Source organism: Aedes aegypti, chromosome 3 (genome assembly GCF_002204515.2).
Source record: "Aedes aegypti strain LVP_AGWG chromosome 3, AaegL5.0 Primary Assembly, whole genome shotgun sequence".
NCBI lineage: Eukaryota > Metazoa > Arthropoda > Insecta > Diptera > Culicidae > Aedes > Aedes aegypti.
This window is the reverse complement of record NC_035109.1, coordinates 369,452,997-369,513,944: the sequence shown is the minus strand read 5'-3', so window position 1 is coordinate 369,513,944 and position 60,948 is coordinate 369,452,997. Positions and strand designations below refer to the sequence as shown.

The 60,948-nt window shown below is 39.2% G+C and overlaps 1 protein-coding gene across 10 annotated transcripts; it reads right to left on the bottom strand.

Annotated features, from left to right (window-relative positions):
- Positions 1-238: 238 nt before the first annotated feature.
- On the bottom strand, positions 239-42,324 carry LOC5568444 (muscle LIM protein 1). 10 transcript variants are annotated; one of them, XM_021850569.1, is made up of 9 exons: positions 42,177-42,324; positions 28,971-29,168; positions 14,493-14,655; positions 10,966-11,080; positions 2,847-2,943; positions 2,684-2,771; positions 2,053-2,349; positions 1,673-1,993; positions 239-1,609 (listed from the first exon to the last, which is right to left on the bottom strand). In XM_021850569.1, the coding sequence occupies exons 2-9, from the start codon at positions 29,083-29,085 to the stop codon at positions 1,333-1,335; spliced, it is 1,473 nt and encodes a 490-aa protein (XP_021706261.1). In that variant the 5' UTR covers positions 29,086-29,168; positions 42,177-42,324; the 3' UTR covers positions 239-1,332. The 10 variants fall into 10 exon arrangements, 9 of the variants coding, with proteins under 9 accessions (XP_021706261.1, XP_021706258.1, XP_021706260.1 ...); XM_021850566.1 differs by having other exon boundaries at positions 42,096-42,267; XM_021850568.1 differs by having other exon boundaries at positions 42,106-42,267.
- Between the last annotated feature and the right edge of the window lie 18,624 nt (positions 42,325-60,948).

The following is a 60,948-nucleotide window of genomic DNA, read 5'->3' as shown; positions in this document are numbered from 1 at the left end:
TTCCTTAAAATTATTTGTTCTAATTTCTGTTCTGTTTCTGTATTAATTTTATGATTCTGTATAATTTATTTCAGAATGGTTTTGTCCGAGTCATTGCCTACTCCCCTTCAGATGTATTCATCAAAGACATGGATGATACCGTACTACAAGATTTCAATATTCGACCTTGCAACATGACCAGGCGGAAGCGATCTATACATCGCTAGGGATGTCAGGAATAAAAGTAAGTACCATTTTGTTTTTAGCAGTTTCTCTTTATTGAATAAATAGTTTTTTTTTGTGTGTGTGATTGCATGCTTGTGTTTCCATTCTCCACAAGAATCATCGTTACGTAAGTAATACCTAACCTAGCGCGTTGTATATGGGTTTTTATTATTAATTAGCAAATAGTTAAATAAAAAACCGACAGACTATTACAGTAATGATGATAATCAAAAATGTGATATAAAAAGATCTTTGTTTTCACTTGTTTTTTCTTTGCAATCGGCGGAAGAAAATGGAAAAGGGACGCATACTACTTTACGGACGATATCCGCCTAGGGTAGGAAGGGGATAAGCACTTTCTTCCATCTTTGGCTTAGGGGGGTGTCTTACACTAACAATATATTCGATCGTTATTCTTTCATTTCAATTCATTCAACCTATCTAGCTACGGTTTGAAGTTTAATGTGTTTGTGTGGTTATTTTGTTCAAAGTTTGATTAGAAAAATTCACCGAAAGCGCGGGGCGGGTTGCTTCTTTCCATTCATCTCTCACAAAGCGCACTTGTTATACTGTTACTCGCCTAAAGTGTAGGGTTTTAAGTCGGGATTTTGGACAAGGGGTAAAGTGAATTCTACATCAGCGCAAATGGTTAAATATTGTGTGTCGAGTTTGTATGAAAATTGATGGATTTTTACAGGAAAGGGGGAAGGAGGATGGGAGGAGGATGGTATTCGTTTGATAGTTTGAATTGCTTTTTTCACGGTGATCGCAGGTTCGTGTCCTGGTCGTTCGCAATTGTAATCGCTAAGTCTGGACGCTTTGAACTGCTCATTTTTTGTTTGTTTTTGTGTTGTAAAAGGTGGCTTGTGGATCGAAGGGAGGTTAGTTTCATAAAGGCTTATGTTTTTGGGCGAGCAGCAAAGTTGTTTCCTAAATCTTACGCATTGGTTGGTTTGTCAGAGCTCTCTATACACTTCAAAAAAGGGAGTTTAAAGGGAATATCAGCGATCAAGTCTGGAAGCTTCCAAAATGGAGAAGCTCGAGAATACACATTTAGTTTCATAAATAAAAATAGTAATAATATAAAAAAGAAAATCAACGAATCTATCTCTGATGGGGACGAAGGATTTAGACCATCGTTAGCGCGCCGGCGCCGATGCCATATCCGACGCCGCGTGGACCAAAGTTTCGACCGTAGCAGCCTTTGCAGTAGATCTCTCCGTTGGGTCCGTCGTTGAGGTTGGTCGAGTCCAGCGATTTGTGGCAGTCGAAACAGCTGAAACACCGCTTGTGCCATACCAGGTTCTTGCTGAGCATTTTCTCGGCTTCGTACACGGTGCATCCGCAACGGCGACATCCCTTGCCGTCCTTGGCCTTTGGTCCATTCATCGGGTTGAACTCGGTACTGTAGCAAAAGAAGAACGATGTTAGTAACGGTCTAGACACGTAATGACTACCGAAGACTTACTGGAACGGAGTGCCTTGCACTTCGGTGGACACCAGAGTGGGAGTGTGTCCAAATCCGAATCCCTTAGGTCCGAAGAGCTTTCCGTAGCATGCTCGGCAGTGGATTTCCTTGTCTGGTCCATCACAGGCCAGCATCGAATCCAGTGGTCGGTGGCACTCGTTACAGTTGAAGCACTTCTTGTGCCACATGGTACCCTTGGCAAGCTGTTGTTCAGCCGCGAACACCATTCCTCCGCAACGCGGGCAACCTTGACCGGCCGGAGCCTTGATGCTCGTCGTATCGATGGGAACCGATGGCTTCTGAGAGGCCATTTGCTCCTCTCTGTAACGAAAACTCACTGTAAGTCAATTCCGCATTCTTAAAAACGCCGGTTGACTTACGTCATGCAATCGGTCTGTAAGAATCCGGATCCGCAGGCGAATCCGTAGCCATGTGGTCCCCATTTCTTGCCGTAGCAGGTCTTGCAGTACACATCATGATCCGGGCCGTCACAGGCGATGATCGAGTCCAGTGTCTTGGTACAGTCACGGCACTTGTAACACTTGCGATGCCATTCGCGTCCCTTGGACAGCACCATTTCGGCAGCGAAGACTACACCGCCGCAACGTGGACAGCCCTGTCCGGGTGAGGCCTTGATAACAGTCGTATCGACGGATGATGGCTTAGGTGTGTAGTCACTGTGGAGAAATGGCATTTTAGATCATCAACACTAAACCATCGTTTTACGAAAGGCCACAAGAGGATGCTGGTAGTCACTAGCCGACACGGATACGAAGTAACGGGTACTGTACCTCTGAAACTCTAGATCCCTCGCGTCACACATCAACCCGAGGAAGGAAATACCCGAGTGGCCATACCCGCGTGAACCGAATCTACTGGCGTAGCATCCTGCGCAAAAGTATAACTTTAGAACTTGTCATTTCATCAAACATTGAACACTGAAGAGTTCGTAGCAGTTAGTGACCAATACCAGACATCGTCGAAAACATTCCCACAGAAACCCCCACTTACCCAGACAGATCGGAGCTGTCGGTCTGCAGGGCTCCACCTCCTTGACCGTAGCCGTAGCCCTTGGGGCCGAACTTCTTGCCGTAGCACACTGTGAAGACAACAACATGGAACAAGGTTTAACATACGATGGACAACCACAAAGTTACCACAAAACCGAACAAACCTCGGCAATAGATTTCCCGATCCGGTCCCTCGCAGCAGTTCACCGAGTCCAGATTCTTCTTGCAGTCGCCGCACTTGAAGCATCCCTTGTGGTAGGCCTGCAGAAGACACAATCAACCAACAGACACGTACAGAGATACAGAGATGATGAATACGTCTTTCGCAGACAGTTAGCGACTTTCAAAACCAGATTTTTAGTATACAAATGGCTTCAAGTAAGCGTAATACAACAACTACATCGTGTTTTTTTTGCGAGAGATCGCTGTGAGTTTCGACTATACCTCGACAGTAGATCTCTTTGTCCGGACCATCGCAGTGGATCGTGGAGTCGAGGGTGCGATTGCACACTAAGCACTTGAAGCAGCGTCGGTGGTAGCCCTGCGGGTTAGGCGAGTTTTTTTGGCGGTTAGTGTAGGCGGTAAGGGAAGCGTATTTCATTGTGGGTGAGGGTGTGAGGCGATAGCATCAAGCAGACTGCAAACGGGCGCAAAAGTAGGTAGCACTTGGAAAACTTTCCAAGGAATCCATACCCATCTGGGAGTCATACTTCATGAAATACGGTTTAGTGTAACCAGATCTACAAATGGCGCTAGAGGGTCCACATAGCTCAAAGACATGCTGAGTTTGAATCCCATCGGTTTAGGATGTTTTCAGGTTGGAAGAGCATAAAGCATCTTCAAAGACAAACTTAAGACGTATTGATGAAATTAAAAAGTTTTAGTCGGGCTCAAAATAGGACTTCCAGTACTACAATTGATTCCTCAGGACCAAAATTGAACAAATTGGATTGTTAAGGGTTGGTAAGGGTATCAATTTTTTTACATATTATGAATCTACGTTAATTAATCTACGTTAATTAAACTAGAATCCAGAATTTCACAATTTTCCGTGATCTATTTTTGAAACACGTTTGAAATTAGTATGGAAATCACTTTTGAACAACCCCTTCGCAAATTTTGCTTCGGGACGAGCTGTCATTATGTAAATTGACATGTCATTGAGTCGACGGATTGAAATCTTTTCTAATCATTTATACTATCAACACACTCCGAAAAAATCATGTGATTTTACGTCTTCTGGATGCACATAAAAAAAGCGAGCCAAATGACGTGAATTTGTGTCACATTTTAAATACGATAGTGTCGGATTTGGGAAATGTGTGGCATCGTTTTCATGTTCTTCATCATGTAACATTACATATTTCGTTCAATACATCTTTCAGAACACATTTTTACGTCATTTCATCACTTACATCATGTGTCATTCAGTCATAATGTGAATTACGTCCGCAGTGATTTCATTATTTTTAAGAGTTGTTCAATATCTTCAAAGCACAATAAAATCGTGTTATACATAGAAAAATGTGCTCTTTTGATCAATCTACAAAAAACTGTGAATTTTTCTGCTTTCTTAGTTTGACTCTATTACATCATGAGCCATAAAACATTGGGAAAATATATGAGCTATCTCTTTATTTCGTCTTTGATGGAAAGGCTCGTGAGATACGCTGCGAAGTTGTACATTTCGAGACGTAATGACAAATAGAAGGAGAAATAAAGACAAATGCAGCTAATGTTACGAGAAACATGACAATAAGGCTACCTGAAAACTAATCACCTTTCTCTATTGTAAACGTCAAATTTCTGTGTCAGGTTTCAGCACTAATCTGCAAGCTTTGAAGCTTGTTTAGGGGTACCCACTTCCTTACATATTCTGAATATATTTATGTTCAAAATTCAACTAAAATCGAAAGTTTCACAATTTTCCGTGACCTGGAACTATTTTTAAAACACGTTTGAAATTAGTATGGAAATCACTATTGGACTACCCCCCGGCAAATTTTACTTCGGGACGAGCTGTTATTATGTAAATTCGAATGTCACTGCATCGAAGGATTGAAATCTTTCAAAATTAAGGTATTAAGCTTAGTGACATTTGAACACACGTAGACTAGCATACGCTCGTCATACACAGTTTGTTTCAGTTTTCCTCAAAGAAACTTGCACACGCTTTCCAGACTCATCAAAATGCATATGGAAATATTACCCAATTTGAGAAATTTATACCCGAATTCTGGGTGTTTTTCGAGACAGAGTGCATATTGTTTTCCTCTAAGGTTCACAACTACATTTACACTAGGGCACCCATACCATCGGGCGTGATAACCACTATTGAAGCGCAATAAACTGATTCCCAATGAAAAACCGACTGGCGTTATAGCAAATAGGTATGCTGTACCATTTATCAGTGGGTGTATTTGAGACTTCACGACCAGAAGAAGAAGAAGAAGAAGAAGAAGCGCAATAAAATCGTGTTTACTTAGAAAAATATGCTCTTTCGATCAAGCTACAAAAAAACGGTTTTGGGTATTGCACCAAAGACAAAATAAAGACGTAGTAGGCGGGCTTAGAACGAGTACCGCTTCTAGTCAAGGTATGGGTCTTTGCACGAAAATCTTCTTCTCTCTTTCACTCTTACATAAAATTTGTAAACAGCAAGGCCAGTAAATGTCAAAATCCCATGCACAATCAAAACAGTGCAGAGTCCCATAGATACCTTGCTTCTAGTAGTACTATCGATCCCTCGCGATGTAACGCGTTATCCAAGTTTACATGATCGCAGTAGGGGAACTGGGGGTAGTTTGCCCATATGGGGCAAAATACGCCACCCTCGATTTGGACGAACGATGTGTTTAAGAATGCTATTTTTTACCCTAGATTATAGAAAATGTATAAAAATGCTTCTCCAAATATATTTTTAAGTGTTACGTAAAAAATGTATAATAGTTATTTATGCAATAAGTTGCAAAATGATGATTTTTTCAGCACGAGTCGTACATTTATCCGACGAGGCTTGCGGAGTTGGATAAATACGACGAGTGCTGAAAAAATCGAGTTTTGCAACGAGTTGCATACAACATTTTTTGCAATTACGAAACATGTCGTTTCAGTTGGATTATTTCTTGGAGCACAATCAAAATTTAAAAGAGAATCCACATGGACAGCCATGCGTAGCAGCGACTCTGTATTTTCAATCAGGTAGGCGGTGATGCAGTAGTATCTATGATCATAAACATGAATGTCACATTTTTTTCACTTCACTCAAACTTAAACGGCTCTTGATTGTTTATTCGTGATCGGACCAGGTAAAACGCCGCTTGCAGTTTTCGTTTGTGTTGTAGGTACAGTTATTTACCATGCGTCAAACTTCCTACCCAAACCGTGTGGGAACACGAAGTTCCGGTCAGTTTTGATCTGGCTTACCAACCGCCTCTACGTTCACTGGACGAACCGATTCCATGTCGGTATGGCTCACCAACGGATACGGATCACCCAATGGATATAAACTCGTAGTCTTGTAGACAAAGTAATTGAGAACCACAAAGTAATTCGATGAATTTCGTATGAAGAGCCACCGATAACTAATTTACTGCCACCAAAATAGTACTGAAAAGTGCTACTTTTCAGCACCGTTTTGAGTGCTGAAAAGTTGCACTTTTCAGCACTGTTTGTTTTGTAAGGAAAAGTAGGCCGTTATGCTATCCATACTATTCATAAAAAGTAGGCTCATATAATGCGGAATTGCAAAAAAACGTTTTTTGCTGTTTTCGTTGCAATTTTGTGCGATTTTCAAGGTCATTTTTGAGGTCGATAAATAACCAAATTTCTGAAACTATCACCGTGAGCCAACTTGTGCACTGTTCGTTATAACGACAACTTTTATAGCGACAAAAGTTCTCTATAGCGACATTTTTCAGTCCCTTGAACAATATTTTGATGTTATACTTATTCTCTATAGTGACATTTCTTCATTACGACGGTCCCTTGCGATGTCGTTATAACAAGCTTCGACTGTAGTATGTATTACATGCAAACAGCCGTTTGAATTCAAATTCTACCAAACGTAATGCCACGTTGAAGTTACGCACAAATTAGTACCTTACAAATGTACATTATTCGCATCAAATCACGCATAACATCTGAACAAACGCCCGGATCTATGCAACATATGAGCGTACGTTTTCAGCACGAGTAACGCCGAACTCAAGCGGGGGTTAGCCATAAAACAATACATAGGGTGCCGATGCCATTAGTGGACTACCTAAGCTATAAAAAATCTTAACATGATAACGAAAAGTCTTTACGGAGATTTTTTGGCGTCAACAAAAAGATTTCAACCTCTACTATATGGGAAAAATATAAAAAAAAGTGACAAAATTATGTTTTCAGCATAAAATGGCTTGAGCCACTAGTGTTACACGTGTTCCAATAGTTGCGCTAATGCTCAAGTAGTGGACATTCGGGAATGAAACAAGAAGTTTGAAGCAAAATCGTTGTTTTTTACATAGATTTAATATTTTTCCCTCGGAGCATCTTACGAAAAAAGCATAAAGATCATCTCTGGGACATTTCTTAATTTTTATATATTTATTTAAAAAACTGCTTCCACCATTGATCCACTATTGAAACATAACGGCAACTACTGGTGCAAGGGAGCATTTTTTTTTGCGTAAACTTAATTATTTATATGACTTTTTGATAAAATAAAAAGATGAAATTTAGCAAATCGACTAAACTAGAAGCGATCTATCCACCAAAAATAGCGCAGGTCGTTTTTATCGAAAAACGAACGTTTTATTCCATAGTCCAATCTACTGGTACGTTACAACCATTGGTACCGGCACCCTATGCAGTTAAGCATTGATTTATAGATCCAAGAAAAGCTAAAACGGATAGCTGTTCCTGCAATTTTATAGAAAACTAGTGGTCCCGGCCAACTTCGTTTAGCCATCAAGTAGGCTGTTGAAAAACGATATTGATCGTCCCATACGAAATGACAGTTCCGTTCAAGCACGTTTTTCCAACTTTCCCGGTGACTCTCCTGGGATTTTTATACACACAAACACGTCGGAACCCTTGACGAACAAAACGGAGGTAGAATCATTCCAATCCGTTGACCCGTTCGTAAGCCATTTCGTGACATACAAACACCATTCCATTTTTATTTATATAGATATGTTTGTTTATCCGATCATAATTAAAAAAGTGCATAAAATATCGTTTTCCGCATCTAAAATTGCGGTTTTCCTTATCATGGGCCAACTACCCCTGGTCCCCTACACATTTATAAAATATTGATAACACACCTAAATCAGAATGCCGATCTCAACTGTGCAAATCTCAGTTAATGTTTGATTGCTGAATGTTGTTTGATGTCAGCGCACCCAAAGGTGTTGCTAAAAACAAACATATCAGTTAAAATTCAGTTGCTGACCGCTCGGCTGTGCGGATCTCGACAAAAGAATGAAAATTTGCCGAGCTCAACTGAGTGTGTAACTCAAAATGCCGATCTCAGCTGTACAAATCTCGGTTTAAGTTCGTTTGCTGACATCTCAGCAAAAATGGTATAAACAAACTTGATGTTTTGCGTACATATTGACAATTCGAGTGACATTTAGAAGTTCGACAGTCAAAACTTCGGCGAAGTTCTGCGTCGGCATTTTAATTTGGTAGTTCGCCGACGCATAAGAATTGCCTTTGGCGGCGTAGCACTAGTTAAGTAGAATACCGACGCCAAACTTCGGCAAACTCTTATGGGAGATATTTCATTTCATTTGTATTTTTTTCACCACTGGACTGCGAAGTGCGGCCTCATAAGTGCGAAAGTGTGAATAAAAGTGCGGGATTGCATCGAATCACATTGGTGTCTTCAGAGCACTTATTCTCTGATTTACAAAGAATAAGTCTCCCCCAAGGCACCTACCCGATTCGATGCCATTGCGCACTTTTATTGGCGATTCCGCATCTGTAAAAACTTTTGCGATAGTTCAGTGGTGAAAGAAATGCGCAATATGAGCTTCGGTTAAAAGTTAATCTAAATACACAATATCAATTGCTGACGGCTCGGCTTCGCGAGTTTCGGTGAAAGAATGAAAATTAGCTGAGCTCAACTGAGTGTGTAGGTCTTTTCACGCGACGTTTCAAATCAGCTGATTTGAAAACCCCTAAAACATTAATGAATGTTTGCCCTTTACTGGCATATACCAGATTTGCTAGTATGTCCGAAACATAGTTTTGGGAACTTGAAATCAGAAGACACAGTGTGTTTGTTTGACAAATTGAGACATGAATCTAAGTCCGAAAGAGACATGGATTTGCGAAAAGAGATGTGTTCATAGTTAGTTCTCGGATTCAGTTTGGCTTTCTATTCCGCAGAATCATAAGGTGTTCTGTAGCTTAGTAGGTTAAAGCGCCGGTCTAGCGTACACGGAGTCGTGAGTTCGAGTCTCACTAGAACGCGTATTTTTTTCGCAAATTCATGTCTCAATTTGTCAAACAAACACACTGTGTCTTTTGATTTCAAGTTCCCAAAACTATGTTTCGGACATACTAGCAAATCTGGTATATGCCAGTAAAGGGCAAACATTCATTAATGTATCCCGAGTTGCGTCCTCCTGGCGCAGTCGGTCGTAGAGCGTGCGACCGCACTGAGAGCTCAACGCATACTGAATTTCGTGCCGAAAGTGTTCGGCTTATAGGTATGCGGCTGTAGAGCGTAAGAACTCAGCATCCATAAACAATTCGCTCTCACTTGCGATCGGGAGATACAAACGTGAGCGTGGTGGGGGTTTGGCATCTAAGTCCGAAAGAGACATGGATTTGCGAAAAGAGATGTGTTCATAGTTAGTACTCGGATTCAGTTTGGCTTTCTATTCCGCAGAATCATAAGGTGTTCTGTAGCTTAGTAGGTTAAAGCGCCGGTCTAGCGTACACGGAGTCGTGAGTTCGAGTCTCACTAGAACGCGTATTTTTTCGCAAATTCATGTCTCAATTTGTCAAACAAACACACTGTGTCTTCTGATTTCAAGTTCCCAAAACCCTAAAACATCTTCCATGGAAATGACAGTTCGATGTATAGGTCTTTTAGTTTGACAGGTATGCATTTGTTTGGAACTGTCGAAGAGTGGTATATATGTAGATATGTACATATATGTACACGGGAATGTCTTTTCCATGGAGGAACTGTTAAGAAGCTTAAAAAACAGTTGATTCGAAACGTCTCGCGGAAATGCCTTATGAACTAACAGATATAAACCAATTCATAGGCTTTTTCATGCATTTGATCCGTCTGTGCATTTGTTTATAAGCCTTCTCACGAGAAGTTTCAAATCAACTGATTTTTAAGCATTGACAGTTCTTCCATGGAGACGACAGTCTCGTGTTTGTAAATAAATGCATAGACGGACCTGTCAAGTCTCCTTCTTCTTGCCATTAACATTCTCACTTGTACAGAGCCTGCTCCTCAGCTTAGTGTTCTTATTAGCAGTTATCAAGTGTGAGCTTTTCTTTACCAAAGTTGCCATTTTTGCATTCGTATGGCAGGTACGATTATATTCTATAGAGGTCCCCAAGCAAACTGCCACGAACACCAACGCACAATCAATCTTACACAAGTCGATTTCCTCAGAATGAAAACGTATCGATGTTTGGTTGACGTTATTGAGCATTCGGTCAACAGCAGGCCAACAAGGAAGTGGTTGTTTTGCAGCAATTCTGTTTATATTTGGATTCTCACAGCAAACAAAAGCAATGTTGTGACAGTTCTCACAGCAAACAAAGAAAATTTTGTCAACATTGCACTACTACGCAGGCAACTGGATTGGTCTATGCCCAGGGAAGTCAAGGAAATTTCCATTACGAAAAGATCCTGAACCGATCGGGAATCGAATCCAGTCACCATCAGCATGGTTTTGCTTTGTAGCCGCAGACTCTAACCACTCGGCTAAGGAAGGCCCCCCGGATCTGTCACATGAAAAGGCCTATTCCGGTGGAGAACCGGTACAAAATCGAAGCTGTTATTTCCATTTATGGAGAACTGTCAAAAAGCTACCTGGGCAGCTGATTTGGAACTTCTTGTGAAAAGTCATGGACCTGTCACATGAAAAGGCCTAGAACGAAAAATAGACGTCTGCCGTGCAATGCCCTGAAATACAAGCGGTGGCATCAAGACCACAGTTAAAAATAGAAAGCAAAGCCTACTAGCAAGCATTACACTGTCAATGCGAATTAGCGCTAAGTGGTGAGTAAACAAAATCAAAACAACGGAAAAAATCAACTCACTCGTCCACGTGCCAACATTTGCTCGGCCATGTAAACATATCCACCACACCGAGGGCAACCTTCTCCTTCGGGTGCTTTCGCCACTGGTTTCGGCTCGGCAATGTGCCCGTTAGTTCTGTGTTTCGGATGATGGGAACGATGGGCATTGGTGGGTGTGTGTGTGTGTGTGTTCGTGAGTGCCGATGGGCGTATGTGTGCGTGTTTCCGTGCACCATCGAAAGTCGTTGTGGTGGTGGGTGGATTGGTTTTTATTGACGATGACGTGTGTGTGCACGTGTAAGTGATGAGAGTGCAAACCGAGGAATTGGTGATGATGGGGAGAATGAGATAATACAAAAAACGAAATAAAGAGAGAAAATAGAGAGAATTAGTGAATTTCGGTCGTTGACATGTTGGGATGTGTATTTTATTCTACGGAAACTACGAATTTCATTCAATTCGATAGAGAAGAGGGCAGAAAGAAGGAGAGAGAGCTAGAGAAAGTGGACATCGGAGAAGAAATTAAGTACAAAAGTGAGTAGGTGTCAGTCAGGCTTTGGCAAGCGTACTTAATTTAGTCTCGGGACAAGGACAAGTCCCCCGTTTTGGTTTCTTTCACTAATGGCGCTTGTGACATTTTGTTTTGCTCGATTCGGAAACAATATGGTTTTCGTAATAATTTGACTGCTTGAAACGTATTTCTAGATCGACATCAGGGCACTTTCCTTATCCCTTAGCGGATAGAGTTACAAATAAGAGAGGATACGGTGAAGGAGGATTTTGTCCCGAACGTCTATCGTACTTCGATAGCCGTGGAGACGCAATCATTGGTGGCAATGACAGGTAGTTAGTTGGAAACTTGACTTGTCAAAGTGACAGTTAGCGATGTGATGAGTGGTGGGTGCATGCTGTGTGTGAGAATGTGATGGAAGCGCAAAACGGAAAACTCATTTGCAGAGTTGGTAAGACACAAAAACAAACAAAAACACAAACTCGGCAGATCACCTGTCAAAATGGGGGGCTGACACCGGCTGCCGGAGGAATGGGGTTACAGACACATCGGTAAGAAAACGATATTTAAAAATTATCACAGATCTCGAAGAGACGTTAGGTCACAACATATTATGGAAAAAACACGACAAAAACACCATGGAACAAAATATCTCACCGATCAACTGTCAAAATACACGTACACTGGGAGAGACGAGACGCCAGACGTTACGGGGTGTGGCTTGACTTGCTTACACATTTTTTTTTGCTCTGATGGATGATGGCAGTAATTTCAACACACAACAAGACACGACCCAATTTATTTTATTTTCTATACACACAATCACGCTACTAATTCGGGATGCACGAAGTAGGCTGTCTGCCCTAGTTCGAATTTCTGTTTCATTGGATGATCGTCACATTTTTCAAGGGTCACTTGGATGGAGTCGTTGGACAAGACGGCGACAGTAAGGTTTTTGAATGTTTTTGTGTACTCGAGCATTTGTTAATTGTTGTTGTTTTCAGAAGCGTGATTTGTGATAATCGTGTACGAGACAATCTAAGGTGCCATTTTTTCTCACCCGTACTCACAAAAATATTCAAAAATCCCCGTTTGTGTGTGTGTGATTTTCGTTTTGTACATAACAAATGGAATTAGTCACAAATGGTTTACTCAAAATCGACTTTATTCAAATTCGTTTTCTTCTTTTATTTTTACACATTAAAGCAAATTGTCAAAAATCCTTGTAATTTACGCAAACCAGAAAGCTTCCTACAAACTAAATCTCTGCTTGATTTAAATATCGTTATAAAGTAAACTGATTCATAGATAATTCAACAAAACAATCGCAATCCTTTCACCGTTCAAAGTAACCTCAAACTTAGCTTATTTATTTCCTGTACGATTGAATACGAAAGAAAAATCCTGCTAAAATTTTACGAAACTAGAAACGAAACCTCTCATCTACGGCAATCAAGCAAGCAAAACAATAGAGAGCCCTGTTTTCTTCTTCTTCGCCAAACCTCGCTTCCTTTTGCATGGCAAACGGCGTCCTGTCGGTGTTTTTCTTTTTTGGATCTAGTGGTCGTTGCGTTTGGTGTTGTTGTTGTTGTGTGTGTGCGCGCTCAAAAGGTGACATTTTGCAGTCTTGCCAAACAAAGGGATCGGAGGAAATTACGCTTGCTTAGATTTTTCTACTTGACTATTCGCTCTCTTTTCTCTTCTAGGATTGATTGATGCATTTGAAGTGGATCGTATATACTCGAAGAGTGATGGTACAAATTATGGAACTAAACATAGACATAAATTGGACACCTATGGGTATTGATTCTTATGATTTTATTTTTGTTGATTTTGATTCGGGTAACGATTTTGTTTGGGTGTTTTCCTCTCTCTAACAACTGGCAGCAATTGGTCTTACTTTACTTGCTGCAAATGTTTAAATATTGGTTTGTTTTATGGCAGTGGTGGTTGTCAGTGGAGGTTATTTGATATTGTAGTAGCGATTGCGGTTGGTGGTTTTTATTTTATTGGTTGGCGGTTGTGGTGGTGGTGGTTGTAGTGGTGGTAGTTGAAGGTGTCGCACATTTTATGTAACAAGAAAAAATGGAAAACAGAGAAATGGAAATAAAATCAGCATGCAGTCGAAGAGTGTGTACATATTTATAACCTATTCGGGACGAAGAAAAGGTCGGAATTTCATTTGAGAGCATTACAATTTGAAGAATGAAGTGTGAAATTTAGACAGCTGCAATAAGTTCCACATTTTGTTTCATCAAAGTCATAGGCTAGGATTAAAAGAATGAGGATGAACTTATTGAGGAAAAGTCGTTATTTTTTTTTCTTATGGAATTAACTTTTTCTCAACGTTAAGTTTATCCTCCGTCCATTCTAGATGAACATTTTTTCCTAACCTACTTCAAACAGTCAAAACCAAACGAACCAGCGAAAATATTATCAATTATAGTACTTCATTCTTCAAATAAAATGCATGAAATTTTAAGAAACAAATACTTTAAAACATTTCACTCAAGACTGTGTTTATTACGTTCGGGAAATAACGAGATCATAATTATGATCTTAAGACATAAATAATAGGTAACTAGAGTAACTATAATTGAATAATACAAAAATATGAAACAAAAAACAAAACAAACGGAACAATGCCGGAGCGTAATCAAACAAACATAAAAAACGAAAACATGGGAAATGACACAAAGAAAACACTCCAACAACACCAATCGATTGGCGTTGCGACAACACGGTTCGTCAAAAGGAGTTGGATAATGATTCTTATGAACGAGAAATGTGTTGATGTGGAAAGAAAGAAAAAAAAAGTCGCTACCATTCGTTGCACCGGGTTGGATGGTAGCTCAAGTCTAAGGAAAGGCCCTGAACGAATCCGATTCTCATTTCGTTGTTGTTTCAATGACGGAACCAAAAAAAAAATGTCTCTCCCACAAATCGAAACACGTTCCCAGGAGAGATCCACCATGAACGGGGGGCATTGAAGGTGTGGAATTGTATTCTGAGAGGGGAGGTTGGGATCGAAACTTACCCTTCGCCCTGGAATTGGGCACCGGTGTCCATCGATAGACAGCCGGCACCACCGCCGAAACCGTATCCCTTTGGTCCGTACTTGCGTCCGTGGCAATTTTTGCAGTACAGCTCATTCTCGTGCTCTGCGCAGTTTGTCGAGTCCAGCATCTTGCCGCACATTCCTGTGGATGGAGAGGACAGAATGTGAGATTTTAATTAGTTTCCGATTCATTAAACTGGTTCAGGGATGGTCACGGCAAAGACGAAATAAAGAACTCAATGTCCCTTGCAGTTGCCCACAATTTTGTGGCACATAAGGTAATAGAGAAAAATCTAGAATGCCGTGAAAAGTGTACTGCAATCTGTCAAACTTGGGTATCTTTGCAGTACCCTTATAAGGGACCAAATGCAGTACTAGAAGTTGCACCTAATATGACACCGAGTGGGACGGACCTGGCCACGGTCCAAGGATGACGCAAAGTTGTCCCCCACGTAAACATCTGAGGCTACTGAATTTTTATAAAGCTCGATTTTTTGCTCTTCAACTTTGATGAGAGTCTGTTGTGAAAAAAGAATAGGTACAATCGTTTTAAACTAACGAGAATTTAAGTTTCTGGTATTTAAAACATTATTTGATTTCTTGGAAACTACTCAACTGATTTACATGATTTTTGAGAAGCTTCGTGACGATATAAAGCCCATATTTAATTTGTTTTAAATAAATTAACTAAAAACAAAATGGCGATCAAAGAAATTTTATATGGAGAGCGTTGGTCCCTTCAGGAACATCGGAATATCTTCAAAGCAAAATGACCAATGATGAAAATCAAGACAAAACTTGAAAAAGAAGTGATTTTTGAAAACTTATGAAGAAATATCAAATAACAAAAAAAAAAAAGCATAAATTACATATATTTTCGTGGTAAAAAATCAAGCTGCCGGTAGAGGGGTCGAAGAGAGTTTGTAGCTCACATATAATGCCTGAAGATAGGTCGTACCAGATTTTCCTCAACCGCATACATCATTCGCACATTGTTTATCCCAATTTCAAGTGTTCGAAAAGTTGATTGATTGATCGGTCAATCTGAGCGCGACGGCATTCACTTCTACTAAGCATCAACAAGGCCGCAAATAGCTCGTCCCCGAAAATAGCCATCCCCTGCGTAGGTGTTGTTATGTAGCACACTCTTCACTTCACCAAGCGCCACATAGTTTGGCCGGCAGCTGCACGAGATAGTTAAAATGTGATCCCTGCACAGCTATACCTACGTCTCGACCTGAGAGAGAGGAGACAGCTGGCTTAGATTGCGAGCTCCCAAAAGTCAAGGGAACCTGTCATCAACTGTCACTGGAAAACCGCACATTCGAAGGGCAGAGCGTGAAAAACCGTCAAAATTTGGCCAAACTAAAACTGGATATGATTGAAAATTCAGGTTGTTTTCCTGTGCTCTTGCATATAAAATCGTTGATTATCTAGATATTGTCGATTGGACTCAAATTGCTATGGAATTTTTTTTTTATTTTATGATCTTTTTGATAACAAATAGAATGTGAAAATGGTTTTGACTTAGTTTATGCTCTCCGCACCTGAGAGAGAGGAGACAGCTCATTGACAACTGGTTTGTTTTCTCGGCTTCTTTGATTTCTTCTTCTCATGTTTGGGTTGTGCACAATGGTGCGGAGAGCATAAACTAAGTCAAAACCATTTTCACATTCTATTTGTTATCAAAAAGATCATAAAATAAAAAAAAATTCCATAGCAATTTGAGTCCAATCGACAATATCTAGATAATCAACGATTTTATATGCAAGAGCACAGGAAAACAACCTGAATTTTCAATCATATCCAGTTTTAGTTTGGCCAAATTTTGACGGTTTTTCACGCTCTGCCCTTCGAATGTGCGGTTTTCCAGTGACAGTTGATGACAGGTTCCCTTGACTTTTGGGAGCTCGCAATCTAAGCCAGCTGTCTCCTCTCTCTCAGCTCCGCACCATTGTGCACAACCCAAACATGAGAAGAAGAAATCAAAGAAGCCGAGAAAACAAACCAGTTGTCAATGAGCTGTCTCCTCTCTCTCAGGTCTCGACCATCGAATTTTCCGTGCACCTTTGCGGCATAAACATTGTGCTACAATGTGTAAACTATCTGCCTGAGCGGCACTTTGCCTTTATGGATCTCATTAGATGTTTACCCAGTAGAATTTTAAAAATTAATACCCCATGTGTGCTGTTGCATAAGCGGATGCAGGCGATTTTGCACCGTCTGGAACGTTTCTCACAGACTTTTCTGAGTTCAGATCGTTGGAAAATCAACCGGTCCGTCCGCATCGCAGCAGGCGGCGCACTGCATAAACATGGCCCCACTACTGAGACTGCCTTAGCAAATGTCGGACGTGTCATGATGGAGACGCATGGTGCCAAATAAATTTCTCTAATTGAGAAATTCTTGGCAACTAGCCGCGCGCTTCAGTTGACCCCATTTCGGGGCAGTAACAGCAGCAGCACCACCCATCGCCGAAATGTTAATTAAAACTACACGCCGTGAAGTATTTTCCACAGGTTGATGCTGCGGCTGGCAAGTGTTTTTCGGCTCATTAGTGGAAAATGCGTCTAACGGGCGGTGCGTGTTACCAGAAAAGGAGGAAATTGGGGAAGGGGGTTCATTTGCGGTGGGATTGCGTGATCTTTTTTTTTTATTCAAAGAGCAAAGTGTGATAGTACCTAATTGTATTAGGTATTGGAAAGAGTTTGACAGGGGTGGTCTAGGAATCCCGAAAAACGATGGACGTAATTTTTTATTCTTCCCCCTACATTGTAAACTCTGAAAATTCAGGTATCCATACCGATAACAGATACCGATCTTGTTTTTTCGTTGCTGGTCTCTTCCGTCCTGAGATTGCAAAAAGCTTAGTCCTAATTGCCTAGTTTGAGTAGTGGCAATGGTCGGGATAGCTCAGATCAATGCAGAATCATGCAAAATGGTACAGCCCAAGTGGCGGTAGTTCAAGAACCTTACTTTCGTAAGGGGAACTTCCATCTAGGTAAACTTGTGGACCCAGTTTTTGCTACTTTCAGCAAACATGAAATGGTGAACTCACGTGTCATGCCTCGAGGCACGATCGTGCAAGCGTGCTCGTTAATAAAGCAATCGTTGCTACACTCATTTCTGAACGAAACTCGCTTACCTAATGTTGACTTTACTTCTTCTTGTAGAATACATTATAACCATTCATTGCCTATCCAGGTTTTTAAGCTAGCCATAAAGCAACTAGGGGTGATTCGCTTTTAACATTTCTTGCTTACAGATTTTAGAGCTAAATCTAAGTAGGCAGTAATTCTAGTTTGTCGATTGAAAGCTTTTGAAATGTACTCAGGACCCGTATTTCGAATCTATCATTTATTTTATTTTCGTGCGATTAACTAATTTCTTTCACATATTTGTTTGGCTTTTTAAGTGGATTACAGAGGAGCCGTCGTTATTGATGAAATATTATAAAAGTGAGCTATAGAATATATCTTTTCACATTGTCAGCAGAACACACAATGCTTCTAATGAGGCTTTACAACGTTCAAAATATAGTACAGAACCATATTTTGCGTATGAAAGCTTTCCTGCATCTCAATTTAATTACTCGATAGAATAACACATGTTTGCTCATAATTGGTTCAAACAAAAAAAGTCCCGTGGTGATTGATTAAGATCAAAATTTGTTCCTGGAAGAAATCAACAAATCGCAGATTTAGTTTCTTATCCTAATAAATCTCCAAAAAAATTTTAGAATTTTTTTTTAAGGCTCTGTGCTTGTGGCCACTATTGTGCCGGAATCAGTTGATCTGTAGCTTCTTCTTTACCGATACAGATCTATTTTCAACTTATCTATATATACATCTTACTTTCACTCTTTCCTACTCTTTTACTCTCACACCGAGCAGGTAGGAGAGAGCTCTGCTGTTATTGAGGCTAGCTGCCTGCGAAGAGGGTCAGTTTGTCTCAGTCACCATCTGTTACTGACGGAGGATGGATGTGTTCCCCAAAGCACGGTCCTCCGTCAGGCGTCTTCTGGTGGCTGGACGGGTTTTTTGTGGAGGGGCTGGGAATCGAACCCATGACCTTCCGCTTATGAAGCGAAAGCGTAACCTCAAGGCTACAGTCCCCCCCTTAGAAAATTGTATGGATTACTATTGTAAACATTTTGTTAACCTTCATCACAAATGAGGGCTAATTAAATACTTTGTTACAAACAGTCAGTGTGCTTCAAAATAGCATGCATCATATGCCGCAACTTGAGACGTAGTTACGGGCGAGAGACCTTCCAAAAGCCCACATATGCAGTAAAAAATCGACGCAGTCCATTGGAATAGAACAGATTAATGTAAAAATAAAGATTAGGGTAGATGTACCAATAGTGGAGGTACTAAGCGCGATTGAACTTCATTTAACCGCCTTAATTCAAGAAGCGCAATTAATGCACATGATGATGTTGTAACGGGAAGTAACGGCCATTGACTTAATAAGAAAAATTATTTCATCGTAGTAATCCACGGCATGTCAGTGAAAAATAATACCTCCACCACAGACAAACAGACGTAACACTGACGAAATTTCCATCGACCACTCATTTAACGATCATTTCAAATTCGTCATGTTCCAAATCTCACAACCAGAGGCGCGCGCATCGTTTTTCTTCGTGTTTGACGTTTCACATTACCGCCATCTGCAGGTCTTATTGCACGAAACAGTATTTCGTGCGACATGCTCACCAGATGATGAGGTGTGAACTGGGCGAAGGATTTTAACGAAATTTGTTCTAAGTGTTACGTCTGTTTGTCTGTGCCTCCACTATTGGTACACTGTTCCTTTAGTTGCGGTATATTTTTAATTTATGTTCCTATAGTTGCGGTATCCGTTGTTTTCTTATGGGATCCTCCACTCTAGGAACACTTTACCGCAACTATTGGTACAAGCAATAACAGTTTTAGCAAATTTAGTACGATTTCATCAGTTTTCAAGCTATTTGGGCGCTCTTTTGAACTATTCCGTGTATCAACAAGCCAATACGTCGATTGGCAGTGTAGGTTCTGTGGCTAATGGAATAAAATCAGTGAAAACGGCACTACCGCAACTATAGGAACACCCACAACTAAGGGAACACTTACCCTATGTACACGGCACACATTCGATGCTTAACTCCCAACTTCTTTCCGAACCAGATTGTCAAAGAGCGACCAAACATTTGTCTTGCAGTGAAAGCCCGCATGTATTTTAAGATGTTCAATCTTTGGATAAATCAGATTTTGGCTTCTTCAACATAAATTTGAACCAAGGCCGCAAATAACAGTTGGCACCAGCGGCAAAAAGTACAGACAACAATCTTTCGAACATTCAGTTTCTCTCACTGGCCGCCGAGCGGCGACACTGATGTTTGTATTCCACTCACTGATCGCGCTACGCTGGATTCTCAAACTTCCAACACAAATGTACACTCAAAATAATCCACACGTCACTGCTACGGAAAAATCACGTAGATCATTCCAAATTCATTTTGTCTAGACTTCACCTGACTAAGGTAATGATTACCAAACCCTATATAAACACCAAATGAAGACTCGTCAATTTTTACTGTAGTTAACCTATCGCAATCACGTGACATTCACGTAGCCAATTCATTTCGATACTTGCATATGGTATTCATTCTGTGTTTAGCTCAAATTTCAAGATCGAGCCTGTTACTGTATCCAAGAACTGTGAGAGCAGACGGTCTTGAAAATATATTTTACTTCTATTTCAAGGTAAATATGGTTTGAATTCTTGAGAATCCTGGAAATATACCACCAGATATTTTCATCAATGTCTTTCAGGAAACGTCGAACAGCAGGATCGATGCAACTATCAACATTAGAACCGAAAGATTTTTGGATGTGACTGGCCTTGAACGGACTTTTGTTAGTTGAACGGATATAGCGCGTTTGTAAAAAGTTGTTCTTGATATTTACAACTATTTAATTATTTTGTAACATTCAGCTGAATTAGTGTTCAAAACTGGATTATGGATTTCATCAATTTGTAATAGGTTTCACCATACACGAAGTCGGTGTTTTCATTATTGTGTAGCGACACCCAGTGATACAATGCAGCAAACTAGCAGAATTTTAGTTTACCTATAAACTGTTGATGACTATCATCTTCAAGCTATTCGATTCAAAATATGCCTATATCACTTGTATTTAATAAATAATTGCATCTGTTTAGATCGTTCAATTTCTTCAAATTGAAAAAAATACTCGAAAATTTGGGTGGCTTCTATAAACATTTTTCAATAACTTTCAATGGAGTAACATCTAGGATCGATTGAAACGCTTCGTAAAAGCTACGTGAAAATCCATGTAGCTGTTACGTGAAACTCCGATGGAATAGATTGAGTTCGAGAGTTCATGCGTTCATTTTGTGTTACTTATGATCCACGTAAGTGCTACGTGAAAAGTATTATGAAAAAACCACGTATGTTTTCACGTAGCAATGACGTGTGGATTATTTTGAGTGATATATGGGATAATGGTACACTGAGGCAAAAATACTTAGGTTTTCCATAAATCAAGACATATGAACCAGCCAAATTATGGTTTCATTGCACGCTTAAAAATTTCGAAAATGGGATCTTAAGTTTCATAAGTGGGAGCTTTGAATTCTTTAATAACAATTACTTGAAATATTTATCATAGCAATCGCTAGAAGAACTACTACGCTTTCGATGTTGGCTACAAGTTAATCGAAAACAGATTACATGTTATCAAAACATGCCAATTTTTGTACACGCCTGAAATATAAGGCGAACAACATTATCGATTGATAGTTCGATTTAAGTTATTATCATTGTGATTAATACCGAATTTCATTGATTGACTTATGAAATTAATTACTGAAATTCTTCACCAAAATCATAAGTAAAACTTACAAATTTCAACAATAATCGTTGTGGCGCCAAATCATAATTATTCCTTAAGAAACTATTAAGTTTTTTTGCCTCAGTGTAATCGAGAACTGTCAAAACGGTGGTAGGTCATTTGGCATAAAGTCGTTTTGCATAATGGTCATTTGGCATAAAGTCATTTGGCATAATGGTCGTTTGGCATAATGGTCATTTGGCATAATAGTCGTTTGGCATAATGAGTCTGAAACCAATTATTTCTTAAGATGACGTTCGATTTTACGTTTCTATGAAATCTTTCGGATGACATCATACTTGTTTTGGAGTCACTTGATACAAAGCTACATTTTGTTCAACAATCATGTGCTCTTGAATAAACTAAAGCATAATAGGAAAATTAATGCCGAATTTTTAAGAATAATAGGAAAATTAATGCCAATAGTATTCTATTATTTATCCAGAAATTACCCTTCTTTCAAATATTAATGCTTCTTTTGAGTTTCGCTATTGGAATACATTTTTGCACTGAAGGTTTTTTTTTTAGGGACGAATGACCTTCGGGTTAAAGTCTCTCTCAAACAACAACAACAACTGAAGGTTTTGATATTTTTAGCACAAATTTACCCTTCCTTTAATCGTTCTGTGTTTTTTTTTAAATATGATGTAACCATAATGATAGGCATAAGAACTGTTGATTTAAAATTTAAATAAATTTCACCTTCTTTTATACGGAGCTATATTTTTTAAATATTTTATTGTTTCCAAATGACAAAAGGTCGACATCCGATAACATTGATCAACTCAAGTTAACAGCAAAAAGAGACATCGATTACTGCAGTTACTTCGATGGGTTGGCTACTTTTCTCTGAATGTCGTTTCCCTGAACGCCAGTTCCCCAAATGCCAGTTCCCCGAATATCCCGTTTCCTCGATTAGCCCATTTCCCCGAAAAGTTTTTAGCACTCATAATTGTTGTAACTTTATACATATCAGGGTGGAGAACGAACCGGCCATCTGATATGCACCCTTCTTTATTTAATTGGCGGTTCTTTCGAGCTATATCGTCCTCAACATTTTTGCCAACATGTGTATAGCCGAAGAATGACAGAATACCTTCTTCTTTTGATTGCTTATCATTCTTTCTCGTTCACTATCCAGGCACTGAAGACTTTTATAGGACCTACCCAGACAACCTGGAATCGCATGAAAGTTCACGTCGCAACTCGTTTATTCATACTAATTACATCAAACCCGCAAAACACCGTGGATAAACTCGTCAGATTGTTGAGTTTCCTCGCATAAAACACTTTTTTTCTGAGTTCATTGTACATTTTGTTTCGTCCCGTACACTCGTACAAAGTAAGTCGAAACAATCCGTAGCAGCTGTCAAATCAACATCTGTTATCATAAATTAAGTCGCATAAGATTACGGGTTTGTTCGGTAGAATATTTCTATACTCGCATTGTATGTTATTATTCATCACATAATATATGCACGCATATCGCTTCCACTTTTGTACGTAGAAGGCCTTTTCGCGACATCTTATAAGTGAAATTTTGCATATACAAAGCCTCCAGGTGATTTCGTTATACGTACATTTTGGTTGTCTGGGTATTTAAACTGCAACACTTTTCGGGAAAATCGGCCATTCAAGTTACTGGCATTCGGGGAACCGACTTTCGGAGAAACGACATTCGGGGAAAAGTAGCACAATCACTTCGATGATTCTGAACGCAATTGTTGATGTCTTTTCATTTTATGATGCTGCAATATTTTTTAGCGTCCATTGGTTCTATTGGTTTAATAATAAATTTTGCCTTCTTTTAATAATAGGCTGTTCTTTATATTAAAATTGTTTTAAATTTTTATTATTTAGTAAAGCTAAATGTTAACTATTTTTATATTTTGCTTTTCTTATCAATTCCAGCAAGACGTGCTGTAATAATGATAATTACTTTAGAACCTGCTAATATTCAACATATTTTTTTGCAAATGTATGATCTCCTTTCGATATATGCTGGAAAAATATTATCTCAATCACAAATGTGCCCTTCTTTCGATAATAGTCGGTGTTTTTGATGTACACTTCCAAAATTAAAATGTATATTGAATCGTTGAAAAGTTTTGCCACAAATATTTTCTTTTAAAAACGTGTTGTTCATTTGAGTTATGCCCTTCTTCTTCCAGAAGAAAGAAGGCATTACGTCCCTACTGGGACAGAACCTGCTTCTCAGCTTAGTGTTCTTATAAGCACTTCCACAGTAATTAACTGAGAGCTTACTGTGCCAATGACCATTTTTGCATGCGTATATCGTGTGGCAGGTACGAAGATACTCTATGCCCTGGGAAGTCGAGAAAATTTCCAACCCGAAAAGATCCTCGACCGGTGGGATTCGAACCCACGATCCTCAGCTTGGTCTTGCTGAATAGCTGCGCGTTTACCGCTACGGCTGTCTGGGCCCCCAGATTTGAGTTATGCTGTAAGAAGATTGTTTTTGCATAAGAGCCTTAAACATTTTAAACGAAAATGTATATAGGCTATTTTTGCATTATACTGCAGTAACAGATCTTTGGATTAGAGCTTTCAAGATTTTGCAAATAAATTTTCCCTTCTTTTGTAAAGTAATTTTTATCAAGGGTTACGTCCAAACTGGGACAGAGCTCGATCTGGAGCGAAATATTCCCTTTTTTAATAACTGCGTACTTTCTTTGTCAATTTACTATTTTCAAATATGTATATCGCAACAAGGTCAAGGATACTCTTTGTTCTGGGATGTAGAGAGAATTATTATTTCAAAAAGATCTTCCATCAGACCCGTCACGAGTTTTATTTAGTAATGCTCTCCAATGTCACAACATTTTTTGACATTCATAGCTTGGAAAATCTGTAAACAAACACCACGCTTGTTGAGAACCCAACAATATTTTGTGCTGTGTGCTCGGTGGTGTTGATCTCGATAAAAGCTTCAAAAATGCCGATATTCATTCTAAGTCAATCATTATGCCAAACGGCCATTATGCCAAATGGCCATTATGCCAAATGGCCATTATGCCAAACGGCCATTATGCCAAACGACTTTATGCCAAACGGCTTTATGCCAAACGACCTTATGCCAAACGACTTTATGCCAAACGGGGTACAATCGTCAAAACGTATAGAAAATAATGAATAACGTGAATTACAAGCAATTAGGAAACTGGATCATAACTTTTTGTGTTTAGTTTATGTTCCATGGTGCTTTCTTTGCTTTCGTTTTACTACCACTAAAAAAGGATCATCTATTGCCTTATAAGTTTTCAATATCGTTCTAATGGAATAAAATACGCAACTTGAAAAGGATTAATTCCATTTCCAAAAACACAATATTTCATGCTTGGCGTTTCTTTGTCAACACAACATTTTTATCACTGCTTAGATTGCTTCGATCAAGCCATAAAAATTATAGTGTGTGCAAGAAATGTCAAACAAGGGTGATTCAACAATTTATACCATGAGCCTCTATACGTGCCATAAATTCTTTCGTTGTTTTGACTTTTACTGTGCGCCGTGTATTGGTGCTGTCTCGCCCATCTCACAGGCAACTTGAAAACAGGGCGCACAGTAAAAGTCAAACGTTTTATAGCATGCGTAGGCTCATGCTTGCCTAAAAGGCTGGATTACATATTGATGATATTTTATTTGTGGCAGTGTGTGATGTAGATGAAAAAAAAATCAGAATTTTATTTCTAATTAGGGTCGATGTACCAATAGCCGCATAACTAAGAGCAAAAATTCGTATAAAATCGAAAAATAACGCTATCGTAATTATTTTTTCATCATCTGAAAGCTTTCTTGGTTTTTTGGGAAAAATATGAAGATTACGAAAACTCAAATGTTTGCATTTATTATCGCGTGTGCCACTATAGGAATACATGTGCCTATAGTAGCACTATTTCTAATTTCTGTTCCTATAGTAGCACTAGCATCCCGGCGTTGGCAAAATACTTATCAAAACCGTATGTTTACAAAACTTTTATATTTTTCCTACAAAGTGTGGATCAAAAGCTTTCGTTTGATGTAAAAAAAGTTCTTAACCCATCAATTATTTTGTAAAATAAAAAATAGTTTCTCTCAGTAGTGCTACTATGGGAACAATAGGTTTACTATAGGCGCAAGGGAGCTCAAATTTTAGGCAAAACTAATTATTTAAATAATTTTTTGAACAAATTCAAGCTGTGTATCAATGGTACTTAGATAAATAGCTCCTGACCTTCATGTCAAAAAATGTTTTGAAAAGGTTTATAGCTAAACGGCTGTAAAAAGCCACTAGTGCGACTATAGGGCCTGTCTACTAAGGGAACACTGACCATATAAATTTGCAGATGGAATCTGAGAACCATTTCCAGTTGAATCCATTCAACGACGCTGCCGATGCTTGCAATCTTCGACGAGACTGTGAGGAATGGCATCGAGCGTGCGAGATCGTTTCGAAGCAAAACATTGAATCGCAGCACCAAAAACTGATTTTCATGCTGGCTTGGTAGAGGACTGCAGAGAATTTATCATCATCTCGCACCAGTGGTAGGGGAAGTCAATTCAGAACCTGTCAGAGTTCCGCTCGCTTCGCAAGAAATTCTCGAATATGACAACGCTGTCAAGCGTCTGAATGCGTTATTTGTGAGAAAACGCAATGAGAGGGTGGAGCTTGAAGTTTTTCGTTCGCTTCGCCAGACGGCTGGATAATCTTTCAGTCGATACATCCTGAGATTGCGCACGCAAGCTGTCTGTTGACAGTCTTGGGAACTGTGACCACAATTCACCACAGTTCATCGATTCTGCCATTCCACCAAAACACAAAGCAGCAGCAGCATCAATACCATCAGGCGTTGCGCTGCCAACGGTTCACACACTGCTTGACTGTTTTTGTCTCTCCACTATGACCATTTTCGGGCAGCCATTCCAAGCTGAATGATTGAAAAAAGTGTTAAATCATTCAATCGCTAATATTTCGCTTGTGTTTTCAACTAATTGAAATCTATTAGCTCTAACAGAAAGACCACAATCATTCCGTTACGATACATATAAACAAGTTCAATTTCATACTGCCTTTATCGAGCAAAAATGCAAAATCCCGAAAACCGCAAAAATCGTGTCACCACTGTGCTCGAGTCATTTCGCATTCGGGGTTGAAAAACGTTAGGAAGAAGAAGATTACATTTTTGAAGAGCCGTGACATTTTTTTGTTTTGAACCGTCATGGTTTGCTTTGGATTCTGATGGTCGTGTAGAAAGATGTAAATGTAGAGGCGGTAAATGTTTGCTCCAGTACTTTTCTCATCCCTGGTCCGTTGTGATTTTTGCGACCGTGAAGAAAAGAAACTGTTGCAGCAGATGACCATCGGTGCTGTAAACGAAAGGATGAGAGGCACTATGAAATTGGATGAGTTGGTGAACTATGAGATGAACCGACAAGTATTGCTGAAGCAGAAGGAAAAAGCGCATCCGTTCAGATCGGAGTCCAGTTCCGTAGCCCTGGTAAAACTGGATTGGGATGTTTCCTTGTATACCGAAAGGAGAAAATTCGACACAGCAATTCAATCGCAATCGTAGGTGGACAGGCCGTGATCGGTCTATTATCGAATGCAGCCGCGGGGATCTTTTGCAATTTTGCAACGAAATGCCCAGTAGGCCGATATGTCCCAATGATGCGACTCTCACGGCAACATTTCAGAATTTTTTTTCGACTATGCGCCACTACACATACATCCTAAACAAGAAGCACTCTATTGCTTTTATCGTTTATGGGTACTCGTGGATCTACAGCTGGTGTATATTCTCGTGAGCTAAGACTGAATCAGTTTCACTTACTTGGTAGACACCGTTTTTCAGGCGGAAATATTTGCTCGTATGTGTGGAGTGCAACCAGCACTTCAACAGCGTGTAATGGGTAAAGCCATATACTTCTGTTCAGATAGTCAGGCTGCTATAGAAACTCTTGTTCCGGCCAACTCAAAGTAGAGGCTTGTTATCGCAAGTCGAACTCAGATTGATGAGCTGCATTCGCAATAGAGCATCGTATGACTTTATTGGTCCTAAACCAGCTATTTCAATTTCGAAGAGCTGAAGCTACAGATCAATTCTTGAGCTGTAACTCAGCACAAGCAATACCGGAATAGTTTGGAGTCGTGTCGTCAAACAAAGTTGTACATTACTGAGCCATCTCCAATGGTGGCGAAGTAATTAACAAATCTGTCAAAGAGCGTTGACTGGCTACTTTTTAATTCAAACTGATTTCAGAAGCCAGAATTGAAAATTCTGTTATCCTCAACCCATTTTAGTTATAAGCTGTAGGCTTGTTTACGCTCATGCGTTATGCAGTGTCCTTTTAAGGGCGCTGTTTGAACGCATTGTAGTATGGAGCTACATGCTCTCATTTCGCTCATGCGGTTTGCCCTCTTCAAGGCCCATCCCTATTTCCTACAATCTTTCATTTCCCAACTGATAGATGATGAAATGAACGATAGCCCAAATCTCACAATTGGCGGGGAACATGCCTGTGAAGCCGGCCTTCTGATACCTCTAATACAGCTGTGGATAAATGGAATTGCCTTATTTTTGATTTATTACTGTGATATGGTTTTAATGCCTCACAGTTATGAATCAACGTTTTTAAGAATACCTACATATAATTAACATTTTATTTCGAAGCGAAAATGAAAAAAATGTAAGAGCGCATTGATTTGATTGCAAAGTTGTGTATATTAATAGTTTGCATTGATAAAATGATTTTTGTAATCAAGGGAACGGCGGTTCCGTTTCTATGCCCAGAAATCTCAAGCAAGATGGATGCTGATATGAAACTGATATGATCAGCCAAGTTTCCTTTAAGAATTACAAATACGAATCTTTTACTGCAAGATCTTATAAAACAGCATCCCAAATGATGCCCATTATTCTATTCGTAGTATATTTGTTATCATTATTTTATGCTTTATTGAAGTCACAAACTCACAATTCGTCCTTGACGAGTTCGCCTCTGTAATATCTTGAACAGATCCTTGAAGTGCGGCTGGTTTGTATATCTGACCAACGTCCATAAAGCTTTATTTATTGTCAAAATAAATTTTAAAGTAGTTTTGCTGCGTTCCCAAGAGAAGGTCATTCCACTTAATCTTCCTCAGCCAAAAAAACTAAAATCTACCCGTAATTTCGCTTTACGTTACCCCATCGCACAACAACCGCGATCACAAATCGTAAACACAGCCCGTGCCCACCGACAGCGTATGGTGTCACGTGGATCTAAATTTAGTCCCGGCTCGACTCACGATCGAAAAAACATCGATGTCAACAAAATAAAGCGATTCGTACGGGTTCACGCGATCTCTCGGCGGCTTCACGAGTATGATCACGATCGCACGCACGAACATCTCGTTTAACGACTTCTCTTCGGTGATCTCTCACGATCGAATTAGACAACATTGCGTGGCTTTCCCATGGCCCCTTGTTCCCCCCTTTGTGTCAGAGTCGCCAAAGTTCCCTTCAGAAAATTGCGTAATACTGAGACTTGGCGCGTTCCGGATGATGGTACTTACCGCATTTGAAGCATCCTTTGTGCCATTTGTGTCCACCGGCAACTCGTTCCTCGGCGGCGTACACCGACTTGCCGCACTTGGGGCACTTTGGGTTCTCAGCTGGCTTGAAAGGCATCTTGGTGTGGTTTTTCTGGATGTTTCTTTGGAATTGGAGCACTCACTCACGCACTTATTTTCTCTTCTAATTCAGATATTGCTCTGTTGGCGTAGAGGATGGAAAGGACAAAAAAACGTGAAGAAACTTGGCTGGGAAAGTCTTCGGACTTCGACCTAGATTTGCACTCGGCTCGCGGTTACGTATTCACGCGGAAAAAGGGGTTCCAACATAGGTTCTGACACGCGATCGGGGATCTGAGTTTTGTGCCAAATTGTTCGTCTTACATTCAGGGAGCAAAAACTATTCTTCTGGAGAGTGGTGGAGAACTAATCTTTTTGCTAGTGGCTAGTGGAGCTTTTCACTTGTTACATCCGCAGATGGGCGACGGGTAGAGCGCTAAGGTGTAGACGGAACACTGGGCGAGTCGTTTCGAATGCGTGTTTTACATTGCACAACCGTTGGAGAGCACCGCGAACGAAGTACTGAGGACGATGAAAGATTGCAGCTGTGCGCAATCGGCGAGCGAATGAATTTAGACAAGTTGTTAGATAACTCTGGTGCGGATGGATTAGACAAGTTGACCGAATCGCAGCAATCCATGGTTGAAGTTGATCCTGTAATGAGCGATCAATCGCAATAGTCCGAAGACAACGAACAAGCCCTAGTGATAATCTAAGTTTTATAGCTGTTTCATGGACCAATTTTGGATCTAACTTAATCATAAAGCTATAACAAAACCTAACATGTTATCAGGGAGTACAATCCTGATGTCTACGTAGTAGCATGCGCAATGCGCAGCCTACTGCCTATGTCAACAAAGAACGCCCGACCTCAGTGCAGCGGCGTTGCAACCAACGACGCACAACTGCTACTTTTAGTCGCTAAAAATAAGACAATTCAAGCAGTAGACGGTGCACAGTAGTTTCGTTCGTTCTACGAAGTGGTCATAAATCATTTAAATTTAATGTGTCTCGATTTTTCATAATTTATCCAGAAATAGAAAAATAAGACAACATATTTTTCGATTTTTGGCCTACGGGTGATACCACTGTGCGATGGTGTTTTCCCTGTAGTCGTCGAACTTTTGCACAATGCAAGTCACGCGTCTTCGGTGGTTGAGTGGATGCAACTTAGTTGCAGTTGTCTGAGGTTCGTTCGTAGTGCCGAGGAGAATAACCGTTCGAACGTTTTTGTTACGTTCAGTTATTAGACGTCGCTCATTTGATTTCAGACAGACGACATTCGGAATGATCGTTAATTTGTCATTCGAAATGATGTTTCGAAATGTTTCTGAGCGTAATAAACTGACAGTTAATCACATTTTCGTGCCAAAATTTTCGAACTCGACATGACCCGTTTCAGCGGTTGATCCACCTACACGTGAATGCTTTGCACGGTTTAGCTTCCCATAAAAGTGCAGTTTTTGGATGATGGGCAACAACATCCATGATTCCATGAGGAAAGTTAAATATATCATGCGGGATTCAACGAAATTTCGGTTTCGTGTCTTGGCATTGCGCCAAACGGAAACGTGTACCGGTGCAATGTGACCCAAGCTGGACCTTTTTTGATCATGTTCTTGATTTTTTTATAGCGATTTCCTTTCATTTTTATGATTGGAGATTATTTCGAATGCAAGTTGAACTGCCCATAAAAGTATTTCCAATTATTTGCAACCCCCACATAGGATTCTGTGCGAAACCTGGATATTTCAAGAATCCTGTTTAGGGTTCTACAAATATTATTGCTAGCATTGCGTCAGAATCTCGCTTTCGAAATTCTGTCCTGAATTTTTCGATAATGCTGCCCAGGATCATTATAGAATCTTACTATTCTTCATTTTTTCTGGCGTTACGTCCCCAACTGGGAGAAAGCCCGCTTCTCAGCTTATGAGCATTTTCACAGTTACTAACTATAAGCTTTCTTTGCCAATTGATCATTTTTGCATGTGTTTATCGTGTTGCACGTACTCAGATACTCTTATGCTCTGGGAAGTCCGAAAAATTTGGTTTACACGATCCACGAACCTCAACTTGATATGGCTGAACAGCTGGGCGATTACCACTACGGCTATCTAGGCCCCACTAAGCCTACTCACAATGCCATTAGAGTGATTCAGCCAGAATCTCAGAATGTCAGATCGTGTCTAGATTCTATCACATCTCTAGCCAGAATTTTATATTGAAACCATGCCCAGGACGTTAGAAAATAACGTTTTGAACTCATTGGAAATCTTAGCAAGGAGTTTTTGAAATCCTGCTTCAGATTGTTATCAGAATCCTGCCCAAGTTTTTGGTGAAAATCATGTCTAATTGGCCATCAGCAGCACCTACTTTGCACGCAAAGACATCCGAACGCATCCAAATGGCGAGCTCTGCAACCACATCTCTTCTTTTCTGGCGTTACGTCCCCACTGGGACAGAGCCTGCTTCTCAGCTTAGTGTTCTTATGAGCACTTCCACAGTTATTAACTGAGAGCTTACTATGCCAATGACCATTTTTGCATGCGTATATCGTGTGGCAGGTCCGAAAATACTCTATGTTCTGGGAAGTCGAGAAAATTTCCAACCCGAAAAGATCCTCGACCGGTGGGATTCGAACCCACGACCCTCAGCTTGGTCTTGCTGAATAGCTGCGCGTTTACCGCTACGGCTATCTGGGCCCCTGCAACCACATAGACCACGTTTTGGTGCACGGCCAGCATTTTTCGGATTTCATCGATGTGAGAAACTTAAGAGGTCCAAATGGCCGATGTTCAGACAGACTGGACCAAGTGTTTTTTTTATGGTTTCCGGAAAACGTATCCCAGGCATTCGAAATTTCAAAATATTTGAATTATTCGCTGTAATAATGGAACATACCTCTTTAATGATACATCTGTATTAAAATAGCATCGGAAAAATAAGAATTGATGGAGTTCTTAACGTATCTTTAAAGCTAAAAAAAATCACCTAGTCCGGTCTGTCTGAACACTGAACAAATATCGACTCTGATCACTATCTCGTTGTCAGTAAAATTCGCGCACGGTTGTCTACTGTGGCGAACAGAAAATCACAGCGACCGTTGCGTTTCCATATTCAGCGCTTATCAACATACGGTGTAACAGTTGAATACCGCCGGAAGCTTGATGAGTGAATTCAGGGAACCAACGTAGACGGCAACCTGAACAATCTATGGGAGTCTATCCACAGAGCGGCGAGCACATCAGCGCGAAAGTTGATGGGTACTACTCAGAGACGACGTAGGAACGGTTGGTTTGATGAAGAGTGCCAAAAGGTGACAAATGAGAAGAATGTTGCCAGAAGTCAGACGTTAGTGTCTGGGTACCCGGCAGAATAGAGAGCGGTACCGAGCATTTGTTGAACGAACGAGCGCGTCTGCGAACAGATCAATCATCAACAAGCTGTGGAGCCCTCGACGCTAGATGAGGATAGAAGAGCGATTAAGGAGTTGAAGAACTGTAAGGCGGCTGGAAAAGCCGAGCTCCCGGTCGAACTTATCAAGCACGGTAGAGAGCAGTTATACGAAATACTGCACCGTACTATGTTAAGGATGTGGGAGGAAGAAAAATTGCCTGCTAGCTGGCTGGAGGGCCTCATCTGCCCTCTGAATAAGAAGGGGCACAGACTGAAGTATGCCAATCACCGAGAAATAACGCTCCTTAATTGGGTCCTAAATTTTTTTAATGAATTCTTGTTTTTATTTAATAGTACAAAAGAGCATGCTCTTACAACGACTTTAGTAATTTCCCCAGCTCATACAACGCTAAACTGTTAAAAATAATGAAGATTACACGTCATGTAATCTTCATTTATGCGATGTAAACATGACATCATGTAAATTTATGTATGAAATCATATAAATATGTGTTATATGTCATGTAATCACACAGGATCCAGCTGGTTTACACGACATATGATTGAAGTTTACAGGATATATCATGATATTCCACGCGCCAATTATGTGCATTATATGTCTAAGAGATTTACACGTTTCGTTCGAACTATAGCTTACTTAAACTATAATTTCAAAAATGGTTCCAAGTATGAATTTTGACACTGTTGATCGTGTTTGACGTTCACTTTGTCGACAAAAATGTCACAGGGCTTTTAATTTTAACACTGGCGTTGTTCCTATCCGACATTTTGGAAGGGTTACGGAAAAAAATATACCTAAACTTTGAGTTTAAACCAAAAAGTTGGACGAAGTCTTAAAAACCGTTCAAACATGTTTTTTTTTACTTAAACCAACGAAAATCATTTAAAAATTTAGTAAACATGTGTTTCTGACCTGAACTTAAGCGTTTGGTGTTAAAATTGGAACAGGACTTCAGGACCCTATTCAGCGTACAAAATAATGTCGCGTGTTCTGTTCAACAGATTGAGACCGCTGGAGGAGTTCTTCGTTGGCGAATACCAAGCTGGTTTTCGTGAGGTCCGATCAACGACGGGTCAAATGATTACCTTGCGACAAATCCGTGATGAGTTCTGGGAATATGACTTGGTGAGTCTCATCTGTTCATTGATTAGAAGGTGACGTATAATTCAGTGAAGAGTAATGAGGTATGGCAGATAATGATAGAACTCGGTTCTCCGACGAAACTGATAAGACTGATTCTATACGGCCATGAATCCTAGACGTTATAAGAGATCGACCGGAACGCGTTTGGAGTTTTTGAACATGATGTGCTGCGAACAATACATGTTTTAAACAAGAAAATGGCATCTGGCTACGTAGTATTCATCATGAGTTGTACCAAGTAGGTATACAAAGAAGTGTCAAGCTCATAAAGCACGGCAGGGTGCGTTGGGCTGGTCACGTGGTACGAATGCCGGTAGAACGACAAGCAAATATAATATTCAGTAGAGAACCCGGACGAGGCCGTCAGCTTCGTGGTAAGCCGCGTACACTTTGGCTTTTTGCTGTTGATCAGGACTTGTTTGTACAATTCTAATCAAATAAAATCTCATATTAAAGTTTGAGGTCTTGTTTGCATGCCAATTGTAGACACAATTTCAAAAAAAAAAGCACAAAAATTCACTTAAAATTAGTATTAAAATAACTTCAGCGACTTATAGCTCAAAATTGTAACGTGCTGGATTATTTCTGAAACTTTCATCGGATTCAGCAATTCCTAATTTACTGCAGACACATAATTTGATTTTTGGTACACGCAAAAATGTGAATTTTATTCCGCTTCTTATGTATCAAAAATAAAACTTATTACTAACTATGCAGGTAATACCTGATGATATCTTTTTAAAAAATAGGATGATGATTCTTGAATAAATCTTTAACGAATTGTTGGCGTTGGAATCTTCTCAACCATATAAACCGTATGATTTTGCATTATATTTCGACAGACTTGATAATACTTCTCGACATCGCCGGAGTTCGGTAGCATGCTCTAAAGCAGCGTGCTATCTTTACGAAAAAGTACTAAGCAGAGAGGCAAAATGAGCGAGGAAGATGCGACACAAAACATAACGGAGAAAAATTCCATCAAAAAAGAGAGCCTTCACAACTCCGTGAGGCCGGTTTTGTTCGGACGGGTCACTCAAGAGTTCTTCTGAAGTGTGAGTGGTTTTTTTCGGTACTCTTTCTCTATACTCTCTTCTATGGGTGAGCATAGAAGCAAGAGAGAAAGAGTACCTGAAAAAATCCTCGCATTTCGATGCTCTCTCACTCGAATCATTTGAGGATTCGTGTTTTGAATTTTTAGTTTAATTTTTACTCCTCATAAAATCCTTGAAATCGCCTTATTCTGTTTCTGTCAAGCCTGCATTTCGAAGACATTTTGTTTTGGAACTTTCCTATCGGATCAGACCTTTTGAAAGGAGTTTGATAGCCTCATGACTAGAATTCTAGTGCACTTAGTTGACACTAGAGGATCATAGCGAATTTTTCTCATTATCTGGGGTGAATTAAAGATATGACTTTTAGGCATGCTTGCCAAGGATATCTACTAATTCATTATGAGATCTTTTCAAAATAGCAGAGACATCAATTTTTTGGGGTACGCGAGATGTATGAAATGCTGGCTTGGGGTCGCAGTTTCAGAATGGTTGGAAAACACTGTTTTAGATAATGATAGAATTAATGAAACAATTTTAATTTAACACCGCAATGTACTTAAGGTCTCTGCATCTATTGGCGCTTTCAAAAATGTCCTAGTACGTAAAACGGGGTTAAAATTGATCACTTTTGAGCGAGTTATCTTCCAAATATTTTTTAAACTTGTACTGGTTTTTCGAATAATGTAAATATTTTTTTTATAAAATATCTAGAAATCAAAACGTAACCTTTTTTGTTTCAGGGAGAAGTTGATCAATCATTAAGATAGATTTACAAAAACAACACGATATGCTATTAATTTAATTTGGGGTCACTGAATCTGAATTAAGTCCCGAAAACCTTACAACTGGTTTGCAAAAAGGTTACACGGAAACTGTGTAATTTTTCCTATCTTTTGTCTCACTCAAACAACTATCATCAAAACATTGCGAAAACAAATCTCGAGTTTTAGTCAACCGATGAAGCTGAGAATCTAATGGGTTGTGCACAAAATATATAGAATTATAGTGATAGATTTTCACATCGATGTATGTACTTGAGATTTGCTTCAAAATTGATTCAAATGGATAGGGTGATTATAATGACTTCTCGCGCGGCCTTGAACGCCATAACCACAATAAAGGTTTGCAATTTTCTTTGATAATAGCAATCTGTTCATTTTATTCTCTTGAAATATATTTTTTCTCAATAATTTAAAAATTGGAATATTGGATTGTTTGGAGAAGAACCCTCCAAAAGTTTAAAAGCATTTCTATGGTATAATCGGTTTGGAATATCGGACCAAATTTATTAAAATTTGGTAATTGGAATCATAATATAGTACCCTGACAGTGCTTACTGGTGATATGGAAGTGATCAATTTCTCCTCACTGATCAACTATACTCGGAATTATGATATCAACGATTGAAAATATATTGTTATTTTTTTGCTTTTTTATTTTAGTCAAGTTGCATGCAAGTTTCCCAGCTTGCACGCAAATGCCTTAAATTTCCATTAAATCGATTTTAAATCGTATAATTTTAATTTAATTGTTATACAAATGTTTAAGTCATATTTTGTATCACGGAAAATAGTAGTAAATCATAGTTGGGTATCAATAAAACCGTTATTCCATACAACTTTGATGATCTGTACCTGGGAGGGAGGCACAGATACTACACACAAAATGTGGAACAACTTTTTTTCAAACTGCAAGATAACTCCGGTTCACCAACGACAATCAAGGCAGGCTTGGGAAAAATCGTTAGTTTTCTTTTGTTGTGTACCTTCGATCTGTCTGGACAAACATGAAAAAAGGGCCATAGTTTTAGTGCATTCAATTTTCATTTTGACTGGAAAAGAATAAAAAGATGCGTGTATCGATACTTAATGTTCGATCAAATAAAAAGATGCTACTGTGACATTACTTCTGGGTGTGCAGAAATCGATTTTCAACCGATTTTTGCAAACTTTGTTGAAATGCAAAAGTATGTTTTGATCAATTACGCGCTTTTATCATATTTGTCCATCTTTTAAAATCCGGGCTCACAGTGACAATTCGTGACAGCAAAATCTCGGCTCACCTTGACGTACATAAATTTTGTATCGGTTACTCCCTCCCAGATCTGTACCAGGCTCGGGAACTGTGATCACAATTTGCCACAGTTCATCGATTCTGCCAGTCAACCAAAACCAACCCGGGAGCATCATGACAGCTGCCATACAATGTCAGTGTACCGAAAAATTTTGGTCCGTGGTACTGTCAAACTCAATGAAATCATGGAGTGTGCTCGAAATTGGGCGCAAATTAAAATGATGCTTAATGGTCATATTTTATTTTTTTATTTTTGTTTGGCATTTGTAATATCATTATACATCAGTGATCACCAAACTGAAAAGGTTTTGTGCGGTCCTCGGGAAGATTTTGTACGACCCACGAGCGGGTTTTGAATAGTGGTGTGATGTGGTTCGCACAAAGACATGCTGAAAGCTGCTTATAGTAACCGATTGTTTGCTTTCGAAATTATGTTTTGACCACTTGATAATTCGAAAGATGTCAAATTTGTCTGCGTTTCTCCATGTTGGGGATTGTAAAATATTACGTAACGCAACAGAGAGAGGAGGGGGTCTTTCGTAGTGTTATGGTCCATACAAAAAAAAAATCCATAGATAATCTATTACTTGGCGAAGGGAGGGGGCTTAAAATTGGTCATGTTATATTTGAATAATTCCTTAGACATATAAGATGATTTATGTCACATTTTTTTTTATTTATGGAAGGGATTTTATTTTGCAAAAGTGCAGTGAAGAGTTAAAGTTCAATTAGTAGTTTTTTTCTTAGTAATTTATCAGCTTGAAAATCAATTTTATGTAGTTCATATTCAGCCATTAAGTCGCAGCACATTTTCTTTGTGGATTTGAACACTTTTTTTTCTCATGCTTACCACCAAATGTCTAAGCTTCAATCAGATAAGCTTATTGGATTAACTATCAAGCTTTTAACAAGCGCTAATGTCACCAATAATTTCCTCACTTTTTTGTAAGCTGCTGTTGAAGTGTCAAAATTTTTGGACCGAGTGAATTAAGTACAACGTCGATTGAACGGACTCAAGCCAAACGTCAAACTGATGGATCCCTACCAGAAAGTAACTAACTTTTGACGGCCATTACCGCTCTTAAAAAGCTGAATATTTCATGCAATGGATTTATTCACGGTCTTCTTTTCTCGTCGATTTTTTTTCTTTTCCGCTCTGCTCGTATGTGTTTGCATAAAATTACTTCCGCACCAATGGTCTTATCCACTGGTGTACTAAACTGACTCGGTCGAAGAATTTTGACACTAGAGCGGGTCCAGATCACGTGGGGATCATACGGGAGCGTGCCCCGCTCAAGTGTCAAAATTCTTCGACCGAGTGAATTTAGTACACCGGTGGATTAGACCATATTCAGTGAACGAATGTTCACCGGATGAACAATGCGTGGATGACTATGCAACGAAATCGTTATTTTTTGTAAACATCGGCCGCTGTAAAGGTTTTCTTCTAGCTGGAAGTGGCAGTGTGACATTATCGTAAATTAGTTCATACACACTTAAACGGAATCGACGAGAATCCAAAAGCTGATTTTTCAGTTATAATTTGACGATTTTCGGTAAAACCTTTACCGAGATCTCGACAAAAAATTTGGATTGCCGAAGTCTCTGTAAAATAAGTACCGAGATTCGGCATTGAAAATAACCGAATTCTCAGCTGTTGGGTTCAAGGGCAAAACATTTTACTGAGGTCGGTGAAATAATTTAAGTGTGTAGGCCTATTTTATTGAAACGTCGCTGGCGTCGCTGGTGGTGAGTATGAGAAAAAAGTGTAAAAATCGCGCATTTTCACTTTTGGATTTACCGTTTTGACTCATATTCCGAACACTTAAGGCCAACAGTGACTTCAAATGCATCTGATTGGCATAAATTGGCTAATATTTGTGTAAATTTTTATTTATTCGTAAAGTCTAACTGTTAGCTGTTGGGTGTACCAATAATAATGATAATTTAATAAGTTTTAGTATTGTTTTTACATATGGAATAACATTTTGATTCAAATGCCGAACACTGTGTTTATTCTGTCTCATATTCCGGACACCTTGATTCAAATTCCGAACAGCACGAATAAATCGTATTCAAGTGAATAAGTTTGCAAAAAAAAAAATTATTTGAGCTTGTTCTACTGGTCTCAAACTAGAGAATCATCACTACTCCCACGGTATAACATATATTAGAGACGTTAAAATTGAACTGCAATCGACTACCATTTCCTTGTTATTTGGTGATATTTCAGCAAAACATTTCAACCAAATCACCATACAAAAACCGTGTGTTCGGAATATGAGTCTGTTCGGAATTTGAGACAAAACGGTAATTCGATCCCATTGAAACCCATTCATATATTTTATTTGTTTATAATACGGGCCGCGCCTTCTTTTGAGGGCATCAAGGATACCCACAAAATTAGTTTTATGACTAATTATGATGCAAAATATCTAATGGCGCCCGATAACTTTACTCCGTTAAGCGATAAGTTCGCCCAAAAAAAATGTACTATTATCACTGTATGAAACAGCATTTCTGTGCAGCTAAATGGCTGAAGACGGTGTTCTTGTCTTTTTAAACAGCATTTCCAGCTAAACTATGATGATGCGCGTTTAATTCATTTGATGCTTTCATGAAGAAAAAATCAGACTCGCCCTTATTTCATTCCATTCCATTCATTGTTTTGCACCCGTCAACAACGAAACAAATTTCCGATCTCCCATAGCGAAAAATCGTGCCGGCAGCGGTGGATGACCCCATTGTTTACGCTGCAAGTAGGTACGTGAAAATTGCGTTATCTGTCACTTCGCGGGGGGGTTGACCAAAACACAACGCAGCAGCAGCATCAATACCATCAGGCGTTGCGCTGCCAACGGTTCACACACTGTTTGACTGTTTTTGTCTCTCCACTATGACCGTTTTCGGGCAGCCATCTCGAGGTGAATGATTGAAAAAAATGTTAAATAATTCAATCGCTAATATTTCGCGTGTTTTCTCAATTAATTGAAATCTTTTAGCGCTAATAGCAAGAGCACAATCATTCCGTTGCGATACATATAAACAAGTTCAATTTCATGCTGCCTTTATCGAGCAAAAATGCAAAACCTCGAAAACCGGAAAAATCGTGTTACCACTGTGCTTGAGTCATTTCGCATTCGGGTTTGAAAAAACGTTGGGAAGAAGAAGATTACAGTTTTGAAAAGCCGTGACAATTTTTTGTTTTGAACGGTCATGGTTTGCTTTGGATTTTGATGGTCGTGTAGAAAAATGTGAATGTCGATGTGGTAAATGTTTGCGACAGTACATTTCCCATCACTGATCTGTACCACAGAATTGTGGTGTACTGGTACATTTCTGATATCCGCTACCGATTTAGCAGCCCTAAATTAACTGGAGAAAAGTAATATTTTGATCTATGAAATACGCGAAAAGGTTATTTTTGTTCCACTGTATTATTAGATAATACAGGGTGTCCCAGAAAGTATGGGCACGACTTTACTATACTGCCATTTCGAGACCAGTGCAGATAAAAATCTGATTTTCACACATTTTATTCTTGCACTCATCAAGAGCACATTTTGGAATTTGAGTGATTTTTGCGATCTGTTTGTTGATGGTGTTACATTTCGGAAAGCTCTTCTTGTCATTTTTGCACAAATCGCGTTATATCTGAGCGACTTTGTTGTAAAAAAATTGTGCTAGGTCATAAAGTACGCACAATAAAAATCTGAAAAAATATATTGATCATTGCTGATACGATTAGAGATCTAAATATTAGCTGTGGTCGATTTATAAAAGGATCAAAACCAAGTCCTTGTATATCCGTTTAAATATGTTAAAATCTAAAATTTTCGTTACCTATCTCAAAGTATAGATGTTTAACATAAGTTAACTTGAAATGAATCATTTTTATTTATATTGAAAATACCAGAAAAGCTACGATTTCGTTAAGTTATCTTATGTGAAGAGAAAAACTAAGAATTTTTTTAATTTTATTATTTTGTCATATGTTTCCTAGCAAAACCAAATAAAATTTTCAATAAAAAATCTTGTGGGATATCTTAGATACAATGTACTTGAACTCACCACATCGAAGGATTTAGATAAAAACATTAATTACTAGTTGAGCTCCAATAAATCAAAGCGGTAGGGTCTGTGCTGACTAGATACGAAACGATTTTCTAAAATCAAAAATTTCAATGCAAAAACTTATTATATCATACGATATTTTGACAGGCAGCATTTGAAATGTCCCAAGGAAACATACAAAAATATAATAATGCTTATTTGTTTGAAAAAAAAAAATACATTGATTCTTGTTATCAAAGTCGTGCCCATACTTTTTGGGACACCCTATGTAAACCAAAATTATTAAATCAATAAAATGTTTTGTATGTTTGAAACAGTTATTGAGACATGGAATCCATAATCTGTCTTAAACAACTTATATTTCTGCAATTAATCTCCATGTGAATATAATTTTCCACACGCTTTCCACGCGCCAAACACCTCAGCTTCTTCTAGAGAAATTCTCACCATATTTTCACCCGACTCATCCGCTAAAAATAGCATTTCTCCGGTGCATCATTCCGGACTGACTCCGAACACCGCTCACTGGTGGTTGGATTGTGCCAACGCTCACCCAATAATCTCACACAATCTCCAATCTCGACCTGAGGAATCTGTTGCATAATTTTTGGAAACGAATTCACCGCCCACCGACTGGCACTTTTGCTGCACACGCTCCGCAAGCATTTTCGCTTCGTTCACACCTCATAGTTCACCCTGCGTCTCCATCGATCGTTCCTGCCTGCTTGACTTTTTTTTTTCTAGAAAGCTTCACAAACACTCTCCTCGGGGAGTTCAAAAATAGAGCACCTCCAATCGGGAAGGACACTGTCATTAGTCGTCAAGATCTCTCCAACTTCTGTGACTCTTCTAGTCTAGAAATAATAGCACACAAATGTTTTGCCACTGCTTTGCCTTCGCACTTAACCTTGCTCTGTTCTTCACTTGTCGTTTTTTTTCCTGAATTTCTGATTGGTTTTGATGGTCACTCTCTACTTGGGGTTCAGAAGAATAGTTTTCATCCGATCGCGCAACCCTCTGTCACTGATCACTGTTCATCCACTGAATGTTTCTTCTTCAGCAATGTCCTGCAAACGTCTGGATAGCGGACTGGAATGTCCAGTCCTGGAACGTCCGATTAGAAGTTCAACGGCTCGAATCAAGAACCTGCAGAACTCCACCAAGTCGCTGAACACTGACTGGACTGTGAACTGGTGCAACAACTGCACTCTCGGAAGCTAGTGAGGTACGATCGGCACGAAGGCTCCTTGAAGACTGATCGACTCAGGCCTTGGCCGGTTCGCGAAAATTCCTGGTCCTACTCACGTTCACACACCGGGACTTCTACGGGTCCTAACTAAAAACGACACACGTCGAAATTTCGCACAGTAAAAAAAGAGTACACACCGATGGGGGAAAAAGTATCTCCGACTACCAACCGCGTCGTAATTCGAATGATTGAATGGGGTAGCGTGCACTCGGTAGTCTATGTATCGGGCTGCACACGGCACGCTACTTCTTTTTACGGCCAAAAAGACGGCGAACAACTCCACCGGTCTCTTTCCTGCGCGCTGTGGAATTGTTGGTGGACGTTGGACGTTGAGCGCCCGGTGGTGGGACAAAGTTGGAGCGAGTTCTACGACGATTGCTTGGTGCGGTGGAGCCCCACCAATACCAATGGGCGGCTTTTCGGCTTTTCTTTCAGGGGGGTTGATAGTTGAGGTGCGAAATTACTCACACCTTGCGGGGCTGACTTTGGGACGGTGGTATTTTCACATTATACAGCGTGCCGTTAATGCTTAAGGTAACGAGCGGATTGTTAAGCTTTTTTCATGAAATAGCCAATGCCATAATTTTCAACCCAAGGAAAAAAAAGATTTTGGATTTTTATGTAGCATAAGCTCTAGATACTTAATTTCATCTTACCAATTTATTGGAACCCCTCTCAACGTAACAACATGTCTACTTGAAGGTTTCAAATAAAGAGCTTTTGGAGAAAACTTCCGTCTTGGTATTTCAAGTATGAAGAAAGAATATCCAAACTTTATTGCAATCCACTACAGATGACACACTAGGGCAATTCAAATTTTAAAAATGTTTCAAAATCCAATCTCCCATATGCTTCTACCATCCTTACCATGAAAATAGTATTCTGTGAAATTTTCAGCTTTCTAGGTGGTGATTTAAAGGTGGCCCAAAGACAATATAGGTTTATATGGAAATTACTATGGAGAAATTTAGAGAAATGTTCCAAACACTCTAGTACTGTAATGTAAGTAGAAACTTATCATCCCATATTGAAAACTCATTCTTCAAACCTTAATGAAGGATGTTGCTGAAGAAACAAATCCCTTTTGAGCTAATTTTGTTTGGGATTTTTGTACATGTTTGCAGGGCTATAATCCCATATTAAGCTAAATAATAGCAAACAAACTCATGGATATCTCTGCTGCTATCCTTTGGATTGAATTTCTCTTTTCAGCAAATTTCTTCATTATGGTTTGAAGAACGAGTTTTCAATATGGGATAATAAGTTTGTATTAATATTACAGAACTACCGTGTTTGGAACATATCTCAAAATTTCTCCATAGTAATTTCCATACAAACGTATATTGTCATTGGGCCACCTTTAAATCATCACCTAGAAAGCTGAAAATTTCACAGAACACTATTATTATGGTAAGGATGGTAAGGAGCATATGAGAGATTGGATTTTCAAACATTTTTAAATTTTGAACCGCATTGACACACAGGCTTCGTTTTTGGTAGAGAGGCCTGTGTCATCCACAAACAAAGATTTTTGACTGAGCAGGGATAGGAAATGTACTGTAGCAAACATTTACCACCTCGACATTCACATTTTTCTACACGACCATCAAAATCCAAAGCAAACCATGACCGTTCAAAACAAAAAAAAAATGTCACGGCTTTTCAAAACTGTAATCTTTTTCTTCCCAACGTATTTTAAAACCCGGATGCGAAATGACTCGAGCTGACACGATTTTTTCGGGGTTTTGCATTTTTGTCCGATAAAGGCAGCATGAAGTTTAACTTGTTTATATGTATCGCAATGGAATGATTGTGATCTTGCTATTAGCGCTAATAGATTTCAATTGGTTGAAAACACAAGCGAAATATTAGCGATTGCATTATTTAACATTTTTTTCAATCATACACCTTGAGATGGCTGCCCGAAAACGATCATAGTGGAAAGAGAAAAATAGTCAAGCAGTGTGTGAACCGTTGGCAGCGCAACGCCTGATGGTATTCGCGATTCGCTCTAACGAAGGTACGGTGCTGCCATCTGGAAACAGTTTACTCTATGCGAGAAGCGTCGAAAATTTAACCCGGCAAGGTATAGGAAGTGAAATTTCAAATGCTTATATAAAATTAATTACAATAGCTATTTAAATTCTTTTTAGTACATGTTGATAGAATATTGATGGGCTACATTATGGACACATTATTTTGATTTTTATATTTTTTCCTCAATATTCTGTGGATTCTACAGCTTATCATAAATCTAACCCCGTACACTTAACAGAATTTATTAAATTTTGTTTTTAATTTTATAGAAGCATTTGAAAATTGACTTCTCATGCTTTGTCATGTAAAGAAATCGGAGCTTCACGCATAACGTCAACTGTGGTAATTGCCTCCGTTATCGCGAATTGATGCTGCTGCTGCTTTGTGTTTTGGTTGACTGGCAGAATCGATGAACTGTGGTAAATAGTAGTCACAGTTCCCAAGCCTGTCCCTGAGATAACTCAGGTAAGTGAGATGTGAAAGTATTTAATATTGGTCCCAAAAAGCTGCCATGATCTTACAGGAAGTCTTTTAGAATCATAATAGTAAACAGATGTTTGAGACAATGTTTCATGATGGAGAAATTTTAAATAAAAAAGTTTTTCTAAGAACAACTTTTGGTCGATTTTCAAAATTTTGATTTTTTGTCAAAACTAATACGTTTTGACTATATAAAGCATCTTGAAAATATTCTAAGCCATGATGATTATATGAATAATTTCTATAGAAGTAGCCATTTTCGAAATTATATCGAGTTTAATGAAAAAAATATTATTTAAATATTAAAATAGGCCATTTTCATAAGTTATTCGCGATTCTCCATCAAGGAAAATAAGTAAGTGGAAAGAAATATGGTCTTTACTCTCAAAAACGTATTATTATAAATGGAGAAACGCGAATAACTTATGAAAACGGCCTATTTTAATATTTAAACAATATATTTTGCAATAAACTTGATATAATTCTAAAATAACTACTTCTAGAGAAATTATTCATATAATCATTATGACTAAGAATCATTTCAAGATGCTTACTGTATCATCAGAACGTATTGATTTTGACAAAAAATCAATTTTGAAAATCGACCAAAAGTTGTTCTTAGAAAAACTTTTTTATTAAAAATTTCTCCATCATGAAACTTTGTCCCAAACATCTGTTTACTATCAAAATTCTATGGTGAAAATTTATAAAATATTAAAATGGGGTTTTTGTGTAATTTAAAATTTAAGTTTTACTTTTGATTTTTTTATGAAAATAAATATCAACAGTTTCGGAGTTAGAATTTTTCAAATAAGTTGCAAGCAAAAATTTATGGCCATTTTTTAAAGTTACACTTGAGTCAAAATAATATTTTTTTCTATGGAAAACACTTATTCTACCATACCAAAAACATGTGCAAAAATTAATCCAAATCGAAGATGGTCGAGTTCTGTGACTGACCGATTTGACATGGAATTCGTCAATAGAAAAAAAAAGAGTTCTAGAATGATTCGCGAATAAGGCGAAACTGACAAAATGTACACAATTTAAGCAAATATAGCGTTGAAATTGTAGCTTGATTGTCTATTCACTGCACTTTAACTTTTCCCCTATCTATAATTTAACTATTCAAAAAAAAAAAACGCAAATTTGTAGAAGACGAAACTTCACCTCACGCCAAACCACACACTTTATTGATTACGCCTGTGATTTTGTTTATCAAAGTGATGGGCGCATCTGAAATCGAAATCAAAACACGGCGAGCGTAAACGGCGATACTGCAAACAAAAAATAAACAAGGCGTACATGGCGGGCTTAATTGAAACCAGAATGTAAACACGGCGCAAAAGTAATAGGCGACACTGAAAATAATATCGATTACAGGCTCATAACATTGGGCGATACTGGCATTCTTGAGTGCGTTTAAGGCGAAACCTTATATATTTTTTTATTGCGAAATAGCTAGGGAAATTGTAGGAGATGTGTGTGGTATTGATGAGGGTTTTGAAACTAAGTTTATGAAATATGTATTAAAGTGAAAAGGTTAAAGTTTGAGTATATTTTCTCCAATTGGGATTACAAATTGCACATGAAAATTTCATTGGTTATTTTCTCATTGTTATTGATTTGTCAGATAGGCCCTAATCGCGAATCCCTCTCGAGTTTTTGTACATAGCTCATTTATCATCGCAGTACCTAGTAGTTACGTCGTTCGTTTATGTCAACTTGAAAACCGAGCATTCGTAACTGATAGTTCCATTTAAGAGGAAGTTGATACTTAAGTTCATACTGCAAACTGAGAATAGTGAATGGCATGTTTCGTTGAAATTTGTTATATATGTGTAATTGATTCTAGCTTTGCAATTTTCTACATTAAGTTTATCAATGAAAAACGTTCCATAACATCACAGTGGACGACAATTTATTGAATCAATTTGAAAGTTGAAACTAATGAAATGATTTTTTCATTAGAAAATTGTGATGTCCAAAGTAGCCCCTTTTTTTGTCTTGAAGGACGCACTTTTTTCGCTATTCAAGCATTTTTGTTATTTCTTGATGGATTTGCCTCATATTTTGCACATTTGTTACGTACATATAAAACTTAAATATAGGCAAAAATTATCAACATCTATCCATAATTCTAAGAGTTACAAATCCTCAAAGTTAAAGAATGTGGAAATAATGTCAAAAGAAGCCCCGTTTGACGGTACTTAAATATAATTGTGTGTTGGCAAATTGCCATTGATTTTTTTATATTCATATCCTTTTTAACAGTGAACATTCAGAAGTAAATATGATTTTGGCGATAGTTCATTTGACCGTTGTGCAAAACCCAAGAATTAAAGAAAGCAGTCAAAAAAGGCAAGAAAACATACCAACACTGACAGCTTACTGACCTGTCTCCTCTCTCTCAGATGTGGACCATCATTCTGTTCAAAATAAATTACCGTGCACCCCCGCTAATTTGAACGGTACCTCATGCAAACTATCGGGATTCATTTTTAATTTGAACTTCTAGTCACTCTAGAACTATGTTTCTGGTTACCCATTTCACTGTTTTGTTTTGATTCTGCGTTCCGTACCACAACATTCCATTTCACTTTACTCCGTTCCATGAGCTAAATGACGTTTGAACCATTTTTAATCTGAACGATGTGCAAATTAGCGGGGTACAGATAAAAAAGTATTCAGATTAAATGTGGTCAAACCAACAGGGGTACCTGGTAGTTAGTAATAATTTGTTTTCCTCTTTCAAAGCCGGAATAGTCTTCTGAGGTTTCTTCAAATTTTTTTTATAATTTCCAAAAGCCAGGTAATAAAGAAATTTCTATTTTCATAATGTTTGTTTCATCCATCCATGTTTGTTGGATCAAGGGTTCAAGATCGTCGTCTATAATCACGTATTCGAATTTTACTTCACATTTTGGAGTTGCAATGTGCCTTGCTTCATCAATGGAATTAGTTAAAGTTTGGAGTGCATTGTCAATACCAAGTTTTATTTGCAAAGACATGTTAAAATCAAGTTTACTATCAATGTATGTTTCATATGTATTTCAGCCGGCTCGTAAATAGGTGAAAGTGGAGCGTATATGAGAAAGAATCGTTTTAAAATGTCTTGTAAGTAGCGGCGGTTTACAACGGTAAAACTATTTTATTGAATGTAAAGTTACAGTTTGATAATTGGTTTGGAACTAAACGGCAGGGTGACATTTATAGCCCATCCGGTTGTTGATGCTGTTGCCATAGTTTCCTAGACTACGACGTTGACGCCGTCTCGACTGACATGTCCGGTCTAGGCAAACCTCGGGTTGCTACGATTTCACCCTTTCTCAATCCGACATACCAAGTTTGGTTGTCAGCCGTTGCAATTGGGTGACATCGTAAACAGGTCAGCCAGTTGATCACGAATACCGATGGATCTAAGTGATATTCAACGTACTTCTCTCAAGGTCCCGGATGAAGCGGTGTTTCACATCGATATGTTTCGTCCTTTTATTTTCCAGGTACTTGGCCATTCACACACAGCCACGATTGCCCTCGAAAAGTCTCACCGTATTAGCAACAACGTGTAAGTTTTCCAGATTGCCGCTGCTCCGCAAAACGGTGCACCCATATACCTTGAAGATGGATCCGCTTACCGATTTTCGGTCTTCAATATCGGCAGCCCAGTCGACATGAGTATAGCCGCTTCTGTTCCGTTGTATCTTCGGAATTTGAGACATAGCGATTTGGATCCCGTCAGCGCCCACTGGCTGACGAACTAAAATGCCTCCAAGAATATGGCCATTTGTAGCACCTACTTTCAGCACAGCTTTCCATACCGATACACCTGGAGATCACCACAGCAGACAGAATCACAAATCGACCACGTTCTGATTGATGGATGGCACTTATCCGACATTATTGACGTCAAGACCTATCGTGGCGCTAACATCGACTGTGACCACTATCTGGTGATGATAAAACTGCTCCCGAAACTCTCCATCGTTAACAATGTACGGTACCGACGGCCGCCCCAGTATGCGGCAACAACAGACCCGCCTCTTTCGGGAGAAAAAACGCCGCCTGGAGGAGATGGAGTGTGAGGAGATGGAGGGATAAGGATGGGAGCATTTTGACGGACGAGCGTGAGGTGATCGAAATATCTGAATTGCACTGAGAACACAGGCAATGAAGGTCGAGACAACGGAGGAAATGCCTTCGTCTGTACTGCGGAGGGTGGAAACCAACTAGCCCCCACTTTGAGGGAGGTTAAGGTGAAACTCCCTTGAATCCACTAATAATTGTATAAGAGTAGTGGTACACAAAAAATATTCTCCTATTTGTTGGTAATAGTGTAATTATAATTGATAAGACGTTGTTGCCAGGAATCGCTACTTCAATTTGAGTCCTTTCCCCTTCGACTAAATATGATTGCTTGATGTCGTACGTAACCATCAACGTATCTGACAGCCCTGCAAGCGAGCAGCCGGCGTAAAATTAGAAAAATAAAAAAGCGAAATGCTATGATCAAGTGATTGTTTTTAGCACGATTTGGAGAAATTTTAAGTTCTTTCATCAGAAATCCACCAGTTATCGTTCTTTAATAAACAAGTAGTGAAAGTTAACTGTGTTGGAGGTTCTACGTTTAGCGAAAGTGGTAAAATTGGGCGAAAAGTGTTCTTCGTTCGCAGGCGGATAAGTGTAAACAATTGTTGCAAAGTTAAACGTCCGTGTTGAAAATTAGCACGGTTCATGAAATTTCCACCAGCTACTAGTGTTAAAACTACGGAAACCGTAAGCTAATAGTGTTCTGATGTCTTGTTTGCATTTTGGGAGTGAACTTAGTGTAGGTAAGTGAGATATTTTGAGAATTAATGTGGACTTCCAGAAATGTGTTAGTATATGTGAGGAAGCCATTTTCACTGCCATGACAGGGATTCCTTCCTATATGTCCTTAAGGATGCCATTCACCAGCTCAAGAACAATAAAGATGGGCTCGGAGAGGCTGCCCATTTGTTTGAACCAGCTGATAGATACAATCTGGGAAACAGAACAGCTACCGGAAGAGTGGAAGGAAGGGGTGATATGCGAGTATTGTGGCGTGAAATTGTTAATTCAGTGTTATCTGTTCAGATGTTAACTAAATAAATGAAATGAGGAATAACGTTATTAGGGACATCTATAAATTACATCACGCCAAATTTAACCTTTATAAATCCCTCCCCATATGTTTCACTTTATGCATGAAGCTTTCTAAAATGTTGTATAAATCGTTACTCTCTCCTGAAACCTAAGATTGTGTTGTAATTTGCGGACAACCCCTTCCTGAAATTATTTTTAAGATAAATATATAAGAAAAAGATAAAGTTTCAATAACACAAATATTCGAATATTTAGTATTGATGTTCAGGAGCTGTGAGCTGTAAATCATTAATAGTTTTAGTTTGTTTGGTTCGAATTACAATAAATGAAATATAGAATATTATAACAATAATCATATAAATGTTCCTTGCGTCATAAGGTGCGTCATATTCATAAAAATAACTAGAAGGAAGTGGGTCCAGCTGATCACTGTTTTTTTTTTTAAGAAAAATTGTACAAGAAACAACTTCTTTTTCTACTGTACATCCTCATCCTTCTTCTTCGTTATGGCATTACACACCAGCTGAGAAAAAGCCTTCTTCTCAGCTTAGTGTTCTTTTCTTAGGAACACTTTCGCAGTTATCAACTGAGAGCTTTTTTGTCAAGGTACATTTTTTGTTTTGCGTTTTTGTCCACACCCGATTGGTGATTAAAGTAGAGTATCCATCAGAGCATGTGTGGGAAGGGAACATAATTGTCTACCTCTCTCAGCCTTTTACATACGAAACCCAAAAAAAGACGAGAACAGAAGCAGTCTCGGATTGCGCGGACATAACTAAACACACTCCCTAGCAGGGATGCGAAAGGCAACACTGTAGGCAATATTTACCACCTCTACATTTACATCTCTTTCGTAACAATTCAAAAGGGCCAATCCTCAGATCGTTGACTCTGAGAAAATTCGATTTGAATATTGTTCAATTCCTATTTCTCAGTTTTCAAATCAATCAATGTGATTTCTTGCTCGTTGAGTGACGATTTACTATTACTACAAGTTAATCATCGATTTTATTCTGAAAAATGACAAAAATGTGGAAAAAATGATGAGTTTAAATGCTTGGCCCATTTTCGATTTTCAGCAAGGCATGGGCCTTTATTACTGGCCAAATTGAATATGATTAGCGTGCTTGGCCCAAGGCTAGGACATTTCGGTTTTAAATAAGTGAGCAAGAGAGAGTCATTGGCCTCTCACCATGCTAAGGCCAATGACAGTTTGCGTAATTTTCCGATTGTAGGCCCTCTTGATGGAGCGAGAACCGATCATTGGCCGTTTCAAGCAGGGGGCCAATGAATGATTTGGAAAAAGCGGTTATTGACCGTTTTGAAAATCGAGTTTATAATGATAAGTTTTATGATTATGTTGACAATGTTTGCATAGTTTGTGGATGTTGAGAGATGCTACCGAATGGTATCAAAACCCGATTTGGCTACAATTTGATCATTGGCCCTTTAGAATTGTTACGCGAGAATCTTTCTACACGACGGCTCTACCCCATTTGTCATAAAGCTATTTGGCATAATGCCATTTGGCATAATAGCCATTTGGCATAATTGAACGAAATATTATTTTTCTTTAACATTTCAAAACGTTTATTTTAGTGCTTGAAATATTTGTTTAAGACAAGTAAAGTTTATTGGAAGAAGGGGAACATATTGACCATGATTTTTGGTTTGAATAAGTAATGTGGAGTACAAGGAAAGGCATTAAAAAACACTCGTTGTCACAAAGTGTGCATTTAGGGCTAATGACAAAAACATCAGCACTGTAAAGTCACACCTGCGATTGAGCACCCGAGATATCCAATCATATGGATAATTGACTTCAATACAGCATCATTAGAAAGGTTTCAAGTTTGAGTGTGTTGAAACAAAAACACCGAAGCGAATCGTTGTATACAATTTGACCAAATATAAGCTTTCATAAGCTATGAAAATCCATTTGCGGCTGAGTACTCTCTTGGAATTTTTTGAATTTCGCGTATACGTTATATATTTAGAGGAGAAGTTGAAGTGACAGAACCTGAAAAATAGTGCAGCCAATTGTTCCAATTTTACAGAAATGAGCGTTGGTGCAGAGCAATTAATGTAGATGAGTGAATTTCACCTTCTTCCAAACATGAGCTGTTCTTTTGGGTTTGCATTTTAGCTAATCTTAACTTTATTACCGTGCTGCTTCGAATTGCTAGAGGCTTTGAAAGCTGGGCATGTTTCTTGGTGTTATTTGGACCTTATTCCGACTTTCTTGTAGCGGTGTCGATGGTGTAGTGGTAAGCGTGATTGCTTTTCACCCCAGTTGGTCGGGTATCAATTCTCGTCGACGCCGTCGGTTGCGTCTTCTTTCGGAAGGGAAGAAAATTCCTTGATCCCAGCCCATTTGCTGATGGGTTCGATATGTAGGGTCCCAGATGTGTTTGGCTGTCTCTCTGAGCATCGGAATTTTAAGCCTCCGGTTCTAGACTCAGCCGAAACAGTCTTATTAAACAAACAAATGGCCCAGATAAATAGGAAGAAGTGTTTTTTCGCCTGAACTCCATAATTTCAGCTTCTTCTACATCATCCATGCATAAAAGTAGCCAAAAAAAAGATTTTTGTGTGAATTGTGTCCAAACTTTGAAGCTTACGGGCAATTCGTATCAACACGATACCAAGGCAATCTGATGTAATAAACTTCAATCTTGGCGTGCCTATGATTCGTTACGCTGCAAACTAAAAAGAACAGTTTATGTTTCAAAGAAGGTATAATTTCTAAAGGAGTAATTCGCCAATTGTTGAATGCCTTAAGGCTCGCTAATTATAGAACACGTCATAAGGAATACATGTAATGTATAAAAAAGGCAAGATTTTTGGCCATTCAACGAATAGGTTAACTGCCCTACTGAATTATTAACGAGTATCAACTCTGCCCATACTCGCATAACAGTCCCATTCATATAGGAAATCCCATATAATATGGTATTGTTATGCGAGTATGGGCAGAACTAATCTTTGTAGCATTTAAGGCGAAGCCTCTCTCTTGAGATTTTTATATTTATATTTGGTTTCTACGCCCTCTGAAAAAAAAAAAACAATGTTTTTAGAGGCTAAGCTAAACGGTTTCATATAACTGATTTTTCAACTGCGACAAAATTGTGACATCCAAGCCACGGTCAAAAATCGAACTACAGCATTATCACAAATTAAATAAGACAGACGTTCAGAGAGCATTATACGATTGATTAAAGCGAGATCACTCTATGGTGGCAAATTTTATACTCCTCATATTACTCCTACATGAAGCGATACGAATAAGTACTCAAATCTACAAGTGTTACATAATAAATGGACGTTGCCTTATCGATACACCAAAATATGTAAAAGTATACTCCCGTGAAATTCTGAATCTCAAAAAAAAATTTTTTGTCGCATGATTACAAAACGCTGTATAGTTTGGAGAGGTATCCATAGTATTCACTTTTACCCAAATGTATCACTCTGTAGTGAACGGATATGGAAGTGTGAGAAACCAATTCCACTCTTGTGTGCTCACTGGTTTATACACTGGTAATAAATCCGATAGCAAGCGCTCATCACCCATATCCCATGAAAGAGAAGTTCCTTGAAAATTTGAAGATTAAGTTGCGTTCAACTTCATCTTCATAACATTTGCAGAATAAGATCCCAGATTGTTAATCGTTTCGACCTTAGTACTCGTGTCATACTAATATTCACACGTCAAGCAAGACCCTCCTCTGTAGAATCGAATCTACAACCACAAAATAACAGCTCGAGAAAATGTATGTAGTTGGCTTTAATATATGTAAACAATTGCCGTCGTGTGGCGAACAGACGTCGGACGCAACGCGGTGACGGAAGCATTAACCTTTTATCCTACGATGAAGGATAGGCAAGTCTTTTGCTCGAAAATGGATGACACATCCTAGTAGGTCGATGCGGTGGCGGGAAGTCGGGAGACTCTTTCCCAAACTACACCGAAACGATTTGTAGTAAACATGGATGTTCGCGGCCTGCTTTGATGGAGGGGGACCCCGGGGGGCGTTGAAAATGAGAAATGTCTTGGATTAATCTAAGACTTTTGGATGTAGCTGTGGAATCTCACATCAGTCTCGCGCAGTGCTTCGCAGATCATCATCCACCCACGGAGGTTTGCCCGTGGTTTATTCATTTGCCTTCTTCAAATCTAAACATAGATCTTCGACCGTTGGACGAAGGTGCCAAAAGATTCACCTGCAAAAATCTACAAAGTTGAAGGAGCGCTAAAACACCTATCGAATAATTTTCGTCCAAATGGCTATCGAAATTTCACTTTTCTCCTTGATCTGGACATCTTTATGGGAAGTGCGATTTCGCAATTCCATCACTCTAAATTTAGCTGGAGCACAGGTAACACTTGAGATCCACGCAAATCACCTCGTGGGGGTTATTTTTAAACCACCCTAGTGATGCAATCGCGACTGCTTCAGTTTTCCTCCCTCGCGGTCAGCCGAATCAATAGTTTGGAGGGAGATGTACATCTTTCCGTGAAGCCGTATTTTCCTAACCCCATGCTGACTCATCCCTCATCGGCGTCGTCAACGCCGCACAGCAAGCCATGTATTCAAAACTCGAAAAGTTTCGTAATACCCTAAGGACTGTATCGGAAATAAGTTGGAAAAATCGATTGTGCTTGATCTCCAATTAGAATAAATATTTTCGTTTCAGGCTTCTTGAAAACCTTTACAATTTTATGAGGTTTTCCTATCTTGAACTGCAATAGGTTGCTGAAAAAGTTGAGTTTTTGTTAAGATAAATCAAGATCACTATGCGTTCAAGGAAGATTATGATGCAACTTCAATGTACATCAGATTTTTTTTCACAGAAAGTTGCACTTGATGAAAAAAGCACAATGTTTTTACTTATAATGGCAAAACTGAACGTTTATTCAAGGTCATCTTGAAAGGTCTTTTAAGTGACTAGGTATAAGTCACCTGAAGAGATCAAAAATAGAATAAATGATTTACTTGGATTTTCTTTGGTCCAAGTAACCATTTTGAAAAAGAGAACCCAATCTGGCATTCGTCGGGAAGGGCTTTCTCAAGAATATTATTTTATTCATTTAAACATAAGTGATCTAAGTAATACTGCAGCTTCAGAAAGCATATACAATATTTTCGCATCTGACTTACCTCAGTTACCTCAGGGATGTCAAAAATGTTTGTTTGGGAATGATACAGGCCTCTCCGCCAAAGAACGAAGCCTGCGTGTCATCTGTAGTAGATTGCAAAAAGTTTGGATATTTTTTCTTCATACTTGCAAAAATGGAAGATTTCTCCTAATACTTCCAAAACTCAACTAATAATATTCCCACATAAACCAAAAGCACTTTATTTGAAACATTTAAGTAGACATGTTCTCAAGTAAGCACTAGCCCGCATATTCGTCTTTTTGCTATTACAGTGCTATTATACGGCTAATATAGGGCATGTCAGCTGTATCATAGCATTACATTGGAACGCAGGGCTAATTAAAGTACTTTTTGGTTACTTGGTTGTCACGATGAGAGGAATTCCAATAAATTGGTCAGATGAAGTTATGTATCTAGGGCTCATGCAAGATAAACATTTATCTTTTAAAAATCACATTGACTTTTTCACAGAAAATCGAAACTGTGTCTTAAGAACAAGCTTTTGATCTTCAAACAAATGTTCGAGCCAGCCATGTTGTATGCTGTACCAATATTGAGTATTTAGCTGTTGTAATACCAGGAAGAAAGCTCTGCAAAGGATTCAGAATAAAATTTTGAAAATGATTCTTAAGCTCCCTCACTGTACAGTCCTTACTTTACCGTTTTCTCACTCATGTGTAAGAGCCAGCAACGCATAATTTATGGAATGCAGTGGAGCTTACTGTTTCGCGTTAAGATTTTTTGGAATGCAGAATTTGTTTTGCCAAGAAGCGTATCCCAGAGTTCGAAGGAAAATATGGCAAATTGTCGGTGTTCATGGTGCACCGATAATGTACGTACACCTTCGGATGTTCGACTCGAAAAGCTGAGAAACGACGGATCATGTTGAGTGAATCCGGATCGAAAGCGCTAAAAATAGCTGCACCGGTGCACACGGGAACCGACGGAATTTTTTCCACCGGCTCAGGCGTGGCAAGGTGTGTTTGGTTAAGATGTGTCTTGGCTTGGCTGGCGGGTGCAGATGATCTAGAGTTGATGTTTTCTCTTGATGTTTTAGAGAATGTGTGAACATTCGTTTATCTTTTCCGAGAAAAAGATTGCGTGAAGTCAAGTATTTATAATTATTTCACAATTGTTAAATGTTGAATGATTATGTTAAATTAATTTGATGATACGATTGCAGTTTCTCTGAACGTTTTGGGTTCCGACTTCCACGTTTGTCTTTGTCTGTATCTGCATGTACTTTGTTTTCGACGCATTCACCATTAGCCCGACTCTTGTTGCTTCGCGTTTAAGGCGGTTGAACAAATCTGCCACCGTTTCAAATTTTCTTCCAATAATATCCATGTCGTCCGCGAAGCAAACAAATTGTACAGATCTCGTGAACGTGTACGACTGTCATGTCGGGCTCTCCACATGACACCTTCAAGCGCAATATTGAACAACAGGCACAAAAATCCGTCGCCCTGTCGTAGTCTCCGAACTGGAGTGTTCGCCCGACATCTTTACGCAGTTTTGCACATCGTACCTCGTTGCTTCAATCAATCTTGTGAGCTTTCCGGGAAAGCTGTGCTCGTCCATGATTTTTCATAGCTCTACACAGTCTACTGTCGCATGCCGCCTTGAAATCGATAAACAAATGGTGCCTAGGGAGGTCCCTAGTACCAGGTGGTATTCACGGAATTTCTGGAGGATTTGCCGCACGGAAAAGATTTGGTCCGTTGTCGAGCGGCCGTCGATGAAACTTGCTTGAAAACTTCCCACGAACTCGTTTGCTATAGGTGATTGACGACGGAAAAGAATCTGGGATAGCACTTTGTAAGCGGCGTTTAGGATAGTGATTGCACGATAATTTTCACACTCCAGTTTGTCGCCCTTTATGTAGATAGGCCATATAATGCCTTGCTTCCACTCCTTCAGTAGCTGTTCCGTTTCCCAGATTCTGACTATCAGCCGATGCAAACAAGCGACCAACCTGTCTGGGCCCATCTTGATGACTTCGGCTCCGATACCATCCTTGCCAGCGGCCTTGTTGTTCTTGAGCTGTTGAATGGCATCCTTAACGTCCCCCATCTTGGGAGCTGGTTGGTTTACGCTGTCCGCTGTGCTGACGTAGCCATCGCCGTCGTTGTCCTGACCTTCTGTGCCTGTGTTCTCTGCACCATTCATGTGTTCATCGTAGTGCTGCTTCCACCTTTCGATCACCTCGCGTCCGTCCGTCAAGATGCTCCCATCCTTATCCCGGCACATCTCGGCTCGCGGCACGAAGTCTTTGCGGGATGTGTTGAGCTTCTGAGAGAACTTCCGCGTTTCTTGAGAACGGTACAGCAATTCCATCTCTTGGCATTCCACCTCTTCCAGGCGGCGCTTTTTGTCCCGGAATAGGCAGGTTTGCTGTTTCCACTTCAGTCTGTGTCGTTCCACGTTTTGTCGCGCACTATGCTGCAGCATTGCAGCCCGCGCTAAATTCTTTTCCTCTAAAACCTACTGGCACTCTTCGTCGAACCAATCGTGTCTTGAGCTCCGTTCCACATATCCGACAATGCTTTCGGCAGCGTCGTTAATGGCTGCTTTGACTGTCCTCCAGCAGTCCTCAAGAGGGGCCTTATCGAGCTCGCCCTCATCCGGCAACGCTGCCTCAAGATGCTGCGCGTACGCATTGGCGACATCCGGTTGTTTCAGTCGCGCTAGATTGTACCGAGGCGGGCGTCGGTACCGTACATCGTTGATGACGGATAGTTTTGGGCGCAGTTTCACCATCACCAGGTAGTGGTCGGAGTCAATGTTAGCGCCACGATAGGTTCTGACGTCGGTTATGTCAGAGAAGTGCCGTCCATCAATCAAAATGTGGTCTATTTGCGTTTCTAGCTGTTGAGGTGATCTTCAGGTGCACCGATACGGGAGGCTGTGTTGGGAATAGGTGCTACGAATGGCCATATTCTTGGAAGCGGCAAAATCTATCAGTCGTAGGCCGTTCTCGTTCGTCAGCGCTGATCTTTCCAATCGTCAATCTGAACTCCTCCTCCTGGCCAATCTGAACGTTCAAATCACCTATGATGATCTAGACGTCGTGGCTTGGGCTGCGGTCATACTCGCGTTCGAGCTGCGCGTAAAATGCGTCCTTGTCATCATCAGTGCTTCCGGAGCGTGGGCTATGCACGTTGATTATGCTGAAGTTAAAGAATCGGCCTTTGATTCTTAAGTTGCACATTCTTTTGTTGATCGGCCACCACCCGATCACGCGCCTTTGCATGTCACCCATCACTATTAACCCAACTAACATTCACTCATTTAACAAATACCATTATGACAGTTTTATTCAGCATCATGTTTAATAAAATTTAAATAATTTTCATGGCCAACCTTTGTTCAGGCGTTGTTTACACTTTAAAGCATGTCGTTGAATTCCAACTTTATTTTTCAGCTTTTAAAACGTTTTACAAGCATCTAGAGAACCAGACAGCGCAGCGGTTCGAGCTGAAAACCTAATCGATTGATCACACGCTGGTGGTGACCAATCGATTAGGTTTTCAGCTTGAACGGATGTTTAGTTCTCTAGATTTATGTTCTTGAAAATTTGAGGATTAGCTTCGATGCATCTTCACCTTAATCTAATTTCATAATAAATTTTAGTTTGTTCAAAACTTCAATTTTAATGATTCATTAAGGTGAAACATCTCAGAATCCAAAGATGGCCGTCACAATGGCCGAGTGCCCCTACTCACGTTTTCAAAGGCACAAAACTGGAGAAATAGATGACTAACGTTTCTGATCTTCTTATTTTAAGCTTTCTGCTAGTGCACAAAGTCAAAATAAAAAGTTCACTGTCGTTGGATGCTTTCTTCGCGTGATTTGTGCCTTTGAAGTTTCAGTGCAATTTTAGAAGTTGATTCCAAACTGTTTCACCTTAACCTAAATTGAAATTCATTTATTTTATAAATTATATTTGTAATAATTAATTATGTTATTGATTTGTATTTTTTCATAAACCTATTATGCATTAAAGAAATTGTCCTCTGTATGAATATATTTAAATCATTTGAAGTGTTCTGAGGAATATGCGCCTGAATAGAAAAATGTTAGAATATCTTGACGCGTGGGATTTTTTTTTTCAGAAATGGCCAAGTAAATCATTTTTCTTAGATCGCACTATTTAGTTGTGAAGAAATGTCATTTCAAATGTAGCTCGCTATAGAAATTTATTTAATCAATTCTGTTAAAGAAATTTCCACTTTTCTTGAACGGAACAACATCCCAAGCATGCGAACAAAGCTTAGCAATAGCAAATTATAACATAGATAGCTAAAAGTGATATTAACTTGATAGATATAATATATAAAAGATCTGGAAACGATATCTAAAATTAACTACATAAAAAAAAAAAACAAATGTAAAAGCTCAAACGTTTGTTTTTGTTTTTCAAAATAATCCAGCATTTCTGGAGGCTGACTATGTTTTTTCGGAACAACTTTTTAAAAAGTTTTAAGAAAGCATAAGTTATAAGCTCTTAAATGCATTCGGAACTCAACACGAATTTCGGATATTTTGTTCATTTTATGAAATTTAGCTATAGTGTTTTGCAAGGCTCATTTATTGCTAAACAATGTGTTTGTTAATCGTCATTTTGGCCTCTATTTGATCAACTGTTCTTATAATATACTGAAGCTGAATTAGGATTTTATAAGATACTTATTCAGCTCTTATTCATGCTTGTGTTAAACATGTGGAAATAGATGAAGTGCGACGCAGGTAAAACGTTAGTTCGTCTTCCTAATATCCTTTTATACATATACATTTGTTGAGTCGAATATTGGCTTTTTAATTGGGGGAAACATGTCTTGTTCAGCTCATTAGTAAAACAATATTGACTAGTCAAATGAGAATCTTTGGAAACGTTTAATAAGTGGCGATTCAACTTTTGTTCATTCTAATGCATAACGTTGAACATAGACCTAAGTTTGTGTCAAAAAAGCACCTTCTCAGCTCTTTATAGAGCAACATTTTTATTCAACTGTCATTACCATTATTGAACAATTTTATTGAACATGCATGCTCGTTTGTGGCTCTGAATTGTTAGTTGGGAAAGCTGTTCCCAGCTCACGTGTGTTGCCGCAGTAGGGCGATTCAAAATTTAAAAATGTTTGAAAATCCAATCTCCCATATGTTCCTTACCATCCTTACCATAAAAATAGTGTTCTGTGAAATTTTCAGCTTTTTCGGTGGCGATTTAAAGGTGGCCCAAAGACAAAGTAGGTTTGTATGGAAATTACTATGGAGAAATTTTGAGAAATGTTTCAAACACGCTAGTACTGTTGTTGGCGGAATACCGGCAGAGACACAAACAACGCCAAGGAAACGGATAAAATCGCGAAAAGTAAACCGCACCGGAGAATCACATTTTAATTGTTTTATTTGGAATCAACTTATAAAAGGAAATACAAAAGAAGAAATCAATCTGTCACTCGTAGTGTTTGCAGTCAGGATGACGATCAACTTGTGAAAAGGGTGTATTCGCGCATCAGTATCCTCACAGGGCTGTGCGGCCAACACTCCTCCTCGCGAAATCAGCCTTTAACTCCTACATCCGATCCTCCGACCAAACCCAGCTCCGTGGCAAATCTCTTGACCTTGGTAGCACCCAGTGGCTTAGTCAAGATATCCGCCACCATCTCCTCAGACGGTCAGTACCTCAACTCGATTACTCCAGATGACGAAAGTTCACGAGTGTAGTGGTATCGTGTATCTATATGCTTGGTCCTCTTCTTGTGTTGATCAAGGGCCACGAAGTCGAGGCAGCTCTTGTTGTCCTCGAACAGTACAGTTGGCTTGACTTGTTCAACATTCAGCTCCTTCAAAATATTACGCAACCACACGACTTCATGAGCAGCTTCCGAGAGCGCTACGTATTCCGCCTCCATTGTCGACGTAGCAACGCAACTCTGCTTCCTGCTGGCCTAACTGATTGCAGCTCCTCCGATACGGAAGACATATCCGCTACATGATCTTCTGTCACTGGTGTCTCCTGCCCAGTCAGCGTCACAGTGGCCGACTAGCTCAAAGTTTTCCTGCGCATTACCCAGGTATCAGGTATCAGAAGGCCGGCTCCA

Bases quoted from the DNA above. Each gene is read 5' to 3' on its own strand.
- LOC5568444 (XM_021850569.1), bottom strand. From the start codon at position 29,085: ATGCCTTTCAAGCCAGCTGAGAACCCAAAGTGCCCCAAGTGCGGCAAG. The intron at 14,656-28,970 runs GTAAGTACCATC...CTCCATCCACAG, and splicing joins CAAAGGATGCTTCAAATGCG to GAATGTGCGGCAAGATGCTG. The intron at 1,610-1,672 runs GTAAGTCTTCGG...CTTTTGCTACAG, and splicing joins GTGCAAGGCACTCCGTTCCA to TACCGAGTTCAACCCGATGA.